The 72,089-nt window shown below is 44.9% G+C and overlaps 1 protein-coding gene and 1 pseudogene across 1 annotated transcript; both read left to right on the top strand.

Annotated features, from left to right (window-relative positions):
* Nucleotides 1–42,957: 42,957 nt before the first annotated feature.
* LOC114697555 lies at nt 42,958–44,012 on the top strand (annotated as a pseudogene).
* Nucleotides 44,013–62,171: 18,159 nt separating this feature from the next.
* On the top strand, nt 62,172–63,306 carry LOC114697554 (60S acidic ribosomal protein P0-like). Its single transcript, XM_037206509.1, has one exon. The coding sequence runs from the start codon at nt 62,253–62,255 to the stop codon at nt 63,237–63,239; it is 987 nt and encodes a 328-aa protein (XP_037062404.1). The 5' UTR covers nt 62,172–62,252; the 3' UTR covers nt 63,240–63,306.
* Nucleotides 63,307–72,089: the final 8,783 nt, after the last annotated feature.

Raw genomic sequence — 72,089 nt, 5'->3', positions numbered from 1 at the left:
TAAGTGAGAGTTGCTGGAACTGAACTTGGGGTGCTGGCAGATGCTCACTCTGCCTCTGCTGCTGCGGCTGTGCCCCGTGGAAGTCTGGAGGGTTCCTGGAGGCCCACATGCATCAAAGCTCTCGGTGTTCCTCCGTAAGGGCTACGAATGTGAATGTAGCCATAGTGACACTTGAGTATTTGGCTATTGCATGTTCACTGGGAGGGACATGTCTACCCAGCCCTGGATCTGGCCTACAAGATGTAAGGCAACCTTTTCAAGGCCATGCGATTTTAATAGTCTCTAAAGTGAAGTTACTAGACATTGTACTTTTCCTGGGTAAAACATACAATTAGTGTATGAATCTGGGTTTTACAAGTCATGTGTGCACAGGGTGTTTGTTTAACTAGCCGCAGATTGATTGGCATGCAGGCCTACTCCAATATTTTTCTATTAGTCTGTGAATAGACAGTCCAATGAATTATTTATTGGGTTCACACATCATGGCGCTTTTCTTTTCTTTTTGTAAAGAATGTTCTCTATTGGAAGTCATGGCCTCCTTTAATCAATTAACCTTCCCCTGTCTGGATCTCCTCTTTTGAGGAAGAAACCATTAAAATCGTGAGGAAATACTTCAAAGTGCAGAGAAAGCCTGTGCCTGCTCAAGACCTTTGTCACCTCTGATTGGAACCTTCCTTCTCTCTGAGTTGATGGCAAGGGTTGTGCCGCGCAGACACCCACACTGTGCTATTTTTGAGATGAGCACAGCTTCTGTGAAGGAGGAGGGAGAGCTAGCTGGCCTCTCTTTCTGACAGACCTCAGCCTCATTTCCTGAAGATAAGAGAGGGTGCTGGGCAGGGTTTCTTCAAGAGCTGTTTTATCTTCCCTCTGTCCTCCCGGTACCATTCTTTGCCCTCTCCGTCTCCCGGAATATCTAGATGTTACTGTAGTAGCTCTTCATCCTAGCTGGAACCGTGGTGATCAAGGAGGGTGGTGACCAGCAGGGATCGGATTCAGACGTGTGCTCTGACATCACTACTGACAGGATTTCCTGGGGGACTGGCTCTATGTATGTAGAGAAGTCCTGATTTATGGCCTATGTAAGAAGAAGGGTGCTCATGCCATGTTCTGAGATGGGGGACTCAGAGGAATAGCAGGGAGAGGGAGAGGGCCAAGAGTTTGATCTGAGATGCTCATGAGAAGTCCAAGGAAATACGCAGACCTGGAATGTAGGGCAGCCTCCAAGGGAAAAAAAACAGGGGCCTTTGGGGCATATTTGGAGCTACCAATCTTAGTAAAATATCTCACAATGAATTCAATATACCTGAGTGTTACAGAATATTTGTTTAACTATGTAAAGATGTGTTGCATTTGTTTATATTGTGGAATATTTGTTTAACTTTGTAAAGAAGGGTTGAATTTGTTTAGTTGTGTAAAGATATGTTGTTGTTTTACCTTGCCTGCCTGAGGCACCTGATTGGTCTAATAAAAAGCTGAATGGCCAACAGTGAGGGAGGAGGTGTAGGCGGAACTGGCGGGCAGGGAGAGTAAGTAGGAGGAGGAATTTAGGCTCAGGGAAGAAAGAAAAAGAGACAAAATGAAGACTCTGGGGACCAGACAGACAGACACAGAGGAAGCAGGAAAGTAGGACATACAGAATGAAAGGAAGGTAAAATGTCCCGAGGCAAAATGCAGATGAATAGAAAGAGGTTAAATTAAGTTAAAAGAGCTAGTGGGACAAACCTAAGCTAAAGCTGAGCATTCATAATTAATAATAAGTCTCTATGTCTTTATTTGGGAGCTGGTTGGTGGCCCAAAGAAAAATCGCAACTGTATCTGAGCCCAATTAGCATATCTTTGTGTTTTAAATTGTATTGCTCATAGTTTAGATGTCTGTTGCTATATTACAAATGACCCCACAGTGTGCTGCTGTGGAATATTCCTTTGTGAATATATGTTACTGTGATTAATAAAGAAGCTGACTGGCCTATAGCTAGGCAGGATAAGGGTAGGTGGGAGAACCAGACTGAGAGAGTGCTGGAGAGAAGAAAGATAGAGTCAGAGGAGACACTGGAGATACAGAGTGAGCAGGATGGGAAGCATGTACGTGAGGTAAATGAGCCTCGGGGCAGCACATAGATTAATAAAATTAATTAGTCTATGTTATTAGAGCTACCTAAAAACAAACCTAATCTATCAGCCAAGCATTTATTTACTTTTTCTATGTGTGCATTTATTTTTTTAATTAAGAGATTTTCTATTCATTTTACATAGCAACCACAGATTCCCCTGTCTTCCCTCCTCCCACTCCCCCAGCCCTCCTCCCCCATTCCCACCTCCTCCAAGGCAAGATCTCCCATGGGGAGTCAGCAGAACCTGGTACATTCAGTTGAGACAGGTCCAAGGCCCTCCTCCCTTCACCAAGGCTGCGCAAAGTGTCCCACCATAGGCACTAGGCTCTAAAAAGCCAGCTCATGCACTAGGGATGGTTCCCATTCCCACTGCCTGGAGGCCCCCTAAACAGTTCAAGCTAAACATCTGTCCCACTTATCCAGAGGGCCCAGCCAAGCATTTATAATTAATAAGTCTCTGTGTGGTTATTTGGGAGCTGGCTGGCAGGACAGAGCTGACCGGTGGTCCCAATGAAAAACTCCGTCTACATGCTGCTTCAAACCACAATGATTTATTTCTGTTTTATTATTCTGTAGGTTGGGATTTCTTTCTTTTTTTTTTTTAGGGTAATACTTAACTTTATTGACATATTGTATGGTTTAGCCATCTCATCAAACGTCAATGAAACTTCAATGAGTATTAACAGAGGGCCCATAATGTACTAGGCACTGCCTAGAAAATCCCCCCACCATTCCCAAGTACCCTCCAGGAGTTCTCACCCTCTAGCTTGACTGCTTCTGTGGAAATCAATAGCCCACAGAGTTATGCTGGATGGGTTTGGGACCAGGGACTAGGCAGAATCTAGCTGGGGGATTTGCTTTGCTGACTTGGGGGAAAATCTCCTCTTGGACTCTGGCTATTTATGCATGTTCTTGGGTTTAGGTGCCTTCTGTGAGCTGGAGACACAAACGTAATAAATGGACTGAAGAAGAGAACATAATCTAGGTTGGAATTTCTTCAACCTGCTTTGTTTGTATCTGTCACTCAGCAACATTCAGCTGGAGCTTGGCAGGAAATTCCAACATGGCCTCTCATTCTACAGAGCATCTTGTATCCTCTGTGGTAGCAACATGTTCTTGAGAGGACAAATGTAATGTCCTAGCATTTTTCCAGCCTCTGCTTGTATTTTGTTTCCAGTGTCTCAGTTAGCCAAGCAAAATCGCAAGACAAAGGCCAGAGTCTGTGTGGGAGGGGCTACGGGAAGCTATGAACATTGGGGGGGGGGATTAAGACAGAACCATCATATAAGAGTCTACCCTACCTGACTTGACACAGCTAAATAAAGGTGACATAGGTAAATTGTCATGTAACAATACTCAACAAATCTTAAAGATTACTGTTAAGGCACCTTTCAAAGTCAATGCCAGGACCGCTAGGTGCAGGTCCTACTTTACAAACATACGTGAGGAGAACTTGCCGTGTTTGCTGGGGTTTTCATTATACTCTGCGGAGCAGAGTTGTAGTCTCTTTTCCTGTCTGTGCCTTACACTGTCTAATAGATGTTCCGTGACTACATAAAACCTAGCCAACAAGTTTCTCAGGATCTTCTTGGTTTCATTTTTCCAGTGCTAGGGAGCAAACCTACCTGCATGGATGCTAGATAAGTGTTCTGTCATTGAGCTATACCATGGCCCAACTGATGCTCTGACTTTGAAAAAATAAAAATTCCCTTTTATGTTCATTAAGAATGGCTTTAAAATGAAAGCTTTTAAAAAGCAGGCCACATAAATTCTTCCTGTGATTCTCTTATATAAAAACTGTGTGTTCATAATTCAAAATTTGAACCTAAAACTTGTTTCTAATTATAATTCTCCAATAATTTCTTGAACATTTGATTATTTTCTCTATTAGTCACATCAAGGCCTCTGTAGATGCTGCAACAGCAAAGGACAAATCAGGCTTCAACTATAACTCTTTGCCTCTACCGTAACACCACTCCCCAGGGCGTGGTTCAGCAGAGACACATGTACATAGACACATAGGTGTGCTATCCCACTATGAGACTAGAATTTCCACTGTAGCACTCACATGAAGAATCTACCAGTCCAATTATCGTTAGATTTCTGTAGAACAATACCCATAATATTTCTGGTACTTGGAAATTTTCAAGACAGGAAAACAACTTTTGAGAATGAAGTATACATATATGGAATATGTTCACATATATATGTCTAACTACAGAGAGTGCCATTCAGGAGAGAGATCTATCACGATTTTTTGAATTTTCATTTACTTGGAGAATTTCATACATACATACAGTGTATGTTGATCATGTCCCTCTGCACATACTTCCCTCTCCAGCTCCTCCACGACCTCCTCCCCAGTGTGTGTCCTTTCTATTGTTAAGCCGGTGCAGTTAGCGGTCCCAGTGTGTGCAGGGGTGTAGGAGCATCTGGGTCATACACGACCTGCTAGGGGCCATACCTCTGAGGCAAAGTGACTCCCTCTCGCCCAGCAGCCAGCAGCTTCCCATAGCTATTTAGCTAGGGGTGGGCCTTGGGAGCCCCTTCCCTGTCCATGCTGAAATTTCTGTCATCATTATGATGATGGGAATGCTTAGTTTTCTTGGGAGTGATCTTTTCCTCTTTGCATTGTTAAAGCTCTGTGGTTCCCTTTAGATTCTGACCCCAGATCCTAGACCTAGTGCTGAGATTCGCCCCTCCGACATCTGTGAGTCGCTTGGTGGATTTCTGGTCTGTGCAGAAACCCTGTGGTGTACAGCATAGCGCCTTTTTGCTACATCTGTAACTTCTCTTCTCTCACTGCTGTGGCTTGGCCTGATCTTCTACACCTCCTGGGTGTATTTTTGCCCCAGTGGCCTTGAGAAAGATAATTTAGTCTCTTTCTTTTGAAAAGAAAAGTAACTTCTTACTTGGGATCCAAACACAAAATGCTCGATTCCTTGGCAGAAGCAAGCTTGGTTGCCAGAAGACGTCTTCTGTGACACTTCTAAAAAACCTTTCTTCATGGGGGGGGGGTGTTGCTGGCTAAACCACACTGAATGCAGTGTTCCATGGGCAGCAGCAGCACGAGGCCACAGAGCAAAATAGAAATGGATCCTATGAACGATTAGTAATGGAGAGAAATAGGAACGGATAGTAAGTTCGATGTCTCAGCGCTGGCCGGCTCCTTTCTGAATTTCTGGTAATAGTTTCATAAAACTCATGGTTTACCTTAATCATGGAAGTTTCTGTTGTGACAAAATATCCAGGAAAAAAGCAAGTTAAAAGAGAAGGGGGTTTATTTTGGTTCATAATTCTAGTTACAGTTCATCATCTCAGAGAAGTTAAGCAGGAACTCTGAATGGCTGGTCATGGTACATCTGCAGTCAAGAGCAGAGAGAAATGACTGCGTCCCTGCTCCCTTGTTAGCCTGTTCGTTGATTTCTCAACTCATGTACAGTTCAGGACTCCCTTACTAGGGAACAGTACTGCCCACAGTGGACTGGGTTTTCCCACATCAGTCAACCTAGTCCCCTACAGATACGCCACAGGCTAACCCAGTGTAAGCAATCTCTCATCGAGTCTCCCTTGCCATATGGTTCTAGGTTGTGCCAAGTTGAAAATTAAAGTGAGTCATCACATAAATCAAATAAGTTCATTTCTTCACTTTACTTATCAAAATTAATTGTGAAATTTTTTCAAATTGAGAAGCCATTGGTCATAAAGGCATATGCATTCCTTGGTTTTAGAATTACTTACAGTTGGTACTAACTGATATTGATTAGTCATTTACCTAGTTGTCACATACACACAAATACACAGAATTGCATCAGTCAGGCTAGTATCAGTGATGCTGCAATAACAGCTGATTTTGAGTTTCGGTGATCCTAAGGTTTATTTCCAGCCAGGCGTTTTCCAAGTGTGATTTGGCTGAAGAACTCTGGTCACCATGCTAACTCAGGGTCCCTGGATGATGGAAGCTCCATCTTGACTCCTTTTTAATCATACAGAGAGTATGGAATGTGCAAAGCCATGGCTTGACTTTTGATTCTTCATTTTTCTCTGCTAAAGCAAGTCTTGTGGCCAAAACTAGCTCTGGAGGAGAAATCCGTCCAAACCTGTTAAGTCTTCAAGGGGAGATGAATTAGATATGTTGAACAGCCCAATGACTATACTTAAAAGAAGAATGACCCTCACCAGAAACCCCAGTTATCTAAAACATGTGGGGAAATAATAATAATAATAAAAAAAGCAATACTCAACACTGAAAAGGAGGGACAATGTGGTTACTCTCCTACACTGATCATATATTACTTCAGAAAAGTAATTTGGAAATGACTACCAAGAGCCTCGAAATTATTCATTAAATTTGCACTGGGATTATGCCTTCGGAACACAGGAAGATCCTATCTTACAATGATTTGACAGTGGAGGTCAAGTGAAGGGGAGCGGGTGATGTAAGAGGGTGGAGTGTGTCGCCTGAAGCTGGCTGTGAATGCTGACTGTGTTTTGACTGTGGTCTTTATGAGAGAGAAAGCCTCATTCTTCCTATGTCTTCTCTCCATCCCCTTCCCCCAGTAGACAGTGCAGAGGGACTGTCTCAGGCCTCGGGAGTCTGTAGAGTAGATTCTTTCTCTACATGCCTTCTCGCTGGCCATTTCCTTTCCCTTCAGTCACATCCAGAGGATCCCCAAATTCTAAAATCCCAGAGGCTTTGTTTGGAGCCCTGTGCCAAGAGGGACTTCAAGGATGATTCTGGATCTGGCTGTGTATAGTTTGAAGTTTTAGTTAAAACTGCACATGGTCCCTAGTTTTCTCCTCCTCATCTAAGGTTGAGGGAGGAGCAATTGCTGCTCCCCTGTACTTCTCTGAATGGCCAGTGGAATGTCCACATTCCTGTTCACCTCAACAGGGCCATGGGGGAGCCTGGCTTTCTAGTGGGAACTTGTCTTCGATCACAGGATATAGATGGTGGAGCAGAGGGGACAAGATGGAATGATTTCTAATGGCTGAGTGGAGATCTGGTTACAGATTGAAACTGGGAACTTAGGCTGAACAGGACTTTTCAGGAAATTCCATCTGAGCCTCAGCAAACAAAAGCAAACGCAGAGCCCTGGCGAGGCAAGACAGAAGGAGGGACCAAAGGCCTGGCAAGACCCTGATATGGGTACTTACAGCCTTGGCTTATGTCCTGACATTGGGTGACCTTTCCAACTGTCCGAGGCAGGCTGATTTTAGGACACCTGTCTTGGGCAGCAGCTGGGAATGTCAGTCCCACCTAGTTCCCCTCAGCTAGAAGCAGGGGCTGGCCAAGCTACCAGCTGTCACCCTGCTGGTGCCCACAGTTACTGACCTGCTTGGCTCTTGGCTGTCATCTCTTTTATTTATTATTAACTCCTGCTCATCCTCATTTGTCCCTTCTTTGTGCCCATAAAGACTAAATCTCATTCTTTTGAAGCATTGCTTGAAAAATGCATATTCTAGACTAGATATGAAAGTTTCCCCAGGGAGGGCTAAGAACAAACCCTGGGCACCCTGGGAAAAAAGCCATTTGCAGGTTTCTGAGTTTTCAAGGGTTGTCATAACAAATTACCACACATCTGGTGTCTCACAACAACACGACTTTATTCTGTCACATTCTGGTGACCTGAATCCTGACATCAAAGTTTCAGCAGACCCATCTCTAGCTTCTTGTGGTTGCTGGCAAATGTTGGCATATTGACTTCTAGCTGCCTCATCCCAGTGCCTGTCTCCACCTCTACTGTCATGTGATCTTCTTCCCTGGATGTGTCTGTGTCTTTAGTCAAATCCTCTTCTTTCTTTTATAGAAGTACCATCACCTGGATTTGGAAGCTGCCCTATCCAGAATGAGCTAATGCTCATAGGCATCAAGGTTTAGGACTTGGATGTATTGGGGGTGGGGAGGGTGATGCAATTGAACCTACAGTAATGGATGCGCACACAGCAATGGATGCACGGCGATGGATGAGCACACGGCGATGGATGAGCACACGGTGACGGATGCGCACTCGGCGACGGATGAGCACTTGCAATGGATGAGCACTCGGCGACGGCTGCGCACACGGCGACGGTACGCACTCGCCAACGGATGAGCACTCAGTGATGGATGCGCACACAGCGATGGATGCTCACTAGTTTGACTTAGCAGTGTGAGGTCCTGTTTAGTCTAACATGTTGACATGTGGGCTTATGCTTTAAAAGCTACTCTCCAGGGAAGGGAAGGGAAGGGAAGGGAAGGGAAGGGAAGGGAAGGGAAGGGAAGGGAAGGGAAGGGAAGGAAAGGGAAGGGGACAGCGCACCATTTGCACCCAGACTGTAAACACGAAGTATTGAGAACTGGCCAATTGCAGAGAAATAGAAGTGGTGTGTTCTGTCTTGTCTCCTTTGGACATTGTGGCAGGAGCTAGAACTCTGCTGTTCTAACATTCGAGAAGGCTTCATCTCCCAACTTACCTGCTTTCATACTCTTCTTATTAGGTGTAGACAATATAGGCCCTTTCTGCCTTAAAAAGTGAGTGGAACCTCACAACTGCCTCACTTATGATCAATCAAAGATTCAGAAAGGCTAAAGTATGGCCTGTCCATGAAAACACAGGTGAGCAATATAGCTGAGCACCGACCTCAATGTCAGGGCCTTTAACCTGTTGTAAACCCATTTGCTTTGGCTTGAACATTCATGTGGATACCCATTAGCTGGTAAGCACCAGGTAGTCAACCAAAATGATAAAGCAAGGAATCCAGTGACATCACTACAAGCTCACACTGTAGAAGGGGGAGTCTGGGGGACACACAGTATGCAAAGAAATGAAACTGAAGGGAAAGTAGCCCCTGCTCCCTCCTAGGGTCTGAAAGGGGGGATTCTATGGCTGATGGTCTCTTCTGTCAATTATGTCTCCTTTCAGAATCAGTAGAGGGAGCTTAGAATTAAAGAGCCATGGCTTCCTTAACTGAGGTAGTTTGGGTACTATCTTAGGGTTTCTTTTGCCATGAGGAGACACCACGACCAAGGCAACTCTTATAAAGGAAAACATTTAATTGGGTGGCTTACAGTTCAATGGTTCAGTCCATTGTCATCATGGATGGAGATGGTGGCACACAGGCAGACATGGGGCTGGAGAAGGAGCTGAGAGTTCTACATCTTGATCCTCAGGCAACAGGAAGTGATCTCATTGGGTATGGCTTGAGCATATATGAGACCTCAAAGCCCTCCTCCACAGTGACACACTTCCTCTAACAAGACCACATCTATTCCAACAAGGCCACACCTCCTAGTAGTGCCACTCCCTCTGAGGGCCACTTTCTTTCAAACCACCACAGGTACTGAGCTGCTCACATCCCAGTCACTCCGGCTACTCTGTTGCTAGCCTCTCTTTGCTTGTTAATTTCCCAAGAAGGCAAAATAGAAACATCCAGATTAGTTGATGGCTGCCCAAGTCCCCTGTTGAACTGACTTAAAGTTCCCACATGAATGCAGTTGAAGAGAGTTACTTGGATCTTCTACAAGGTTTAAGACTGACAGCCCATAAATATATTGCTGATTGCATTCATTTCTCCTTCATTTTGTCTCCTATACATTTTTTTGTGAGTTGACATCAATTTTTTGTGAGTTGACATATGTCTTGTTGTTTGAAGCTCAAGAACAATCTTATTGGAGTTTAACCCAGGCCAGGCAAACTATAAGTCTGGACAGCTTCCTGGAGGAAAATGGAGCAAAGCAAGAGGAAAAGGCATGCTGTTTGAGGTAAGCCATCATGGGGGATAGCCACATGGTGACGTGTGGGGAGGGGCACGCCAGAGAAAGAGCGAAGCCCTGCATGTTAAAGAAGCGTGTGTGGAGGAGAGATAGAAGAAAGGGAACGTTTGCTTAGACTAGCAGGCAGACTTAGGAAGCGGCACACTGTACACTAGCGCCTTAACGAACTCTGAAGAAGTTAGTAGAAGCAGCAGTGATGGCAGTACTTATGTTCATGGCCACTTCTCCAGAATGTGAGGCAGGGGACTCATGAATTAAAGGCCAGGCTGGGATACCTAGTAAATGTGAGGCCAGCCTCCACCACACAGGGAGACACACAGGACAGAAGAAAACACACACACAAACAGCTGACGCTGGTTTGGACTAGTAAGTGGGTGGCGTGTCACTGAGAGTGCTGTAGTCCTTTCTTGGGGGCTCAGTGGTCCAATCTGCTGATTTGACATTAACCAAGAGTCTCTTTTGCTACCTTAGACTTGGGATATAATAAATGGGGAGGAGAGGTCTGGCAGGAGAGCCACTGTCCTCTGTGCTCTCCAGTGACCACAGTGACCTCCACACCTGAACAAATATCCAAGACCCAAGAGGAACTCTCCACATCCTCCAAACAGGTTGAAGTTTCATTTGATGCTGTTATTTCCCATTTCAAATGCCTCCCATAAAGATAGCCATCTGGGGAATGGGAAGACAATCTATGTTGCCCAGCTTGGCCTTCAAACACCTCTGTGATCAGACCTGGACATTATTCCCCAGGACACTCCCAACTTCTGTCCATATTGTGTGAGAGTGTGTGTGTGTGTGTGTGTGTGTGTGTGTGTGTGTGTGTGTGTTTGTGTGTGCGCGCACGCCTCTGTGTGCATGCACATATGTTTGCGTGTATGTGAACTATGTATATGTATGTGCATGTGTGTGTAGAGGCTCAAGGCTAATGTCGGATTCCTCTTTGATATAGCTTCCACCTTATTCTTTGAGGAAGCCTCTGTCAATTAATCCCAAAGCTCCCTGGGCTGGCTAGTCTCACAGGAATGCCAGGCAGGCAAACACCCCCGTCAGGCATGTATAAATTCCAGTCCTCATACGTGCACAGCCAGCACATCCACCTCTGAGCCATTTTCCCGGCAGCCTCCTGTCCAGTGTTGTTTTCTGGCTTGAATATGTGCAAGAACACACATCTCTGATAGCCAATCAGATTCCACTCCCAGATCTCATCATGGTTCTTCCATGCTAGAATCCAGTTTCTCTTTCCCAAACACACACCACTGTCTGGAACCTGCTTGTGGCAACAGTAAGAGCCTCCTAACGGCCCGTGTCCCTCACACGCTGGGACGTTGATCCTCTACAACCTTACCACAGCAAGCTTCCTGCATAAAATTCAAGTCTTCTGCTGCTTTTTGGAGTCAATCTCTTTGCTGGTCCTCTGTTGTTCCCATGATGGAGCCCCACACCGGTCTCCACGCTCAGAAGCCCAAACAGTGTCTCCAGCCTCAGCTTCTGCTGGCGCCAGGCCTTCCCTTCTGTGTGCTGTGCTATGGATTCCCTCTTCTAGGAATGTTCTCTCCATGTTTCCATCAACCTTCTTCAGCTCTTCCTCTGAGGAAGTCTGGGGAATTCTAGCTCTCCTTCACCCACCTTCTCACCCTGCCCCAGGATTATACTACTATATGCTATACTAAGTTCTTTTGTATACATATCTGGAGATAGATATTTTATAATGCAAGACCTATGTATTAATTTTATCTGTATATAAAGCTAGCCCTCAGGTAAACATTTTTTCACATAGGAAATTATGGATTTTGGTTTGGTTTTTTTGTTTTGATTGGCCAACAAATGAATGAATTGAAGAATAATTATGTCATAGTTATGTTAGTTGACACAATATGGACTGACCTTTGAAGAGAATCCCTGTTTTGGATTTTGGTTTTTTGGTTTTTTGATACAAAGTTTTTCTGTAACCCTGGATGTCCTGGAACTTGCCCTGTAGATCAGGCTGGCCTTGAACTCAGAGATATGCCTGCCTCTACCTCCCAAGTGCTGGGATTAATGGCATGTACTACCACTGTCCAGTCTTTTTACTCTTCCTTCCTTCTTTTATTCCTTCCTTCCTTCCTTCCTTCCTTCCTCCCTCCCTCCCTCCTCCCTCCCTCCCTCCCTTCCTTCCTTTGAAAGAAAGTATTAATAAAGGATTTACTAAATCAGGTTAGCATATGGGCATGTTTGTAAGATATTGTCTTGATTACATTAATTGTGCAGGAAAACCCAGTCCATTGAGGGTAGCATCATTCCCTGGATTTGGATCATGGAATATAAACATTGAAAAAGTAAACAAGCTTAAGAATGCATGCATTCGGCCGGGCGGTGGTGGTGCACGCCTTTAATCCCAGCACTCGGGAGGCAGAGGCAGGTGGATCTCTGTGAGTTCGAGGCCAGCCTGGGCTACCAAGTGAGTTCCAGGAAAGGCACAAAGCTACACAGAGAAACCCTGTCTCGAAAAACCAAAAAAAAAAAAAAAAAAAAAAAAAAGAATGCATGCATTCGGCCGGGCGGTGGTGGCGCACGCCTTTAATCCCAGCACTCGGAGGCAGAGGCAGGCGGATCTCTGTGAGTTTGAGGCCAGCCTGGTCTCCAAAGCGAGTTCCAGGAAAGGCGCAAGGCTACACAGAGAAACCCTGTCTCGAAAAACCAAAAAAAAAAAAAAAAAAAAAAAAAAGAATGTGTGCATTCACTCTCTCCTGACTGTGGGAGTGACCAGCTTCTTCAGGTTCCTGTGGCCTCGACTTCTCTGCTATGGCAGACCCTAACCTGGAACTGTAAGTTCAAATAAGCCTTTTCTCTCTCAGCTTTTTGTTAAGGTGTTTGTCATAGCAGCTGGAAAAGAAACTGGGATAAAACAGAAGCTACTTAAAGAGTTAACGGCCCTTCCCTGAAAGGATAAGTATTTGCCATGTCCAGCATGGCTCCAGGTACTTGACCTGATTGGAGTGGCAAAAATATGAAGAAATGCCTGATTCTTCAGTGCACAGGACATCTGGGATTAGATGGACTGGGATCTCAGATGGAGTATCCTCAGTACCCCGGAAGCTGGGTGTGTTTGTTATACATGATTTAACAGGGAGGTGGTGTTATTGATATAACTAAATCAAGGAGATAGGGTTTATGGTATACGGCTGAACCCAAAGGCAGGTTTAGCTAGTCTTCATAGGAGCAGTCTCTGGAGGGGAGTAGACTTTAGGCCATAGACACCTTGGGGAGGCTACACTAGCTATTTTCTGCACACACTATCAACATTAGCACTTAGAACAGAGGAAAGGCTCTGCCATTTCTCTTGGGTCTAAGGCACTGGGGCCCTTGACATACATGGAGGGTCCTATGTCAACAACACATGTTCACTCAGGACTTGGCTGTTTCCTACAACTACTCATTTCCATGTGTCCATACGTCTTATCCTTACACAAATACATTTTCTTTACTTCTTAAGAGAAAAATTTACTTAGGAGATAGAGGAATCAAAACGGAGCACCCAGGAGAGGAAGAAGATAAATACCAGTTATAATGTAGATTGAATATCAAAGCTGAACCCCCTTGGATTCCCATCGAAACTTGGGTTTCCTTTGCATAATTTCAAGCAATGGTCCCTAGGAGACTCTGTTTTAGTTACTTTTCTAATGCTGTGACAAAATACCACGACTAAGACAGCTTTTAAAAGAAAACATTTAACTGGTTTGCAGTTTCAGGGAGTTGAACCTATGATGATGAACAGGGCATGACACAGCAGGAACAGCTGGACGCTCATGTCTTGATCCACAGCTGGAAGGCACAGTGAGAACAGTGGTCACAGCGAAACCTTTGAAACCTCAAAGGTCACCACCAGATACACACCTCCTCCTCCAAGGCCACAGCTTCTAATCTTCCACCAACTGAGGGCCAAGTATTCAAGCAGACCAAGCTGTGAGGGCCATTACTGTTCAAACTACCATAGCCTCACTGCAGGGCAGCTGACCCTGCTCCACATGGCATTACTTCATGGGCTTTCTAGAGACCATGGCTGGAGTCTTCATGACCCTGTACTATGCACTGTGCAGCCTATAAACCTACACCGTGTGGCTAATACTGCCAAGCTCTGCCACCATCTCACGGGGGAGTCTGGCGCTCTCCTGCAGCTGGAGTGGCTTCTGTGCAGGTAAACTGATGAAACACTTCCCAGGAAGCTGCTCTTGAGCAGAGAACCCCTTTAGCATTTCCAGCTCAGGTGTCTTCTTTCAAATAAGTTTACATTTTTACAAATTATAAATTAGCACCTTTAGTAATTAGTCAATAAGGTCTCATCTTCAGAGGACCTTTCCTATTGCATCAGTGAAGAATGTGGGGTTTCTGTTAAATGGGCTAATACCTTACACAGTTGGGGCTATTGTTATGCATGCCTTACACAGTTAGGACTGCTGTATACACACCTTACACAGTGGGACTGCTGTATACACACCTTACACAGTTAGGACTGCTGTATACACACCTTACACAGTTAGGACTGCTGTATACACACCTTACACAGTTAGGACTGCTGTATACACACCTTACACAGTGAGGACTGCTGTATACATACACAAAATAACAACACAAGTTAAAAAAAACTGTATACACACCTTACACAGTTAGGACTGCTGTATACACACCTTACACAGTTGAGGACTGCTGTATACACACCTTACACAGTTAGGACTGCTGTATACACACCTTACACAAAGTGAAAAAAAAAAAAAAAAAAAAAAAAAAAAAAAAAAAACCTACACAGTAGGACTGCTGTATACATACCTTACACAGTTAGGACTGCTGTATAAAAAAAAAAAAAAAAAAAAAAAAAAAAAAAAAAAAAAAAAAAAAAAAAAAAAAAAAAAAAAAAAAAAAAAAAAAAAAAAAAAAAAAAAACAAAAAAAAAACAAGCTGTATACACACCTTATACAGTTAGGACTGCTGTATACACACCTCACACAGTTAGGGTTGCTGTTATACCAGCTTTGTGTCCAATTTTAGAGTCTCTCACGCTCCTGACCTTACCAATCTGGCCACTTCTCACATCTTTCTGCCCCACTTGTTACTCTGTCTCACTGTGGCTCTGGGTAAGCAGTGAACAGGGACCATACCATACGCTGAATGCTCTCTTGCCTAGAATTTCCTCCTCCAAATGCTACTCTTGAATTCAACCTCACTCAAGTTCTCAGGACATGGGCAAAATAAAACAATACTATTTCCCAGAATGTAACAAAATAGCCTCTAGCTCAGTTCCTGATAGAGTCATTGCTCCTCTCTGAAACCTCATGGGCTGGACCTCCATTCTTTGTATTTGTATTTGTCTCAGCCTTATGGTCTTCCAAGCTGCCACCAGAGTGACCCATCAGACTGGGATTCCAGAATTCTAAGGCTTCTCTAGCCTCCACATTCCTCCTGTAAACCAGTTCCAAAGGCCCAAGAACAACATGAACAGGTTAATATTAGCAACAACACAGTCTTGGAGTTGCTTTTCTATATCACTTGCTTTTCTTGTTGCTGTGTCAAAATTCCTGACAAACACAAGTTAAGAAAGGAAGTCTTGTTTGGGTTTAGGTTTTGAGAGTGTAGTCCATCATAGTGGGGAAGGCATGGGGCAGGGGTGGGAAACAGCTGGTCACATGGTGGGAAGGCATGGGGCAGGGGTGGGAAACAGCTGGTCACATGGTGGGAAGGCATGGGGCAGGGACAGGAAGCAGCTGGTCACATGGTGGGAAGGCATCTTCTGAGTCAGGAAGCAGAAGTGTTCAATTCAGTTTCTTTCTTACTCAGTCTGGGACCCTAGCCTCTGGGATGGTGCCACATCCCAGGTTAGTCTTCCCAGCAGTTACCTGCCACAGGGAACATCTTCACAGACACTCCTAGAGATGTGTGTTCTAGGGATTCTAAATCACATCAAGGTGACTGTCAAAAATTAACCATCACACTATATAGTCAAGACAATTGACAACATGTGAGCACACAAAGACTCTTACACAAATGTTCACAGAAATATTATTTGAAACAGTCCAAAACTGTGGCAGCTCAAATGTCTGTGAAGTGGCGGATGGATAAACACAAACAGATATACCCATAAAATAAAATGTTATTTGTCAATAAAAAATGAGAGAAATCCAGACTATATAGCCTGTAACATGAGTGAGTCTTGAAAATGCCATACTAAATGGAAAAGAAAAACAGAAAATACCACTTATTATACAATTCTATTTATATATAACACCAAGAATAGGCAAATCCATGGAGACATGAAGTAAACTAGTGATTGTTGAGGACCAGGGCTCAGGACGTGGGGAGAGACTGTGAAAAGGTTTCATTTTTGTGTGATAAAATGCCATGAAGTCAGTGATGGGGATTATAACTTTATGAATATATAAAAAACCACTGACTTGGTATTTAACATTTTTTAAAGTCTAAAAAAGCTACATTTGTTTCACAGGTAATATTAACCACTTGATGCTTCCATGGAAAAGGAATGAAACAAATCCTTGAAGAGTGGTCCAGGAAACAATACTACGCACAGATTATATCGAGTCAGCTGCTCTGTGCCGTATGTTTACCCACCTGCAGGAAAGCAAGGTAGCTTTCACAACGCTGTGCAGAGTCCAAAGGTTCCTCGTCCCGTCCCGTGTAACACCTTAGAACCCAGCTAGTCTTCCACATGCCAAGTGTAAAGAGTGCCAGGAAGAAAGGAGAAACAGATCAGATCTTTCTTTACCTGTCTTTACCCCTTGGTCCTGACAGCCACACTGCCTGTTCCCCAGGAAGCCCTTGTGAGTCTGAACTGAAATCTGTAGCTGCTGCACTCTCTCAGCTGAACGGCCCAGCATAGGACCTGACTGAACTGTCCTCCATCCCCACCCATCTCCACCTGCAGAACTCTGCTACTGGACTCTGACTCCAGTTCATCTGACGTGAAGTCAAGCTTCAACTGTAGCTCCCTGTAGCTCCCCTGTAGCATTATCAGCATATCTATCCACATCCAGCACTTCAAAGTCAAGGTAAGAAAAACAGATATTAAGGAGTGAATTTTAAGATTTTGTTTGAACACTCGTGCACTATTTAGTCCTTAACAAAACAGTGTCTTGCCATTCTGTGAAAGAAGTATTTTCCTCAGAGCTGCAGGTTGTTCTAATTTCGTAAGACCACATAGTGTCAGTAAGAGTGGGGTGGAAAAAGCTCCATGGGGTAGCCGGAAAAAGACCTCAAGGATGGTGGAGCTCACTTTTGATGCCCTCTTGGCTTATGCCCATCAAGTCTTAACCTGCCTATGGTTCACCTTTTATTGGTCTGTGATTTCTTCTTGACCGAAGCCCACAATGTAGATAATACTCCATGACTAAGAACAAGCTCGAGTCACGTATTTTTTATTACTCCCAGAGGAAGACTGCTGAAGATAAAGATTCCTTTATCTTTGAGGAAACTGAGTCTCAAAGAGATTGAATGAGTTGACCAGGGCTGTAGGATGAGGACTCAAATCTGGACTTCTAACCCAAAGCCCAATGTTGTTTATTTTAAACTTCAGCTTTCCAGGGGTTTTAGAGGCCTGGAGTGTGGGACAAATGACTGAGGTGCCCATTAATATATCAAAGTGGGTGCTGGCCACCAGGTTCTCCCTGCACCTCTCAGTCCCTACCTGTTACAGGGCTCTCTTGGCTGCCATATTCCATCCCCTAACCTAAACTACCCCAATCCAAGGGCTGGGCTCCCCTTCCCCAAGAGGCTTTTTGTAGGTGCAGTTTTCTGTCCCTCCTGCCAGCTCCCAAATCAAAACACAGAGACTTACTATTGATTATAAAAGCTTGGCCCAAAGTTTAAGCTTGTTTTTAACTAGCTCTTATAACATATATTAGCCCATATTTGTATTGATCTACATTCTATCACATGGCTTTTACCTCCGTCTCATTTTGTGTGTCCAATTCATTTCTTGTCTGACTTCTCGGCCCTTCTTCCCAGCATTCTCTGCCTCCCAAATCTTGCCTAGCTATTGGCTGTTTAGTTTTTTATTAAGCCAATCAGAATGACATATCTTCACACAGTGAAAAGAACATTCCACAACAGCTTTCCCCTCCTATATAAACAAGCCATTCTGGTTACCCCATCCTCCTTTGGATCTCCTGGCCTCTTGATCTCTAGGTTTCCCTCTTCACCCTCTCTCCCTACTGCCTTCTTCTCCTCTCCTCACATGGCTCAGGGTCATGACCACTCTCCCAGATGTCTCTGCCACTGGCTACACTCTCCCTTTTATCCACAATAAACTTTCTCCTCCACCATGCATAGGAACAGTCATGTCCTTTCTTTATTTCTCATTTTTTTTTTATTCATCTGGAACCCAGGACCAGTTCCTTTTTTATTTCTTTTTTTCACTCAGAGCCCTCCCTCACTTTTGTATGGCACTTTAATAAGTATTATATTGTTTTGTAAATTAATTCATTTTCTGTAGTTTTGCTTCATAGGTCAAGCATAGCATACAGGAATTGCATAGAAAACAGGACTTGAATGTCTTCTTACCTACCTTCTAGCTGTTTGACTTTGGACACATGACTTTGAAAAGCATTCATTTCCTCAACTGTACATGATTTGCTATATACATGTATATACAATGTATATTTTTACTTGTTATTCTACACACACACACACACACACACACACACACACACATTACTAGTCTTTTGTTTTGTGGGGGGGTTGTTGAGACAGGGTTTCTCTGTGTTACTTTTGAAGCCTGTCCTGGAACTCACTCTGTAGACTATGCTGACCTCAAACTCACAGAGCTTCGCTTGTCTCTGCCTCCCAAGTGCTGGGATTAAAGGCGTGCACCATCACCACCTGGCTACTGCTAGTCTTAAAAGACCATTGTGCTCATTACTTTTGTGTCAACTTGACACAAGCTGGAGTCATCAGAGAAGAAGGAGCCTCTATTGAGAAAATGCCTCCATAAGATCTAGTTGTAGAGTATTTTTTTAGTTAGTGATCAGTGAAGGAGGGCTCAGTCCGTCGTGGGTCCTGGGTTTATAAGAAAGCAGGCTGAGCAAGCCATGAGCAGCAAGCCTCCAGGTTCCTGCTCTGTTGGAGTTCCTGTCCCGAATTCCTTCAGGGATGAACAGTGATGTGGACCTGTAAGCCAAGTCAGCCCTTTCCTCCCTGAGTTGTTTTGGTCATGGTGTTTCATCACAGTAATAGAAACTAAGACAGCCATCCTCGGGTGAGCCACACCTCCTCGAATCTACATCTGTGCCGCAGCTCTCCTCCTTGGTCCTGGCCCTGTAGTTAACTTCTGATCCAGAGAATCAATCGGTCAGGACTCAGAAAAGTGCAGGGCAGCCTTTTTCCTTTTCTGCCCCTTTCTGACGCTGACCAGAACCGAAGTATGCTTTCTCTGATAATTTGGGCTGCCTTACTCTTTCTCCAAACTCACACCTGCCGGAGGCTGCCTGCTGCCTTGAGGCAGACCTCACTCTGGCCGTTCAAACAGCAAGGCCTGTTCTTCCTCTACCATTTTCCCCCTCTAGGCGGCTGCTGAGATTTACAGCTCACCTGCCCTGGGGTGCTTTTTCTTCTACACTCCAATAAACTTGTCTTAGAATTCACAAAAGAATCGCCACAAGTGACTCAGTGACTTCTGAGGCCTGATTAAAAGAGGCCCCGCAGCTTCCCCCTTGGTCCCTTGGATCTTTTACTAAGAAGCCCAGTGTTCTGAGATTGCTGTGGCATCAGTTGCTTTTCTGACCTCTGAGACTAACTGCCTGACAGGAAGTTTAGGGGAGGAGGATTAATTTTGAGTCATGATTTGAGGACCTAGTCCATTGTGGTAGAGAGTGCATGGTAGCAGGAAATGTTCACAGCTGTGCCACGGGAGTTTGCTCATACCTAAGTGGAGGCAGAGAGAGCAAACGGGAAGAGGAACTGGGCTGTAAAACATCCAGGCTCACCTCCAGGAACCAATTCCATCAATAAGGCTCCACCTCCTAAATGTTCTGACAACCTGTCAAAATAGTGCCACAAACACCCATTCAAACAAAGGAACCTGTGCGTTTGAAGGTTTCACATTCAAATTGAGGCAACCCAGAAGCCAGTGAAGACCTGGAGAGAGGAAGCTGCTGAAGCAGCGGGCACAGATGGTCTGTCTAGACAGCCGAGCGTGAAAGGCTGTGTAGACACCAGGTACCGGTGGAGTTACCAGATACCTCTAGTTCTGGCAATTTTGCATAACCAATATCTACTGCTTTGAAGGAGGACTTCTCGTCTAAGCCCAGTTAACTAAGGTCCGTGAGAAATAAGAAATCATTGTTTAAAGCCCTGAGTTCAGTGGTTCATTCAACAACAGTAGGTAGGCAGGCGGGCAGGCAGGATACGTGCCCATTGCAGCCACGGCCCCTACCGCCACCCGATAGAAATGCTGTGAGGATTGTACGAGGTGGCAGGTTCAACCCGACATCAGGACGTCAGTGAAATGCAAAGATTAGTGTTTCTAAAGTAAAGTGCACCTTACTGAAGTCCTACTGAAGGCCAACTCATGCATTTGTTCCAAACATGCATATTTAAAATTCTGAGAACAAGGCAGGTATTTGCCTGTGGAAGGCAGGCCTGCCTGAGCCAAAAGCCCTAAGGATTTCTGGTCTCCCTCCCGTTTGCCCTGAGTCTTTTTCTCAATTTTCTTTATATCTGGCTTGTTGGGCTGGTTTCAGCCCACTCCAGTTTCACCTGGGCTAGGATCGTATCTGCTGTGTTTAGGGTGCTCCTTTGATCTGCCAGTATAAACCACTTAAAATTAATTACCACACACAGCCACACTAGCTGCCTGTTGGCAGAGACTGCTTCTCTGTCTTGCTCTCTTTCTAAACAGCAAGTGAATTTTCTTAATAAAGACGTCCATTAATCAAAGGACCAGAAGCTCTTATTCTAGAATATTTTAACCTTAATGCACTCTGAGCAGTCACGTTCCCATGCTTTTCAGTGCACAAAAAGATGTACTCATAGATTTGCCCTGGTTACTTATCCAGCAGAGCTGCAGATAGGGAGGACATCAAGGCTCACAAACAGATGGTGATGAAGTTGTGCAAATGAACTATGTAGTGTGCATTTCTTTAAATTAGTAAGGGCTTCCTACTTCAAAGTATTTTATTTTTAATGATGTGCACATCTGTGTCTGGGGGCAGTGTGTGTGCACATGTGTGCAGGTGCCTTAGGTCAGGGATGTCGTCGGAACCCTGCGTCGGAGTCGCAGTGGTTGTGAGGCTTGCTTAGAACAGAACTTGGAACACGCTCTTCACAACCGAGCCATTGCTCCAGCCCAAGACTTTGGTCTTTTGAGACAGGATCTTCCTCTAACTATCCTGAGCCTCCTTGTGTGGACTAGGGTGGCCTCAGGACAGTTCTCCTGTGGCAGGATCCCCCCCACACACACACACATGCTGAGATTCTGAGCATGAAGCACCACACCTGGCCAGTCAGGAAGAATTTCATGCAGGACACCAGGCAGGCAGATGACTTGCTCTGGCCATCAATATACTTTCATGACAGCTTCCCATCTGAGTTTCAAAGCTACCCGAAAGAAATCCAAGGATGGAATTCGTATCCCCATTTCAGCAAGGTAAAATGACTTCTTTCAGAGTTCCCACCTCACAGTCAGGAAATAATTCTGGTAACAAACATGGTTTTTGTCAGTCAAGAAGTCAAGTTCTGATCAATGACGTGATCAATGACAGGCATGGGCACAGGCGGGGGGTTAAATCTTCTCTGGGATCTCATGCAGGACATTTTATGACGCCCTTTGTGCTATCCATCTGCAGTTCCTCGTGTACATCCTTGAGATGGTTACATATGTGTTTGGGGATTTAGATACCGCAGATAAAATGCGCATTCCAGCAACAAATACCTTCTAATTAAGCACATTCCTTTTGGTACACAATGTGTGAACAGTCTTTCTAAGTGGAATGAAGATTAGACCATGATAAATAGCCTCTTTCGGCTCAGGCATACTTAATCTTCAAGTAAGCAAGACAAAACAAAATAAAGGATTCAGTTTTATGTACTGGTCAGTGTTTAGAATTGTAGCGTTATCTGCAGACTACAAACATGACTTTTCTGTTCCGCTGCTGGGAATGTCATGCCAGTGTCTAGCAGGACTTGCTCACAAGCTTTCTTCAGGCAGCCCGACTTGAACCGTCCGCACCTGCCTGTTTAGGCTTCTGTAACTGGCATGCGCACAAAGGCAGGGCCTTAGCTGTGTTTGAAGAGGAGTTCACGCTTTGAGGAAGACAAGCCCGGGAACCCAGCTAATAAAGTCTGTTATCTAAAATCCCTAAGGGTGAGAAGAGAAAGAAGAAGAAATTAAAATGGGGTAAAAAACGTGCCTTCAGCTCCATGAGAGCACACACAATGAAGCTGGAGGCTTCTCATCCAGAAAGTCCACATTTCCATGAAATAGCTTCATGTTGGAAGCTTTAGACTAGTGGGGCCCGCAGTGAACCCCACTGTAAGGTTATCAAGACAGCTGATGAGAGTGGAACCAGTGCATGAAGATTAATGGCAGCATAATTATGATGCTCCTCCCCACTTCAGACCCTGCCAGGAAGATAAGATTGGGTCCTGCCAAAAAGAGAAAATGAGTATTTTTCAAGGACACATAGGTCTTGCTGTATTTTCATAATTGGCTTTATTTTATTTTTAAGTTTTAGATATATTCTTTCAGAATTTCTTTTTTTCTTTTATTGAAAATAGATATTTTTCCTCATAGAATATATGCTGATTACAGTTCCCCCTCCCAGTTTCTCCTTCCCTCCCCTCCTACCCAGATCCACGCACCTTCTCTCTCTCATTAGAAAATAAACAGGCTTCTGAGGAATAATAATAAAATAAGATAAAACAAGAACTAACACATCAGAACAGGAAAGAACAAGCAGGAAGAAAAGAGCCCAAGAAAAAACACAAAAAACAGATAAAGACACAGAGACTCACTCACTCACACACTCAGGAATCCCCAAAACACATAAATAAGTATATATATTTAAAAATTAAATTTTAAAAAGCCCTGAGATGACATTATGAGACAAGGCACCTCAAAGATGCCCTTGAGTGTGTTGTCTGGTGGCGGTCTGCTGCTGGGCATGTCTTCTACCCCTAAGAGTTGTTTCTCCAGTGAGACTCCCTTAGAGAAAACTCAACTTTCATTTGAGAGTGATTGTCGACTGGAGATAGCTTCTGGGCATGTGCCCACTTCTTTTAGCTCTAAGACCCTTCTTGTGCTGAGCCAAGAAGGCTTGGTGCGTGCTGCCCTGTCTCTGAGTTCCTGGGTGCATTGATCCTGCTGACGTAAGGGCTTTGTTTCCTTGGTGTCCTCTGTCCCCTCCACTGTTTCTACCTCCTCTTCCATAGGGTCCCCTGAGCCTGAGGAAGGCATTCGATGGAGATATCCGTCTAGGGTTGAGTATTCCAAGGTCTTTCACTTTCTTCATGTTGTCTGACTGTGGGTCTCTGGATTTGTTTCCATTTGCTGCAGGAGGAAGCTTCTCTGATGATTGATGACTGAGCAAGACACAAATCTGTAAGTAAAGCAGAATGTCATTAGCATTCTTTTTATTGCTATGTTCTTTTAATAGAATAGTAGTTTTTGGTTTTACCTAGGTCTTTGGGCTATCTAGTCTTAGGTTCTTGGTCATCCAGGCAGTGTCAGGTGTGGGTTCCATCTCATGGAGCGGGCCTTAAGTCAAACCAGATGTTGGTTGGTGACTCCCACCAGCTTTGGCCACCGTTGCCCTAGCGTATCCTGCAGACAGGCCACCATCGTAGAGCCAAGGGTTTGCAGTTAGGCTGGAGTATCGTATGGTACCAAAGATGCTAGGACGTAAGTGTGAAGGCTCTCTAAAGGCACTGGCTTGACTTCTCCATGTCCAATGAATTGTGTAAGTGTTTTCTTCAGCAATAGGGCCTTGACGTCAGTTTGTGGAGAGCACCCTGTAGTCTTGGCAATAGTCGAGCTATTTGGGGGTTCCCAGAGGACCCTTTTAGTCAACAACTCAATTAGATGTAACCTAATCCTGGTACTAGAAGCTCCATTTGGTGACAAGAGTGTCCAGTTGAGGCTCTAGCTCCCCTATTATTTGACAATTTCCTTTAGATCACCTTCATATATGTAGATACTTTAGGAAGCTTCTACTGCATTAGGTGTCCATACTAGCCTTCAAATGGTTCTTAATTTTAGTGGTCTCTCCCCATATTTCCTCTCTCATTCCCCCTCCCCACGAGATCCTCCCTTTTCAGTACTTCCCATCCATCCATAACTACCATTCTGTTTCCCGTTCCTAGAGAGATCTATATGCCCACCTCAAGTCTCTTATTCTATACCTAATCTCTGTGGTTCTGTGGATTGTAGCTTGGTTATCATTGACTTAACAGCTGACATTCACATAAAAGTGAATACATACCATATTTATCTTTCTAGGCCCTAGATACTCAGGAGGTTTTTTTCTAGTTCCATCCATTTACCTGTGAATTTCATGATTTCATTTTTTAAATATGATTTCATTTTTAATGTGATAAAGAAAATCACATTTTCTATTTATCTGTTGAGGGGCATCTAGCCTGGTTCAAATTTCTGGTTATTAAAAATAAAGAAGCAATGAACATGACTGAGCAAGTGTCTCTGTGGTAGGATGAAACATCCTTTGTGTGTATGCCCAAGTGGTATAGCTGGATCTGGAGGTAGACTGATTTCCATTTTCCTGAGGAACGCCACACTGATTTCCATAGTGGCTGTTCAGGTTTGCATCCCAACCGGCATTGGAGGGGTGTTCCTTCATGCCACATCCTCACTAGCACAAGCTGTCACTTGTGGTTTTCATCTTTGCCATTCTGACAGGTAAAATCTCAAAGTAGTTTCGATTTGCCTTTCTTTGATGACTAAGAATGGTGAACATTTCTTTAAGTGTTTTTCAGGCATATGAGTTTCCTCTTTTGTGAATTCTCTGTTTAGATTTGTACTATTTTTTTTTTAATTGGGTTATTGGTTGTTGTTGTTTTTGATATCTCCATTCCTTGAGTTCTTTACATATTTTGGATATTTGCCCTGTATCAGACGTGTACCTGGTAAAAATCTTTTCCCATTCTGAAGACTGGCACTTTTTTCCAGAAGACGGTGTCCTTTGCTGTGCAGAAGCTTCTCAGTGTCATGAGGTCTCATTTATTAATTGTCGATCTTAGTGCCGGTACTCTGTTCAGAAACTCCTTTCCTATGCTAATGAGTTCAAGGCTTTGGATCTATTTGGATTCTTCTACATACAGCCACCCAGTTTGACCAGCACCATTTGTTGAAGACACTGTCTTTTTTCCAGTATGTATTTCTGGCTTCTATATAAAAAATCAGGTGTTCATAGATGTGTGGATTTAGTGAGAGTCTTCAGTTTGATTCCACTGGCTAAATGTGTTTGCTTTGTGCCAATGCCATGTGGTTGTTATTACTGTAAATCTATTGTACAACTTGAGGTTGAGGATGATGATCCCTCCAGCAATTCTTTCATTATACAGTGTTTTAGCTATCCTGGTGTGTGTGTGTGTGTGTGTGTGTGTGTGTGTGTGTGTGTGTGTGTGTGTTTCCACATAAAGCTGAAAATTGTTCTTTCAAGATCTGTGAAGAATTGTTTTGGGATTTTGGTGGAGATTGCCTTAAATCTGTAGCTTGCTGTGGTAAGATGCCATTTTTACTATATTAATCCTACTGATCCAAATCACTCAGGCTGGCCTCTGTTTTATCATGGTAACATATGATTGGCAGGAGATTCTATGGGAGGAGAGAAGAGGAAGTCAGTTGACCAAGATTGTAAAGGTCCCTGAACACCACAAAAGAGATCCTTGAAATATTGTGTAATGGGAAATTCCAGCCACTTACTGGACCTGGGCAGCATGAGTTTAGGACAATGATTTCATCTACAGATGGGATGAGTGCAAGGAAGAGATGGTATAGCACCAATGGAGCTTGACAGTAGCTGAGGCCTGAGAAACAGAGCAGACGGGTTGGAAGGCAGAGCTGTTGACATGAAGGGTTAACTATATACGTGTGTTCACTAGACGGAGAGAAAAGAATGGAATTGCAAAGGGGAGTGATACTATATTCTTGTGTGGGTTCACCTTTGTCTGGATAACAGCAGGAAGGCCGTGGTTGGGAGAGGAAAATCTACTCCGTTCCATGTGTTCTAACTTTGAGCTGATGAGAGTTATTTTATATTAAGGCTTGAAGTGAGTAATAGAGCTCATGGCTGGAGTTGGGGGCATTGCAGAGGTCATGACTAAGGTGAGAGAAAAACGTAGAAGGTGGTTTTATGACTGAGGCAGTATGGAGACAAAGGGGTTGGTACTCATAGAGGAAGCTTGGGTCCAAGTCTTCCCTTTCCACAGCCCACATGGTCTCCCTAACATGGACAGTTCTCAGGTTCATCCATTCATACTGAGTGACTGATGACATCAGCAGCAGTCACGTCTCATATAGATTTCCAGCTCAGTAGGTACAAAGACTTGAACTGAGAAATTTATTTTGCTGATAAGTTAGGAAGTATGAAAATGGTCACATGATTACCCCAAAGGCCTCTAAAATCTAAAAGTCACTACACCTGGTGTATTAGCCATTTGTCCTCATTGCTGGAGTGAGAACTATGTAAAGATGGCCCACAGCTAGAGAGTATAGCCCATCATGTGCAGGAGTCTCGGCAGCAGGAGTATGAAGCGGCATATACATTGTGTCTAGAGTCGGGAGTCAGAAACAAATGAATGCTGCTACTCAGCTCTCTCCCTTTTATTCGGTCTTGGATCCCAGCCCATGGAACGGTGCCGCACGCAGTCAGATGGCTCTTCCTCCATCTAAGCATTCCTTTCCAGACACGCCCAGAGGTTTATCTCCTAGGTGATCCTAGATCCAGTCAAGTTCGCAATATTACCATGACAACCAACCATCTCCTTGGCAGTCTGAAAGAGAATGAGTAAAAGGGAGGTTTTCCCAGAGTGTGAACTACAAGTGTGCATGTTCAGTTCACTATTGCAGACTCCATGTGTATTGCAGCTCCAAGTTAATGCCTGAAGTACCTTAATGATTATTCTGGGATGGAATAAAGTGCTGGGAATTTTGCATCGCCTGGCAAGTACATTGCCAGCTAAGGTCAAATGAAGGTGACACTCTGCTTTCTTGTTTCAACTTGTATTTTAAATATCATCCTATTCTTGTTCTATTTAGTAAATTGTAAATATCATCTTTTTCTTAATCTAGAGGTCATAAAGTCAAGAAGGACATGATGTGTACTATGAGGAAAATATGAACATCAGGTGATTGTTTGGGCCATGTTGCTGTGATTTCAAAGTTAATGCATCTGCAATGTGTTAAATATGATGTCTTTAAAGAGAAAAACAAGGAGCAAAGACAGATAGCTTAGTTGGTAAGGTTTGCATAAGCATGGAGACCTGAGCTGGATCCCCAGGACACATGTGAAAAAGCCAGGCATTGTGACATGCATCTGCAAACCCAGCATAAGGAGAAAGCCAGGCATTGTGGCATGCATCTGTAAACCTAGCATGAGGGGAAAGCCAGGCATTGTGGCATGCATCTGTGAACCTAGCATGAGGGGAAAGCCAGGCATTGTGGCATGCATCTGTGAACCTAGCATGAGGGGAAAACCAGGCATTGTGGCATGCATCTGTGAACCTAGCATGAGGGGAAAACCAGGCATTGTGGCATGCATCTGTGAACCTAGCATGAGGGAAAAGCCAGGCATTGTGGCATGCATCTGTGAACCTAGCATGAGGGGAAAGCCAGGCATTGTGGCATGCATCTGTGAACCTGGGGGGCAAGGCAGAAACAGGATCTCTGGTGCTGGAATTACAGGCAATTGTGACTCTCCCAGTATGAACACTGGGAACCCAACGACTGTCCTCTGCAGGAGCAGCAAGTGTTCTTAACCACAGAGCCATCTCATCTGTCCAGCCCCAATTTCTCCTTTTTTTAAAAAGACTAAAAAATGCTGGGTGGTGATGACATATGTCTTTAATCTCAGCACTCAGGAAACAAAGGCAGGAGGATCTCTGTGAGTTCAAGGTCCACCTGGTCTACAAAATGAGTTCCAGTACAGCCAGAGCTACACAGAAAAATCCTGTCTCAAAGGTCCTCCCCCAAAAAAGAAAGGCAATAAGTATTTGTTAAGTATCCATTAGTTAGAACAAATAAAAAACTTACAGAGTTTTCCAAATATAAAACCAAAGAGCATTCGACTAGGCCATACTTGACTCAGGGCAGCCTGCTCAGGGCAGCTAGTTCTGCCTGCTCTGGAGACCAGCTATTTGCCTGCCCTCCAGACCCCCCCGACAACAGAGCCCTTTCAGGACACACCAATCCAAGTCCAAAATGAGCCACCAAACTGAGCTACTAAGTATGAACTCATTCTCATGCAGTGGACCTTCTGGTAGGAAATAATCTAAAATGCCAGAGCATTTGAAACAGGATGCACAACCGCAGAGGGTACATAGAGACAGGACCAGAGGCTCCTTGCCACACAATTTCTTATGGCTAAAGTGATTCTGTAGGCAATGTAGATGGTGGATTACTCTCATTATATCCGACAGAGTGTATCTTCTGCCTTCCTGCCTGCCCCCTTTTCCTCTTTCTTTCCTACAAGCATAAAGATCAGACCAAGTATGAGGCTGGTGAGATGGCTCGGTGGTTAAGGGCACTGGCTGCTCTTCCAGAGGACCTAGGTTCAGTCCCTATCACCCACATGGCAGCTCTCAACTGTCTGTAACTCCAGTTCTATGTGATCCAACACCCTCACACAGACATATGTGCAAGCAAAATACTAATGCACGTGCACACACACACATACCCAATATCAGATCAAGTGTTTAATTTTATTGGAGCCTTGGAAGAAAGGAAGAAAGCAACCTGAATATGTTTTGGAATGTGCTGCAGCATGTTGGGAACTTGGATATATATCCAAAGGCTTCTTCAAAGTTAGTCATTCTAGGCATGAGTCTTTCATGTATTTCCCTGCTAAACCATAACAAAATTGATTTTCTGCTGAACTGACCGAGACTAGGAGGCTGTTTTCCAGTCTGTACACCAGGAAGCCCTCCTAACGTTTTTTTCTAGAAGATGTTCTACAGCTGTTCCCTCTGAAGGCCAGCCCTGACCGCACAGAGGGACTGACTGCCTGCAGTCACCTTGCTGAGATGAAAAGCCTCTAAAAGAAACTGCATGGGCTCAGATGGCCAACCATCATCTTAAATGACATGAATTCCCATGTCATGGATTCTTCAGCAATTCCCTGCTCCACCTCTTTGATGGTATAAATATTCAAGTTGTGGTGTCTATGGAAAAGTGCAGACTTCCCTGGTAGTGTAGTCCATGTTATCTGTCTACAGTGGACTAGGCAGGATCCACTTAAGATTGGTTTAATAGGCCAAATACTTGGAAGCAATAAAATTTGGTAAGAATTTTGTGTAAAATCCTTGGCATCTGTTGACATACTTTGTAAACAAAGAAGGCTCATATGCTTTTAGCTATACACAGGCACACACACATGTAGGCATATAAATGCACATGGACACATTCAAGTGCATACACCCAGAGACCCTTCATTCCAGGATAGCAGGTGATTCACTTTGCAATCCTAGCATTTTCATTAACTTGTCAACTTCCAACCCTTGCTCAAAAAACTCCTCCAAATGAAAATGCCCGCACCATGTCCAACATTCACCCTTCCCACCCATGTCCAGCATCCACCCTTCCCACCCATGTTCAACATCCACCCTTCCACACATGTCCAACATCCACCCTTCCCACCCATGTCCAATATCCACCCTTCCCACCCATGTCCAGCATCCACCCTTCCCACCCATGTCCAGCATCCACCCTTCCCACCCATGTTCAACATCCACCCTTCCACACATGTCCAACATCCACCCTTCCCACCCATGTTCAACATCCACCCTTCCACACATGTCCAGCATCCACCCTTCCCACCCATGTCCAATATCCACCCTTCCACACATGTCCAACATCCACCCTTCCCACCCATGTCCAGCATCCACCCTTCCCACCCATGTCCAATATCCACCCTTCCCACCCATGTCCAGCATCCACCCTTCCCACCCATGTCCAATATCCACCCTTCCCACCCATGTTCAACATCCACCCTTCCCACTGACTAAAACTCAGGGCTTAGTTCAAGTCTGACCCTTTCCTATCTGACTTCTGTCATTCAAGACTAAGACTCATTCTCATTACTACACATATTGGTAGTTTGCTCCTATTTATTTATTTACTTATTTATCTCTCATATATTATATTCTGACCACAGTTTCCCCTCCCTCCTCTCTTCCCAGTTCCCTCACACACACCTTCCCTACACCCCAGATCCATTCCTTCTCCATTTCCCTTCAGAAAAGAGTAGGCTTCCCAGGGATATCAACCAAATATAGCCTAACAAGTTACAATAAGACTAGGCATTTCCCCTCATATTATGGCTAAGTGAGGCAACCCAGTAGGAGGAAAAGGATCCTAAGAACAGTTAAAAAAAAAAAAAGTCAGAGACACCCTCACTGCCACTGTTAGGAGTCCCACAAGAACATCAAGCTACACAACCATAACTTATATGTAGAGGACCTAGGTCAGACCTGTACAGGCTCCCTGATTGGCATTTCAGTCTCTGTGAGCCCCTATGAGCCCTGCTCAGTTGATTCCATGGGTTGTGTTCTTGTGCTGTCTTCAACCCCTCCGGCTCCTACAGTTCTTCCTCCCTGTCTTCCATCGGATTCTCCAAGCTCTGCCTAACATTTGTCTGTGGTCTCTGTGTCTGCTCCCATCAGTTGCTGGGTGAAGCCTCTCTGATGACGATTATGCTAGGCTCCAGTCTAGGAGTATAGCAGAATATCATTAGGAATCATTTCATTGACTCTCCGGGCTGTTCAGCCTCTGGGTTCTGGCCCTCAGTTGTGGGTTCCCTTTCGTGGGATGAGTCTCAAGCTGGACCACTTACTGGTTGGCCACTCCCACAAATTCTGCACCACATTTACCCCAGCACAATTTGCAGAAGGGAAAAATTGCAGGTCTAAGGTTTTGTGGCTGGGTTGGTGTTCCAGTGGAAGCCTTGCCTGGTTATAGAAGATGGCTGCTTCAAGCTCCATAACCCCTCTTACTAGGAGGTTTCACTAGGGTCACTCTTTTAGATTCCAAGGAGTCTCTACTGCATTAGGTTTCTACTTCATCCCTCAAATGCTCCCAAATCCAGTAATCTCTCCCAGTACTCTCATCCTCCATCCCCTCCCCTACCTGTTCCCATCCTCACCCACCCCCAGTCCAACCTCGAAATCTATTGTTTCCCCTTCCTAGAGCCTTTGAGCCCTCCTTGTTACTTGTTACTTATCCTCTCTGGGTCTGTGGATTGTAGCATGATTATCTTCTACTTTACAGCTAATGTCCACTTATAAGTGAGTACATACCTCACCTAGGATAATGTTTTCTAGTTCCTTCCACTTGCCTGCAAATTTTATGAGGTCATTGTTTTTAACAGCTGAGTAATACTACATTGTGTAAATGTACCACATTTATCTTTATCTCTGGGACATCTAGGTTGTTTCCAGTTTCTGGATATTATGAATAAAGCTGCTTTGAACATAGTCGAGCAAGTGTCCTTATAGTATATTAATTAGAACATCCTTTGAGTATATGGCTAAAAATGGTATAGCTGTGTCTTGAGGTAGATAGATTCACAATTTTCTAAAAAACCTCTATATTGATATCCAAAGTGGCTATACAAGTTTGCACTCCCACCAACAATGGAGGAGTGTTCCCCTTGCTCCCCATCTTCTTCAGCATGAGCTGTCTGTCGCTTGCATTTTTTATCTTAGCCATTCTTAGAGGTGTAAGATGGGATCTCGGAGTAGTTTTGCTTTGCATATGTTCAACATTTCTTTAAGTGTTTCTCAGTCATTTGAGATTCCTCTATTGAGAATTCTCTGTTTAGATCTGTAGCCCACTTTTAAATTGATGTCTAGTTTCTTGACTTCTTTATGTATTTTGTACATTAGCCCTTTGTCAGATAAGGAGATGATGAAGATCTTTTCCCATTCTGTAGGCTGCCACTTTGTCCTATTGACAGTGTCTTTTGTCTTACAGAAGCTTTTTAGTTTCATGAGGTCCCATCTATTAATTGTCGATCTGCACTATTGGTGTTCTGTTCAGGAAGTTGTCGCCTGTGCCAGTGCATCCAAAGCTATTCCCTCCTTTCTCTCCAGTCAGGCCCAGTGTATTTCGTTTTGTGTTGGGGGTCTTTGATCCACTTGGACTTGAATTTTATGCTGGGTGATAGGTGTCAATTTCTGAGTTGTAGTTGTTGGATGGGCGTTTTGTTTCTTGGTTTCTGTTTCATTTTTAGTCTTCTGGTCTTTGTGGCTGGATTTCTGGCAGTTGGTGTGACCTCTGGTCCAGCAGGGAGCCTTGGTCCAAGTTGGGGGCTGGATTTCTGGTGGTTATTGTGGCCTTTGGTCCAGTGGGGGGGTCTCCACCCAAGTTGGGGGTAGGATATGATGATGAGGAGGGGAGTGGAGATTCGGGATATTGAACAGGGGGCACTGAGAGAGTGGAAGAGATCCATGGGTGAGCCACCTATCTGGAGTTCTGGTGGCCAGAGTGGCCTATGGTCTAGTAGGGAGTCTCTGAGTTTACCTATCTGTTCTTCAGACAGGCATGGTCTGCACCTCAGCAGAAGATATCTGTTGGATGTGGGGGCAGGGCTTTGGCTTGGCAGTGTGGGTGGGTGGTGGGGTGGAAAGGGGTGTCATTGGGTTGGGTCTTTGGTATCTGAACCTAGGGAGTAGGGATGGACCTCTTGGGGCTTTTTACCTTTCTTCCTATATATCTTACTTTCCTGCTGTCTCCATGGCTGACTGGCTGGCTTCTGGACCAGGCATGTCCCTCTCTTCCTCCCTTGTTCTCTTCTCCTTTTTCTCCTCTCTAGATTTCCCCTCCTGCTTATTCTCTCTGCCCACCAGCCCTGCCTATCTTCCTCCTGCCTAGCTATTGGCCATTCAGCTTTTGATTAGACCAATCAGGTGCCTTAGGCAGGCAAGGTTAAACAAATACAACACATCTTTATATAATTAAACAAATGCAGCACAAACAAATGTAGCACATCTTTGTCTAGTTAAAATAATATTCTACAATAGTTCCTTTTGATTTTTAATAGTCTGCAAAATGACATTTCATTCCACAATTATTTGCTCTCCAGTAGATCTTACTGGGATGATACCAACTGAGTGTACTGCAAATCAATTCTGATAAAAACCACCTTTAATTAAAGAAAGCCTTTGCTTTCTTTTCCAAGGTCAGTAGAGGTTTCTCTTAGAACAACTGTAAGTACTTTGTCCTAACAAACTCATTTTGCTTGTTTGTTTGTTTGTTTTTCGGGGCAGGGTTTCTTGTGTAGCGCTGGCTGTTCTTGGAATCTGCTTTGTAGACAAGACTGGCCTCAATTCAGAGACCTACCTGCCTCTGCTTCCTGAGTGCTGGGACTAAAGGCGTATGCCACCACACTGACTTGTCTGGGTAAGTTTCCACTTTCCCTTCCTTTGCTAGAACACTGCTTTAGTGCTGCAGTCTGAACCTGTGTCTTCAAAAAGGCAATCCTAAAACCCCAAGGAAGCTGATTTTGCTTTTACACATTCTGACTCTGATTGGTCAACAGGTCACGTGGCCTTCTGTAATGTGGGGGTTCTCAATACCACTGCAAATGTGATGATTTTCTAGAACAAGTCAGGGAACTTAGGTTACTGAATTTATAATTACAGCTTTTCAGTTTTTTTATTTTATATTTTATTATTTTATTTCCTTTTGTCTAGAAAAAAAATCTGGGCTATTTGTTGCCACTTGGAAGAGCATGAATTCCAATAAGTTAAATTTACCCTTAAGGAGTAATAGCTTAAAGATTATGCTTACTAGCACTCAAATGTAACTGGGTTTTATCCTAGGGTCCTACTCAAATCCCTTTTTTCCCTGTTGACAATCTCATGCATGTCTATATTGAGTTGGGGGCATTTCTACCCCCCTTACCCTCTCTCCCCCTCATTGTTTTCCCTTATAGCCCCTTTCTTCGCAACCACCCCTTCCTACTTTGTTGTCTTTTTTGTAAGATGTATTTTTAGTATTTTTAATTATGTGTATGTATATATGTCACTGTGTAGGTGCCCTCAGAGGCCAAAGTCATCAGATCTCCCTGGAGGTGGTCCTTGAATGAAGGGATGGCGTGACGGCTTCAAGGTGTGGCTGAGGAGAAGGATTTTATTGTAAGTATGAGGGAGAGAACAGCCAAAGGCATCTGGAAGTGTCTAGACTGAACTGGGCCATGGTGGGGGCAGGGGGAGAAAATGGGGGGGGCAAGAGAAGAGAGATGGAAAAGAGAGAGCCTGGAGAGAAGGGGGGAGGAAGGATAAGTGGGAGGGGGAGAACAATCAGGGCAAGGACAGCCAAGAGAAGCCTCCACATGGCAGGGTTGTACAGGAAAGAAAAGCTGGGGGAAGGGAATTGAAGCCCCTAGGCTGGAGAGCTTTTGTAGTAAGGGGCAGGATGAGAAGAGCAGAGAGGAGCCCGAGGCAGAGGAGCCACACTTTGCTATGCTGATAAGCACCATAGTTGGCCTTTTGTCCAGAGTTTCTTTGGGACCTGACAGTTGTGAGCTGCTCAACTCAGATACCAGGAACTAAATTTGGATCCTCTGCAGGACCAGTATGCAATTGTTGAGCTATCTCTGGAGCCCTGGTTTTTCCACACAGACTCTCAGTGTGGGGTGGGGTCTCGTGATGAGATGATGATGAGCCACTCTTGTGTGGGTTACAATGCTGCAGTGATTGCATGAGCATCATGTCCAGGAGACCCCATTTCTCAGCATTCCACCCCAACCTGTGGCTCCCGTATTCTTTCCACCTCTTCTTCTACGATGTTCCCCCAGCCATAGGCTGATACAGGCGCCCCACGTAGGGCTCCACAATCACTTACTCTTGACACTGATCGTTATGAGTCTCTTTATTAACTGCTTCACACTGCAAAAGGAAGCTTCTCTGATGAATTCTGAGTTCAGCACTAATGTATAGGTATAAAAGTAGAAAGTAGTGTGAAGCCATGTCCTGTAGTAAAATAACAGTAGCAGGTTCTCCCCTAAAGCCTACAACCTTTCCAACTGCAGGATCATTACCAGGTTGCAGCACCAGGTGCTAATTTTGTCTGTGGAGTGGGCCTCGAATCTGATCAGGAAGCAGTTGGATGCCCTCAGGATAGTTATTCCACTATTACCCCCATGAGCGTACATTGCCAGGTAGTAGTTTGTGGGATGCACAGCTGAAAAGCACTGTTGATGAGTTTTCTCCCAAAGAAGCATCCATACATAGCTCCTTTGGGCATCATGAAAGCTAGCTAGCAGGGTGAAAACTTCCAGCTCAGATCCAGCTTACGTTCAATGTCCCGCACCTCAACAGTAAGGGTAGCAAGCTATCAGCATGGCTCACTCCAGGTCTAAGGCCTCAAAATAAAGGAAGCTATCAGTCTAAAACTCAGTCTAAAGTTGAAGGCCCAAGGGTTCTTAGAGCTCATTGTGAGTCTGGCACACCCTCCCAGCCACACTTGGTGCGGAAGATCACAATCATGTTCATTAGATGCCAAACCAGAGGAATATGTTCAGTAGTTAAGGAGACATTGAGAGTAATTGATGGGAATACTGAGGATAATCATGCTATAATAGCAGCCTGAGTATACTTTCATCTAACCAGGTTCACACCATGTCAGCCACCTTTGAGTGGACGTTAGCTTGGAACAAATCTCTTCACTTCTATTGCCCATCCATACTCAGCACCCTTAAATTTCTTTGTTAACAATTCTCCACCCATGTTCCTTCCAAGTCTTTGATTATCCCTCCAACCTTTGGTTACAGTCCATAAGTCAGTCTATAATCATGCACCAGGTCATTTCTTCTTCCAAGTCAAGGAAACAACCTTGAAGCAGTGCCCAGCTGGAAGAGTCCCTTCATGGTGATCCTGCAGGAGTCTTAGTTTCTTGGTTTGTTAGATAAGAAAGTACCATGACAAAAGCAGCCTAGGGTAGAAGGGGATTATTTCAGCTCATAGTTCAGTTACAGTGCATCATTGTGGAAACATCAAGGCAGTTTATCACATCCAGTCCAGAAACACAGAGGGGGGAATATGTGCTCCTGCTCGGCACCCTTTCTCCATTTATACAAACCACGATCCCAGTCAGGGAATGGAGTCTCCACAGTGGGTAGATCTTCCCACCTTAATTAATATCATCTCCATAATCATCTACACAGGCATGCCCAGAGGTCCATTGCAGGCGATTCCAGAACCTGTCAAGTTGATAATTGACACTATTACAACAGGTGACCTTCAGCATTGCCGCCGCTTAGGCAGTGCCTGGGTACATGTGGTCAGACCATGTATGAAACTGACCTGGCTCTTCTTTTTCTCTGTCAGCTGACTATATGAATGCCCCTCAGGTGCATGCTGGAAGAAAGAGGCAGCAGTGAGGATCCTGGGAATTTGGACCACTTTTTCATGTGACTTACTTTTCCTTTGGAGCATCTTTGTGCTCAAATCACTCAAATACTGTTTCTCTTTGAAGATGATTGGTACAATTATCATGGTTTGGGTTTTTATTGCTGTGAAGAGACACCATGACCATGCAACTCTTATAAAGCAAAACATTTAATTTTTGTGGCTTGCTTACAGAGGTTTAGCCCATTATTGTCATGACAGGAAGCAAGCCAGTATGCAGGTAGACATGGTGCTGGAGCTGAGAGTCCTTACAACTTGACCCAAAGGCATCAGGAAGTGAACTGTCTCACTGGGTATGGCTTGAGCATATATGAGACCTCAAAAGCCCACTTCCACAGTGACACACTATTGGTGAAATTAGTAAGGAGATTTATTTAATGGCGTAACCTACAAATGAAGGAATAGGTAGGTTGAGGGTTCTGGGAAAGACACAGCAGTAGTCCGGCGATGTTCTCTGGAGAACTCTCCTCATCCACCTCTAGCGTCCGGGCTCCCAGAAGCAAGAGAGAGCAGCATGTCCTGATTTCTCCAGTCTTCAGGCCCTCCCTTGGCCCTGCCTTGTGGGCATGATAGTTACCAAAACCTCAGTGGGGGTTGGAATTTCCAGACCAAAGCTGGAATGGCTACCCACTACAACACACTTCCTCTAAAAGACCACACTTATTCCAACAAAGCCTCACCTCCTAATAGTGCTATTCCCTTTGGGGGTCATTTTCTTTTAAATCACCACATTCCACTCCCTGTTCCCCAAAGGCTTGTAGCCATATCATATTGCAAAAACTCATTCAGTCCAACTTCAAAAGTACCCATAGTCTATAACAGTCTCAAACTCATTTAAAAGTCCAAAGTTCAAAGTCTCTTCTGAGATCCATGCAATCTCTTAACTGTAATCCCTTGTAAAATCAAAATCAAAAAACAGATCACATACTTTCAACACATAGTGCCACAGGATATACATTACTGTTCCAAAACACAGGGAAGGGAGCATAGTGAGGAAATACTGGACTAAAGCAGGACAGAAAACTCCAAACTCTGCATCTCCATGTCTGACACACGTAAACATTCTTCAGCTCTCCAACTCCTTTCAGCCTTGCTGACCACAATATATTTTTTTCTCTTGGGCTGGTTCCATTCCCTGTTGGCAGGTTTCCTCAGCAGGTATCCCATGGCTTTGGCATCTCTAACATTTTGGGGTCTCCAAGGCAATACAGGCTTCACCTTCACAGCCTCATGAAGTGGCCTCTCTAAGCCTCCATGCAAGGATACCCCAAGGACACTCTTGATACCTCAGTGGCTTTCCTTAGCCACAGAGGCATGTTTTTGATGTTTCCATCACTGCCTAAGCTTGGCTGTCCTTGAACTTGCTCTGTAGACCAAGCTGACCTCAAACTCAGAGATCCTCCAGCTTCTGCCCTCTGGAGTGCTGGGATTTAAGGCCTGTACCACCACACCCAGCTCTAAGCTTTTCTATAATTCCTTTTCAGAAGTTGGAAACTCAGCTGAGTGGACTCTTACCCTGAGGTCACCAATCCCTTTATTCCACTTCTTAGTCTGTTTATCTCCTTGAACCACCGGACTCGGCTCCATTCCACTTCCTGGTGCTCTTTTCTCCTTAGATTTTACATTTTGTGATTTACCCTGCTCAGCTTGCTCCTTTTCATTATAAATCTTCATTAGAGTTACCATTAATAATCAGAGTCTATCCCAGGCTGTCTTGAGATTTCCTGTGCCAACAGAATTTATCCAAAACTCTTTACTTTAGTCTCAGACAGACTCTTCAGGCAAGGGCAAAGAGCAAACAGACATTTTAGACAGGGGCAAAAAGCAGCCACTTTCTTCACCAAAATATTACCAGAACAATCTCCAGGCAACATACTAAAATTCTTCTCCTCTGATACCTCTTGAGCCAGCCCCCACAGGTGAAATCACTCTTAGCACGCCTGCCTTCCATGCTCCTACTCTATGGCCCATTAAGCAGTGTTTTCATGACTGGCAGCTCACGTTGCATGCTGACTATGACCCATGGGAAGTGTTCAGGCTCTTCTAAGGCCCAGCAGCAAGCAAAGTACTATTTCTAAACAGAAGGAGAAGAAGAAGGAGAAGGAAAGTTAACTACATAGGATGGAATGGTTTTGCTGCAAAGTCCTCAGGTCCCCTGCTGCATTTCTCCTATGGGGACACTTCAAAGACTCCAACCAGCATTCTTCTGTCTTTGACTTCAAGGATCTGCTAGATGCTATACCTCAAGTGACAGTGAATTTCACCTAGAAGCCTGCCTAGCAGAACCTTGCTTTGTCCTGGGCCTCACTCAGAACTAAGTCTTTTAATTCACAGGGCAACATACACAAATGGAGAATGTGCTACCTTTAAAATCCATCCAAAGGGGCCACAAGGTGCAGTGGCTCCCTCTTGGTTGCTGGATGGTCCAGATACAATAATGAGGTCCGCACTCTTGAAAGCCCCTCAGTGTGCCCTGAACCACTGCACCTCCAGAATCTCACTGAGAGGGAAGTCTTGAATTTTACTTGGATATTTTTTCCCATCCTCTGACACATAGGTTTTCACTGTAGTTCCAAATGCTAAGATTCCCAAAAAGCCTAAGATTCCCAAAGATCAAACTTCTAAAAATGTTATTCTGAAAAATAACAGTTTAAGAACTTGTTAAAATATATTTGGGTTCATTTTTAAAAGGTGGGAGTGTTTGAAATATATATATATATATAATGATCGAATACTTTCAGGGTTGTGAGACCTTTTGACATGAAGACATATTGTCATCTATGAAGTTCATACCTGAACTGTGCAATTGAGTCACAAAGAACATTGCAAAAATATCTCAAATTTTAAAAAATAAGCTTATGGGTTTGTGTTGGACTGCATTCATAGCCGTGCTTGGCTATGCATGGCCCGTAGGCTGCAAGTTGAGCACACCTACAAAGCACTGTGAACAATAAAATGGAAAGCAGCGACACATTGCAAGTACAAGCACTCTCCTGCCCAAGGCAGTAGATGTGAACAAGCAAACTATTATCTAAACGAGGAGGTCAGAAAGCAAGAGCAGCTGGAGTGTTGCCTTAACAGATAGAAGCATGTATTGCTCTCGCAGAAGCCTGGAGCTCCTGGCACCCACCTTCCCTGCCACTTCCTGTCAACAGAGGTCATCTCTGCGCCCCTTCTCTCTCCCTTCCCCCCAACAAACGCCCCAGTGAGTTCTGTTGTATGGTGTGATTTGTGGTGGGCTCCAACCCGCTAAGGTTGCCTTCTGCTATTTTTAAACTACAACACCTAGTAAAATGAACCAACACATATCTATATGGTTATTAATTGTGTGCACCTAGGTTTATAACTGTGACCATCTGAATTACCATGTTAGACAACCTAAGTTTTTTAATAAGACTGATTTTAAAATGTGAAAGTTGCCTTACACATGCAGCTGCCCAATGAGCAGAGATCTCAAGACATTTTAATCTTTCTTCAAAATGTGCAAAACAAAACAAAACAAAACAAAACAAAACAAAAGGCATCTGTCACTTTTTAAGGGAGTCTCAATATTTTTTTTTCAAAGAGTAGACTGGTCATTTTGTTGTATTTATTTAGTCAGGGGCATGTGCATGCCATATTGCCTGTGTGGAGGTCAGAAGACAAATGGCAGGTATTGGGTCTCTTCTTCTTCTACCATGAGGGTCCTGGGAATCCAATTCAGGTCATCTGGCTTGTTGGCAGTCACCTTTGGCACACTGATGTGCGTATGTACCATGTATGCCATACCATGCTACACAGTGGCCTCTGAGTATTGATGGTATGAAGGTATGGGTGAGTCCATGTCTGAAGTCCTCGGGACCAGGGACACCCATGATAAAATGATGAGTCAGTGCTGAAAGCCTCAGGACCAAGTCGTGGTGGTTCTGGTGGCACTGCTCTACACTGGAGTCCAGATGCTGGTTGGTGAGCCTCGAGTTCTGATATCCAAGGAGGAGAAGATGGGATGCTAACTGGTCTCCCAGGTCGTGGGGAGACCAGTTTATCTGTTGTATTTTAAAAAACAGCAAGGAGGACTCATACCATACAACAGGTCCTACCTGGGAGGTTTATTGATGGGAGGGGAGAGAACCAGAGACCGGTCCCTGGGGATGAGAGGGAAGGAAAAGCAAGAGATGGAAGGTGTACAAGGCCCACCTTTTATAAGGAAAGTAACGAATACACACAGGATGCTCTTAGTGGCTGCAGCTGAGGTTGTATCCTGTCAGGACCCTAAGGGCAGGCTAGTACAGATGCCTGATGCTAATAGGCATTTATTTATTTATTATAAAAAGGTGAGGAGTTAGAAAGAGGTAGCAGGTGAGGCCGGGATGAGGACGCCGTGTTCTCAAAACTGCTTCCTACTGACCTGGGGGCGTTGGTCATCTTTGGGGACCTGAGAAAGCTAGGGTGCATGTCCTGGGGTAGCTGGCTGTTCCACTTCACTGTCCCGGCTCTGTGGAACTGTCTGGTGCTGCTTGGACCTGGCAAGATGTTGTTCGAGGTAGATCCAAGTCGAATTCCTGGAGCTCACAAGAACTTTGAGTTTACAAAACAAGATAAGTTTTAGACACATTAGAAAGCAGCCAAAGGGACTTTAAAATCCTGAACTTGTGGCTATGATACTATAGGGGTGGAGTATAGTGTTTACTCTGCCAGAGCTAGACTAATATCCATCAATTAATGTCAAGGTTGTGAACAGTAACATAGCAAGAGAGAAATCTGGAACATGTTTCATTCTTTTATACATCTCGGATCACTTTCTTCTTATCAGCACTTAAGCTTTCCTAGCTTCACATAAACAAGCCTTAAAGCATCTGGTCCTTTCCCATCACAACAGCAGCATCCTGACACCCTCTTTCTATCCCATGTACCAGGAGACACAGGTGGTTGATTACTGAGGGCAGACATAGTAAAAAGTTACATTGAGATCTGTTCTGAGTTTATCTCTTTTCTGATCTGGTAAGAACCAGAATAGCCGTTCCATGGGTGAAAACAGAACAAGTATGTAGCAAACTGATATAGCTGTTTCCTGAGGAGGCAAGGAAAAGTGACGGGGGAAAGATCCCCAGGGCCTAATGGGAACAGGAGAAAAGGGCCTGTAAGCAGGGACTGTGAGAGCAGAGGCCAGCATTGCCCTGGATAAGCCATGGGGACCTCTGCCCAAATGCCCAACTCTGGGAAAGGACCTTCTCAGGGACCAGAAGCTCCATTATAGGATATATATCTTGTTTATCTAATACCTTATTTATCAAACATGTAGCCACTTATTTAAATTCTCTAGAAGCTTGGTGTCGAACACTTGGCAAAGACACAAGCATAAATCTCTAAGTTAGCTTTTGTTAATCTAAATAGATCTTTATAACTTTAAATTTTTATTATCATATAGAGTATATTATAAACCAGAGTGAATCAGATATAGCTTTACATTTCTATCATTATACAAAAAGTCCACACTAATCCAAATATTTGAGGCTTGTTTCTTGATTACTCTAGAAGGAGATAAAATGAACAGAAAGCTCTTAGGACTAAGAGGTGTACTCTTTAACCTTAGTAAAAGATGGCTGCCAGCCATGTGGCTGCTTGTATCATGATGAGGTCACCAGCTGAGATGGAGTAGAGCCACATTTGTGCTCTTTAGAACATGTTTTTCTAAACAATAGTTACATGCACATATACACAGAGTTGAATCCAAGTTTCATACACATACATGCAGAATTAAACCCCACTTACATTTACACATATAGGGTTAAATCCAAGTCTCTCTCTCTCTCTCTCTCTCTCTCTCTCTCTCTCTCTCACACACACACACACACACACACACACACACACACACACACACACACACTAAACAGCAGTTGAATAAATTAATAAAAAAAGGAAAAACTGGTGAGTGCTAAGCAAGACAACGCTGGGTTTTCCATCTCTGACTCCCACATTGCAGCAGACCTAGACAGGACATTTAGAAAGAGAAAGTAGACAGACAGAAGCAGGTCTTGGAGCAAAGAAAAAGGAAGCAAAGAATTCTTTCTTGGTTCCCTGACTGCCTGATCTAAGGAATAGAGGCCAGTCTCACATCCAGGGGAATGGACAGAGGCAGGCAACTCCACCAGAGAATGGAAGGCAAAGCTGTCGGTGAATGAGAAAACAGATTTGTTGCAGGTGGAAGAGAACAGATCTGCTGCAGGTGGAGCAGGCAGATAAGGTCACAGCGTGAAGTGGGTACCTGTGGTGGGCCCTGCCAAGGTGTGCTGCTGTGGATATCGCTCTGTATGCTGTGAATGTGTTGCTCTGATTGGTTAATAAATAAAGTGCTAACTGGCCAGTAGCCAGGCAGGAAGTATAGGTGGGACAAAGAAAGAAGAGAATACTGGGAACAGGAAGGCTGAGGGAGGAGACACCATCCAGACACAGAGGAAGCAAGATGTAAAAGTACCAGTAAGCCACGAGCCACATGGCAAGGTATAGATTTATAGAAATGGGTTAAGATGCCTTTCCTGTTCCGCCTTACGCCAAGTGGGCTCATGGACCAGCGAGATGCAGTAGGTTTTTGCCCCCCCCCCCAGGTCGCAGACAGCTGCTCCGCGGCTGTCATCATGCCACAAAATGAATATATTGAATTACACCGTAAACGCTATGGATATCGTTTGGATTACCATGAGAAAAAGAGAAAGAGAAAGTCGGGAGGCCCATGAACATTCAAAGAAGGCAAAAAAAAAAAAAAATGATTGGCCTGAAGGCTAAGCTCTACCACAAACAGCGCCATGCCGAGAAAATACAAATGAAAAAGACTATTAAGATGCATGAAAAGAGAAACACCAAACAAAAGGATGATGAAAAGACCCCACAGGGAACAGTGCCTGCCTATCTGCTGGACAGAGAGGGACAGTCTAGAGCAAAAGTACTTTCCAACATGATTAAGCAGAAACGGAAAGAGAAGGCAGGAAAATGGGAAGTCCCTCTACCCAAAGTTCGTGCCCAAGAAGAAACAGAAGTATTGAAAGTTATTCAAACTGGAAAAAGAAAAAAGAAGGCATGGAAGAGGATGGTTACTAAAGTCTACTTTGTTGGTGATGGTTTTACAAGAAAACCTCCTAAATATGAAAGATTCATTAGGCCAATGGGCCTGCGTTTCAAAAAAGCCCATGTCACACATCCTGAGCTGAAAGCTACATTTTGCCTGCCAGTACTTGGTGTGAAAAAGAATCCATCATCCCCATTATATACAACTCTGGGTGGGATCACCAAAGGTACAGTTATTGAAGTGAACGTGAGCGAGCTGGGCCTTGTGACACAAGGAGGCAAGGTTATTGGGGACAGTATGCCCAGGTTACCAACAATCCGGAAAACGATGGGTGCATAAATGCAGTCTTGCTGGTTTGATAGTGACTTCTACTGAAGACTACCCACCTTTAGCAAGACACCATCACTGTGGTTTGTGACTACTACCAAGCTGTCCCCCCTCTGCAGTCATGAAGGGGTATTTATTACATTGGAAAGAAAAATAAAAACTGCTCAGTTGTACAGTTAAAAAAAAAAAAGAAAAGAAATGGGTTAAGATGTAAGATCTAGCTAACAAGAAGCCTGAGCAATTAGGGTATACAGTTTTAATTAATATAAGCATCTGTGTGTTTATTTGGGTCTGAGCGGCTGCAGGAGCCAGGTGGACACAGGAAAACTCCAGCTACATATGCCACTAAGCAAACACGCCACACACAACAGAGTTAGTACGAGAGGTTTACTGGGAGGAGGAGAGCTGAAGAATGGAAGAGTGAAAGTCTGCATCAGAGTGGGGACTTGAGAGAGACAGGCAGACAGGAGGAAGAGGAGAGAGAGAGAGGAGGCGAGAGAGGGGATGAGAGGCAAGGAGAGGAGGAAGAGGAGAGAGAGAGAGAGGAGGCGAGAGAGGGGATGAGAGGCAAGGAGAGAAGGAAGAGGAGAGAGAGAGAGGAGGCGAGAGAGGGGATGAGAGACAGGCGGACAGGAGGAAGAGGAGAGAGAGAGAGGAGGCGAGAGAGGGGATGAGAGACAGGCGGACAGGAGGAAGAGGAGAGAGAGAGAGGAGGCGAGAGAGGGGATGAGAGGCAAGGAGAGGAGGAAGAGGAGAGAGAGAGAGAGGAGGCGAGAGAGGGGATGAGAGGCAAGGAGAGAAGGAAGAGGAGAGAGAGAGAGGAGGCGAGAGAGGGGATGAGAGACAGGCGGACAGGAGGAAGAGGAGAGAGAGAGAGGAGGCGAGAGGGGATGAGAGACAGGCGGACAGGAGGAAGAGGAGAGAGAGAGAGGAGGCGAGAGAGGGGATGAGATGCAAGGAGAGGAGGAAGAGGGGAGAGAGAGAGAGAGAGAGAGAGAGAGAGAGAGAGAGAAAGAGAGAGAGAGAGAAGAGGCGAGAGAGGGGATGAGAGGCAAGGGGAGGAGGACGAGGCAAAAGACAAGGCAGAGAGAATGAGCTCTGCCTGGCAGGCATTTTTAAGGATGCACATGCCATGGAAAAGGACCTGGAGACGGTGATGAGGCAACTGCTTTGGCAGAGGCTGGGCAAGGGAAATGCAGCTTAACAGGCTTCGAGGCTAGCAGGGGCTGAGCAGAGCAGGAAGAAAGAACAGAGAGAAGGACTTGGAAACAGCTTGAAAACAGGGTACCCTTCCATCTATTGGAACTGACAGAAGTTGCAAAGGCCCCATGAAATACCAGGATATGAGGTGCCAGTAAGAGGCCATTTGAAATGATAGGCTTAGCCCCTAAGTCTGGTGGTAGGTATGGTGGTAGGCACATTTTCCATGAGTCAGGTAGAGAAGATCCAGGGGCTGGAATCTTTAGTGTCTCAAACATTCGGAGAGGACTGACAAGAAGGCACAGGCTTCTCAGTGGACCATCATCCAAAAAAGCTAAGAGCCTGAGTGAGACACAGACACCTGGTACCAGGACTCTGAGAAAAGCCGGAAGACGAGGACTGTGCTTGAGAAACAAAGCCTCATTCACAGGAAATGGCCGGAAGTGAAGAAGGGGGCTTGCCGTTCATCAGTGTCGGATGGAGAGTCCCAGTGATCCGTTAGGTGGGAAAGTAGAGCTGTCTGTCACATGTGGACCAGGTTCCAGAGGCCCAGCACATCTCAGACTCCTAGGAGAGCCTGTCCCAGTCACGGCACCAAATGTATTTTAAAAACAGCAGGAAGGAGTCATGCCATACAACAGGGCCCATGTGGGAGGTTTATTCAGGGGAGAGGCAAGAAGGGGCAGAGACCAGTCCCTGGGGATGAGAGGGAAGGAAGAGAGAGAGACAGGAGGTGGGCAAGGCCGCCTTTCATAAGGAAACATAGAATGTGCACAGGAGGTGCTTTTAGTGGCTGCAGCTGAGGATGCATCCTGTCAGGACCCCAAGGGCAGGCCAGTACAGATGCCTGAATGCTAACCTCACTTCAGTATGCCAATTCTCTGTGATTGCCACATTGAAGGTGTATCTTCTCCACTTAGTCAAGTCAAATCCTTACATGGATTTCCTGGGGAAATTGTAAGAGCCAAAGTTACATTTTAAGTTTTAATTACTAGGCCTTAGAGATCCATGAAACAAAAATGCCTCTGATCTGCAAGCTCCTTGCCCAAGGACAGGTAGTTCCTGAAAGGCTGGAGGCTGTTGTTTATGGTAGATAGCAAGCCACATGTTTTTCACTGCCCTAAACAAGTTTGTTTGACTTGATCACGTGTGTGGGGAGGTATGTAGACTGGAGGTACATCAGGATGTAAGCTTACCCATGATTGGACCTTATGGGAAATGCAATGAATTATGGGTTTTCCTTCTTGAGCTACTGCAAACTGTGTGTTATTTCAATTCTGGGTTATTTCCTGGGAACCTGGGTATGGATCTGGCCAGGGCCCATCCACCTGGCCAGTATTGCTTCAAATTTGGCTTTAAACTGTGGTAGTGGTCTTATTCTCAATCAGGGGGATTAACAAAACATCTGCACATCACACCCAACAGTGGTTTACCTGGTTTCCAGGTAATTCACTCTGCCTAACACGGTGCAGCTATCCTGATACAATAGAAAAGCACTACTCCCCCTCCAACCCCAGCTAGGCTTCTCATCTCTTGGCAGCCTTCTTTTCAATGGAACGGAGGCTTTTAGCATTGCAGCTTCTGAGACTGCAGTCTTTCGGGATTATGATCAACACTGCTGACATGGAAAGGCCTCTCCCCAAGTCTGCAGCATGGCTTCTTCTTGCTCACTAGGTTTCAAGTCAGTGCGATATGAACAGACCCTTAAGAAGATGATTCCCAGGTCAGTCCTGGCATCAACTACCTTAGGTCAGCTTTCCTCCAAGGTGCCTAAGAAGGAGTTTTTTATTTGAGTGATTACATGAGGCAGCTAAGGCAGAACCTTTGAAGGAAATGTGGAGTCAGGACCCAAAAGCCTGAAGTGGACTCAGCTAAGATCCAGGCTCAGCTTGGGATCCCCAGGGACCTTTAGAATGTGACTTTTCCATCTTGGTCAAAAGGGCTGAGTGACATCAGCACACTTGACAGGGCCTGTATGCCGGGAGAGTGGTGACTTAGTCTCCTGGGGATACTGAGCTCTTATGAGAAGAGTGCTGCTGGCATTGGTCACCCACTAACGGCAGCTGAAGTCACAGGTCCCCAGGCATGGCACCTGAGGCTCCAGCAAGCCTCCATGACAGCTGGCATATTTCCCTCCCAAGCTCTGTAGGAAGCATTGCTAGTACAGGACCTGTGTTTTTCCCTGGGTGTCATAGAGCTAACATTTCCTTTTTTCTTAGATGATAAATATCTTTAATGAATTCACTTATTCTTCTGTGGATAGGTCATCTCAACATTGCCACAGTAAATGACAACAGGATAATTGCCATTAGTCATGATGTAATATCCTTTTCCGAATTGGTGGAGTTTGTTTGATCAGATTTTGATAATTTTACATTTATAACACAAAGGAGGACTGGTGGTCTTCTCCTATGAAGGGCAGTCTCGTGGTCTTTTCCTCGGACTCCACGATTTCTGTAACATCCAGTGTCCCTTGCGCTGATTGATGGCATCATCACCATGGGTCATATTTCCCTACTTGTTTTTTTTAGGTGTAGACACTGAATTTGTTGTTTGTTTTCTCTTATTTGGGGTGGGGGAGGTCTTTGTCATTAAATAATGGACTTCATTCTAACAGGCAGTTAACTTACTTGAAAGCAATTTGATTCCTTCAAGTTTTGCTTTTGGTAGACTAGATCCAGAAGAACTTTTGCTTCAGGGTTAATTTAAGTTCATTAGGGACAGATTCCCTCTCCACACCTCCTAGTGCCTGATGTACTAGTCTGTCATAACTTATGGGAGAGTGGACATTTCCCAGGCTTTCAGCCTCATGTTTTCCCCATACACATGCTCAGTATCAGCAAAGGTTTGAGCTACCTTTCTCTATAGCTTGATTGATTGCAATCTCAGTCTCTTACTCGCCCCTTCCTTCTCCTCCCTCCTCCCCACCTCTCCCTCTTCTCTCTCACCCGATCCCCATCTAACAATCCAGGCTGGAACTTAGTCAATGTTCTATTGCTGTGAGGAGACACCGTAACAAAGGCAACTATTGTAAGAGAAGGCATTAACTGGGCCTTGCTCACAGTTTCAGAGGTTGAGTTCATTACCATTCTGATCTGGGGCAGAGAAGGGAAAGACACTGGGCCTGGCTTGGGCTTTTGAAACCTCAAAGCCACCCCAGTGACACGCCTCCTCCCACAAGGCCACACCCCCTAGTCCTTTCACACAGTGTTGCCCCCTGACAACCAAGCATTCTAAGAGCCTGTGGGGGCCGGTGTCCTTCCCACCACCACAGTCACGACGGCAATCGAGGGAGGCTTGCGGCCTACACTTCTGTCCTCTCAGAAGTCGTTATCATGGTCCAAAGTTTGCAAACAGTTGTCTCATTTCGTCTGGTCTTCTAGCTTTGTACCAGTTAATCCTTAGTGGAAAGAACTGGAAATATATTTATTTATCATGTTTAAGACATTTGCTGCTACTTCAAAGTGGTTCTTTTCTTTTTCTTTTATTTTATTTGCTAAAAAAGGCTACAACATTGCCCGGGTCTCTTTAGGTCATGTGCTCATGCTGTGGCCAAGCAACAGCTTGAAGCGTGAGTACTGGGAGAAAGGAAGGTCTCCTTTTAGATCTAGGGCTTCTTTCAGAAGCATCAGGAGAAGGCTGGTGCTGGGGTGCTCACTGGGAAACTAGAGTTTTATGGTTTTAAATATGGGCTAACCAGGTCCCAGAGAGGCCGAAGGACTCATTTAAAACTACGGAAATCTTAAGTGGCATTTCAGTGGAATGTGTTATAAACTATTTTACTAATTTCTTTAGCCCCTCTTTCTGAAATAAACAAAAAAAAAGTGTTTTAAATCTTTGTTTGTGTCTATACATATCTGCCTGTCTGAATATGCACTGTGCACATGCATTACCCTCAGAGGCCATAAAAGGGCATTGGGTCCCCTGGAGCTGGAGTTACATGTGGTTATAAGACACCAGACGTGGGTTCTGGGAACCAAACTTGGATCCTCTGTAAAAACAGCTGGCGCTCTTAACTACTGAGCCAGCTGTTGGTTAAGTGGCACTCGTGGCTGGCTGCTGCCCGCAGCGGCCATGCCGAAGGAGGAGAGTGCTGGATCTATCAGTGACGAAAGAGTCATGAGCCATGGTTACCTTTCTAGAGCTTTATTGGGAGAGAGGGGGAGAGGAGAGAGAGAGAGAGAGAGAGAGAGAGAGAGAGAGAGAGAGAGAGAGAGAGAGAGAGGAGCCGCGCACATAGTGGGGAGAATACGGAAGGAGAGAGTGCAGAAAGAGAGGGCACATAGGGCACGGCCGCTTTTTAGGCTGGGACGCCTTCGCAGGCTGGTGACGTAATTAAGAACTTAATCCTTACACCATCATCTCTCCAACCCACTATCATTCCTAATTTTTGAAACACTTCACATCTACTTTAACTCCTTCACTGTCCTAGAGAGAATTAAAGGTAACTCTCAGCAAACTTGAAATGATGATCAACACAACTTGCTCGATGCAGGTGATGGCTTTGCTGCCCGGTGTCCTATACTGAGGCTTCTCTGGCTCCTGTGACACCAGGAAAGACTCCAGTAAAGGGAACCTCTTCATATGCTATCAAAGGGAGATGTGCAGGGGTGAGGAAGGCCATGAGTGAGGTAGCATGACTGGCCAGACTTGTTAGGCAAACTGGAATCTGTGTGGAATCACTGGAATGGGTTATTAGATCTCAGTAAAATGCTCCACATTGGCGGCCATAATCAAGAAGAGGGCTCTCCAGTGAGGCCACCTCCACCCAAGGAGCTGCAGAGGTGGCATGGTGCTGTAAGGAAGGCCAAGGTCTAGGCTGTTATTACTGCTAGGACTTGGCTATATGACTTCAGTGAGTCATTTCACTTCTCTGAGCCCTTATTTCTTCATTCACAAAATTAGTTTGGATTATCTATATGTTACAAGCAGCAATAATATTGATTTATGGCTGTATTTTCTTTCATCTACATATTCTCTCTCTCTCATGTGTGTGTGTGTGTGTGTGTGTGTGTGTGTGTGTGTATGTGTGTGTGTGTGTAGGCCAGCAGAACTCTAGAAGGTGTTTCTCAGGTATTGTCCTATTTTCTTCCTTTTCAAAACTAAGTCTCACACTCTTGTCACCCCATCCCAGCCCACAGCTCTGGCAGAAGCCCCCTGCTCCACCGGAGGCCACAGTGGCAGCCAGAACCCCAGGTAGGCCCCCTTCCCTCAGACCACCAACACGACCTCAGGGCCTACCCAGCCCACCCCCAGCTGGCCTCCCCTTCCTTGTCACCCCAACTCCAGTGGAGGCACCCTGCTTCATCAGAGCCACATTGTTCTCTAGAACTCCAGATAGGCAGCCCCTACAAACCCACTATCAGTTCCCATCCACTCTGTCAGTTTCCTGTCCCCCAGTTCTGGTGGGGGATCCCTGCTTGACCAGAGGCCACACAGGATACCAGAATCTCAGGTAGTCCACCTAGCTGATCACCGTCTTCCCTTAGTGCCTGCCCAGACCTCCCCATCACTTTATGCTGGCCCCCTACTCCTGCAGAGGACACCCAACTGGACCAGAGGTCATCTCAGCCATCAAAACTCCAGTCCCCAACTCAGGTGGAGACCCTCAAGTCAATCAAAGTCCATTCCAGCTGGAAGACCAGAGAGGAAATGGAAACCAAGGGGAAAAACACCCACCCAACAAAGACAAACTCAGAAATCAGCACTTAGACCTATAATCAACCCAGAGGGCAGAGGTCCTTAAAGAGGAAATGAATAAGTCCCTTAAAGAAATAAGGAAAAGACAAACAAGAAATTGGAGGGAATGAGTAAATCCCTTAAAGGAAGTCAAGAAAACATAAACAGTTGAAAGAAATTAATAAAAACTGTTTGAGACCTGAAAATGTAGCAATAAAGATACACAAACTGAGGGAATTCTAGAAATAGATAATCTAGTTAATTGAACAAGAACTGCAGACACAAGTATCAGCAACAGAATACAAGAGATGGAGGAGAGAATCTCAGGTATAGAAGATATGATAGAACAAATAAATACATTAGTCAAAGAAAATGATAAACATAAAAACTCCTGACACAAAACATCCAGGAAATCTCAGACAGTATGAAAAGAACAAACCTAGAAATAATATGAATAGAAGAAGGAGAAGATTCCCAGCTCAAAGGCCCAGAAAATATCTTTAACAAAATCACAGAAGAAAATTTCCCTAACCTAAAGAAGGAGATGCCTATAAAGGTACAAGAAGTGTACAGGACACCAAATAGATTGGGCCTATTTGAAAAGAAATTTCCCTTGCCACATAATAATCAAAACATTAAACACACAGAATAAAGAAAAATATTAAAATTTGTAAGTGAAAAAGGACAAGTAACATACAAAAGCAGGCTATTAGAATTACACCTGACTTCTCAACAGAGAATCTAAAAGCCAGAAGAGCCTGGACAGATGTGCTACAGACTTAAGAGACCATAGATGCTAGCCCAAACTACTGTACCCAGAAAAACTTTCAATCACCGTAGATGGAGAAAACAAATTATTCCACAACAAAGTCAAATTTAAACAATATCTATCTACAAATCCAGCCCTATAGAAGGTACTAGAATAAAAATTCCAACCCAAGGAGGTTAACTACACCCATGAAAACACAAAAAAATAATCTCATACCAGCAAAACTAAAAGAAGGGACACACACACACACACACACACACACACACACACACACACTACCAACTCTACTAACAACAACAAAATAACATGAATTAACAATCATCGGTCATTAATATCTCTCAATATCAATGAACTCAATTCCCCAATAAAAAGACTAACAGACTAATTCCCCAAAAAAAGACTAACAGAATGGGTGTAAGAAACAGGATCCATCATTTTGCTGCATGCAAGAAACACACCTAAACATCAATGATAGATATTATCTTAGAGTAAAGGGTTAGAAAAAGATTTTCCAAGTGAATGGACCCAAGAAGCAAGCTGGTGTAGCTATTCTTATATCCAACAAAATAGACTTCAAACCAAATTTAATGAAAAGAGATGGAGAAGAACACTTCATACTCATGAAAAGAAAAATCCACCAAGATGGTCTTTTAATTCTTAACATCTATGCCCCAAATGCAAGAGCACCCCCCTTTGTAAAGGAAACAGTACTAAAGCTTAAATCACACATTGACCTTCAAAAAATTGATAATGGGAGACTCCACTCTCACCAATGGACAAGTCATCCAGAAAAAAACTAAACAGAGAAATTCTGGAGCTAATAGATATAATGAACCAAATAGACCTAACAGCTATTTATAGAAAATTTCGCCCAAACACAAAAGAATATACCGTCTTCTCAGCCACCTCACAAAATTTTCTCCAAAATTTACCATATACTCAGTTACAAAGCAATCTCAACAGATACAAGAAAATTCAGAAAGCCCTGTATTCTATCAGACTACCACAGATTAAAGGTGAATTTCAACAAGAGAAAAAGAAAGCCTACAAACTCATGGAAATTGAACAACATTCTACTGAATCACCACTGGATCAAGGCAGAAATAAAGAAAGAAATTAAAAACTTCCTAGACTTCAATGAAAAGGAATGTGCAACATACCCAAACTTATGGGACACATTAAGAAAGCTGTGCTAAGAGGAAAGTTCATAGCATGAAGTGCCTACATAAGGGAATTAGAGAGATCTCATGCTAGCAACTTAAGAGCACACCTGAAAGCTCTAGAACAAAAAGAAGCAAACACACCCAAGAGGAGTAGAGGGCAGGAAATAATCAAACTGAGGCTGAAATCAACAAAATAGAAATGAAAAGAACAATACAAAGAATTAACGAAACAAGGAGTTGGTTCCTTGAGAAAATTAACAAGAGAGACAAACCCTTACACAAACTAACAAAAAGACAGAGAGAGACTATCCAAATTAACAAAATCAGAAACGAAAAGGGAGGAGATAACAGCAGACACTGAAGAAATTCAGAGAATCATTAGAACATACTTTAAAAACCTGTACTCCACAAAATTAGAAAATCTAAAGAAATGGATAATTTTCTCCCTAGATATCACTTACCAAACTTAAATTGAGATCAGATAAACAATTTAAATGGACCTATAACCTCTAACAAAACAGAAGCAGTCATTAAAGGTCTCCCAGTGGGGAAAAAAGGCCAGGGCTAGAAGTTTTGGGTGCAGAATTCTACCAGAATTTCAAAGAAAAGATCCAGAATAGAACCAAACAGAACAGCAAAAAGAAAAAAAAGTCAATGACATGATTGCTAATGATATTCTGCTATACTCATAGATCAATGCCTAACCAATACTCCTTAAATTATTTCATAAAATAGAAACAGAAGGAACAATTCTGAAAACAGAATTGCCCAATTCATTTTATGAAGCCATAGTCACTCCAATACCCAAATCACACAATGATTCAACAAAGAAAGAGAATTACAGACCAATTTCCCTCATGAACATAAAAAAATACTTCATAAAATACTTGTAAACCAAATCCAAAAACACATCAAAAAGATCATCCACCACAATCAAGTTGGCTTCATCCCAGAGATGCAGGATGATTCATTATATGGAAATCAGTCAATGTAATCCACCATATAAACAAACTGAAAGGAAAAAAATTTGCAATCATCTCATTAGATGCTGAAAAAGCCTTTAACAAAATCCAACACCCCTTTCTGATAAAAGTATTAGAGAGATTAGGGATAAAAGGGATATATCAAAACATAATAAAGATAATTTACAGCAAGTCAATAGCCAACATTATTAAATGGAAAGAAACTCAAAGCCATTCCACTGAAATTGGGAACAATACAAAGGTTGTCCACTCTCCACATATCTATTAAATATAGTAATTGATGTTCTAGCTGGAACAATAAGACAACTAAAGGAAATCAAGGCAATGAAAATTGGAAAGGAAAAAGTCAAAGTATTGTTTTTTACGAATGCTAAGGTAGTGTACATAAGCAACCCCAAAAATTCTACCGGGAACTCTTACATTTAAAAGTCCCTAGTTCAATCCTGGGTTTTGACACCAAATGAATGAAGAAAAATAAAAAAGAAATAAAAGAGAAAGGAAAGGACATGACTACTCCTAGGTATGTGGAGGAGAAAATTTATTATGGATATGTGGGCAGGCATACCCAGAGGCAGGGACATCTGGGAGAGTCCAGAGTGGACCTGATTTTGAGCCCCCTGAGAAGACAGGGGAGGGGGAGGGAGAGGAGAGAGGGGAACCAGGTACAGCCACCAGGAGGCCCAGAAGAGAGCAGGGGAACCAAATGTCTGGATTATACAGGGAAGGGCAGCTGGGAAAAGGCCAGCCCAGTCCCTGGGCTGGAGAGTTCAGGGTATGCCAGCGAGGGGGGGGGCTGTAACAGGTAGGGCCTGAGGGATGCAGGAAGAACCTGGCAGCCACGCCCACTTTAATATGTTAAGTAGACACCTCAGCCATTTTTCCCAGAGTTTGAAACCTAATACTCATAAACACCTTTGGTGAAGTGGTTGGATACTTCACAAAATCAGTAGTAGCCCTCCTATACACAAATGAAAAGGGGGCTGAGAAAGTAATCGGGGAAATAACACTCTTCATAATAGTCATAAATAATGTAAAGTATCTTGGGATAACTCTAACCAAGCAAGTGAAAGACTTGTATGACTTTGAAAAAAAAAAAGAACTTGAAGAAACTATCAGAAGATGGAAAGATCTCCCATGCTCAGGTATCAGTAGCATTAACCTAGTAAAAATGGCAATCTCACCAAAAGCAATCTACAGATTCAATGCAATCCCCATCAAAATCCTAACACAATTCTTTACACACCTTGAAATGACAATACTCAACTTTTCATGGGAAAACAAAACCCCAGGGTAGCTAAAACAAACCTGTACAATAAAAGAACATCCAGAGAAATCACCATCTCTGATTTCAAGCTGTACTACAGAGCTATAATGGTGAGAACTTCATGGTATTGGCATAAAAACAGAGAAGTTGATCAATGGAATCTAGTCAAGACCCATATATAAATCTACACACCTATGGGCATGCGACTTTTTTTTTATAACAAAGTCAGGATTATACAATGGAAAAAAGAAAGAATCTTCAACAAATGGTCTGTCAAATGGATGTCAGCATGTGGAAGAATGCAACTCCTACTACCACCCTGCACATAACTCAAGTCCAAGTGGATCAAAAACTTCAACATAAAACAGATACCGGTTTATGAACCTGATAGAAGAGAAAGCAGGAAATAGCCTTGAACACACTGGAATAGCCAGGAGACAACTTCCTGGACAGAACACCTATCATGCAGGCACTAAGATCAACAGTCAATCAATAGGACACCAGGAGACTGAAAAGCTCCTGTAAGGCAAAGGACATCATCAATAGGACTAAACAGCAGCCTACAGAATGGGAAAAGATCTTCATTATCTCCACATCTGACAGAGGCTAATATCTAAAATACATAAAGAACTCAAGAATCTAGACATCAAAAAACCAAATAACCCAATTAAAAAATGTGGTAGACATTTAAACAGAGAATTCTCAACAGAGGAATCTCAAATGACTGAGAAACACTTAACAAAATCCTTAGCCATCAGGGAAATGCAAAGCAAAACTACTTTGAGATACTGTGGGATGGTCTTTCTGTATGCTGTGGATATGTTTTATTACTATTGGTTAATAAAGAAGCTGCTTTGGCCTATAGCAAGTCAGGATAGAGCCAAGTGGGAAATCCAAGCAGAGATACGGGGAAAAGGAGGGTGGAGCCAGGAGCAGATGCCAGCCAGCCACCAGAGGAGCAAGATGTGTTAGAACACAGGTAAAGCCATGAGATGTGGCAAAGCATAGATGAACAGAAATGGGTTAATTTAAGTGGTAGGAGGCCTAATAGTTTATAGTTAATATTAAGCCTCTGAGTGATTACTTTAAAAGCAGCTACAGGACCAGGTGGGACAGAAAAGCCTGTTTACCTTGAGATTCCATCTTCTACCTGTCAGAATGACTAAGATCAAAAACAACTGGCAGCTCATGCTGGGAAGATTTGGAGCAAGGAGAACACTCCTCCACTGCTGGTGGGAGTGCAAACTTGTACAGCCACTTTGGAAATCAATATCTCAGTTTCTTAGAAAATTAGTAATATATCTACCTCAAGACCCAGCTATACCACACCTGGGCATATACCCAAAGGCCATTTTATCCTACCACAAGGACACTTGCTCAACTATGTTCAAAGCAGCTTTATTCATAATAGCCAGAACCTGGAAACAACCTAGATGTCCCTCAACCAAAGAATGGAAACAGAAAATGTGGTACATTTACACAATGGAGTATTACTCAGCTGTTAAAAACAATGACATCAGGAAATTTGCAGGCAAATGGATGGAACTAGAAAAAAAGTCATGCTGAGTGAGGTAACCCAGGCCCAGAAAGACAAATGTGGTATGCACTCACTCATGAGAGGATATTAGCTGTAAAGTAAAGGATAATTATGTTACAATCCATAGACCCAGAGGATAAGTAACAAAGGAGGTTCAAGGGGGATGGTTCAAGGAGGTTCATGGGTCTCCCTGGGAAGAGGAACTAGAACAGATCTTCCAGGTGGGTTTGGACAGGTGGAGATGGGGACAGACAGGATCAGGTGAGGGGGGGTTAGAGGAATAGTGCACCGAGAGAGAGACAACTAGTACTGGGGGCATTTGGGGAGACTAGGTAGAAACCTAGTTCAGTGGAAACTCCCTGGGATGTGAGAGTGACCCTAGTGAGGTCTCCTAGGAATGGGGGTACAGAGTTTGAAGTGGCCTCCTCTGTAACCAGGCAAGACTCCCAGCAGTGAGCCTGGGACATCAACCCAGCCACAAAACTTTCAACCCACAGTCTGCCCTGCCTGTAGATGTGCTGGGGTGGTGGTGGTGCAGAACTTGTGGGAGTGGCCAGACAATGTGTGGACCAAATTGAGGCCCATGCCATATGAGGGAGCCCTTACCATACACTGCCAGGATGATCAGAAACCAGAGGCAGGATAGCCCACAGACCCAGGATAGAACCAAACAGGACTAGCAAAATGAAGAAAAAAAAAGTCAATGACACGATTGCTAATGATATTCTGCTATACTCATAGATTGATGCCTAGCCCAGCTGTCATCAGAGAGGCATCATCTAGCAACTGATGGGGCCAGATACAGACTCACAGCCAAACACAAGGTAGAGTCAGGGGAACCCCACAGAAAAGGGGGAAGAAGGATTGCAGGATCCAGAGGATTTGAGGACACTATGAGAACATGGCCCACAGAACAACAGGGTTCATAGGGCCTCACAGAGACTGAATCAGCAACCACAGAGCCTGCATGGGTCTGAGTTAGGTCCTTTGCATGTATGTTATGGTTATATACCTTGGTGTTCTTGTGGGACTCCTACCAGTGGGAGTGGGGCTGTCTCTGACTCTTTCGCCTGTTCTTGGGATCCTTTTCCTCCTACTAGGTTACCTTGCCCAGCCTTGATATGAGGGTTTGTGCCTAGTCTCATTGTACGTTGTTATGTTGTGTTGGGTTCATATCCCTGGCAGGCTGCTCTTTCCTGAAGGAAAACGGAGGCGTGAATCTGGGGGAGATGGGAGGGTGGAAGAGGGACTGGGAGGAGTGGAAACTGTGGTCAGGATGTAATGTATGAGAGAAGAAAAATAAATAACTAATAATAAAAGACTATGTCCCCTACCTGTTTACCACTCATCAAGCAGCCTAGGCTAGCAAGTTCCAGGAATCCTCCTGTCTCCACTTCTCCAGAGCCGGGAAAACTGGGTTTGCTCTGCTTTATGCTTTATGGTTGTTTTGTCGTCTGCCTGACTTCTGGGCTTTGCACTCAGGTCCTCCTGCTTGGCCAGCAAGTCCTTTGCTGACAGCCGTTTCCCAGCCCCCTGCGTGGTCTTCTTAAGGCATGTGCCTTCAGCTTTGCTATAATAGCCCCTCATCCCTTGTTACCTTTCTCTAATGGTCTTCACTCACTCTTGTCTCTTCCCTGGCCCCTCTAGTCATTGAAGTTTGCCGTCCCCGGGCAAGAACATCTGTGACACTGCCCTAACTCTGATACCTGGTAGTGTAGAGCCTAGGGCTATTGGGCTTCAACACTCAGGCAGGAGAGTTATAGCACTCTGCAGCTCTGAGTTAGGTCTTTATACTTCCCAGACTCTTCCCTCCTGGGCATGATGATGTCATCTCCTTAGGCTTTTTCCTATAAATCCCCTAAAGCCCGCTCTCCATTCCAGTCACAGAGAGTCTCTTCTAGCTTCTGTTTATAGGAAGTGATCTTATGCAGCTTAAGCTGCTGACTTATTTCTAATTCTCTCTCCTTGGTTCAGGGAGGCCGGCTGAGGGCAAGGACACTCTTCAGGAGAAAGACTTGAATCAATAATAAGAGAGAAGTATTGGAGCCATCTAGGTTTCCTGGCGGCTGTACCCAGCAGGCCTGCATAAGAGGATGATTGGACCACAGGCCCGGGTACCAGGTATTTGTAAGGGTCTACATTTGGCTGAAACTAGCAAGGGGGAGGTCCTTTGCCCCTCCCCTTGGCATTGTTATAAATAGCCCTTTGGACTAAAGCTCTGGGATGGTGGATAAGGATCCAGGCTCACCTGAGGCTATCCTGTGTTTCTCTCCGTTTCTCTCCCCTCTTTATTTCTACCTAAGTCTCTTAACCCTCCTTCCTCAAGAGTCCCTGGGGTAAATAAATGTGGGAGCTGGTCCCCCACAGAGAAGGGCACAGGATGTAAATGCAGTGGGTACCACAGCCCTCTCCCTTGAGTTTAACTTTAAAAACCTAGGATCCTATTCGTACATCCCCACCCTGCTGGGCCTTTAGCACATCTGGCCATTAGTGAGCTCAGGCCTGGTTGTGGCATTGTGTGTGGTTATCTGCTGGGGCCCCTCCTCAGCAGGGGATCTGTGCTCAGTGACCTAAGGGCACACAGCTGCTGAGCGTGTCCAAGACTCAGGCTCTCCTCACAAAGCAGCTCTGTTGCAGGAGCCCCCCCACCACACACATGTGCACACTAGAGCTCTGTCCTTAAAGTGGTCTTAGGTCCGGGTAGAACTCCCAGAGGGCAGGGAAAACAACTTCTTTTACAAAAGCTTCCTTTTAGTAAACTTTAGCTCCCTGGCACCTAGAATTTTCTCTTGTGTCTGAACATATATGTATTACAGTTTATTTCTTTTAAACATGACCCAAGCTGATGAGTGTTCTTAAGGATCTGCTGACCAAACAGATAGGCGTGGTCTGTGTTGAGAGGCCCATCACAGAACAATCTTCAACTGTAGAGTTTCCAGCTTTGAATTTAGGAGGGTTCCATGAGCCACATAAGAAATAATTTACCAATCACTCTCCTTCCTTCCTCGTTCCCTCTCTTCCTTCCTCCTTGCCTCCCTAACTCTCCCCCTTCTCCTTCCTTACTCCATCCTTTCCTCTTCCCCTCTCCCATTCTTCCTTTCATTTGCTTTTTTTTTTTTAAAGATTTATTCTTAACCAGGCATGAGAGCCCCCATCTTTAGTCCTGACCCTCAGAGGCTGGCGGATCTCTGAGTTCAAGACCAGCCTGGTCTACATAGTGAGTTTCAGGCCAGTCAAGGTTACACAGAGAAACCTTGTCTAGAAAAACAAAACAAAACAAAAAAGATTTACTTTTATTATTATTGTGTGTGTGTGTGTGTGTGTGTGTGTGTGTGTGTGTGCCCTCAAAGGCCAGAAGAGGGTGTCGAGATCCCCTGAAGCTGAAGTCGCAGGCAGTTATGAGCCACTCAGTGTGGGTGCTAGAAATCCAACTCACATCCTTTGCAAGAACAGCAAATGCCCTTAATTGGTGAGCCTCTTCTCCAGCCCCACTGTGGGTTGGTTTTTGAACAGGAGCTCACTATATATAGGCTTTTTGCTGATCCAGAACTGGCTGTATAGAATAGACTGGCTTCTAACTGGTGGCCATTCCTTCTATCCCAGCCTGAGTGCTGGGATCAGAGCTATATGCCACCACCGCTTGACACCTCTTCATTCTCAAATAGTTGATTTTCCTCCAGGAATAAAGCAGGCCACCCCACTGTGGAACAAAGGGAGCATAGTCCCTCCTAGACTTGCTGCCTGTGGTGGTTTGGTTGAGAATGGCCCCTTGGCTCGTACATCTGAATGTTTAGTCATCAAGGAATGGCACTATTTGAGAAGGACTGGGAGGTGTAGCCTTGTGGTAGGAAGTGTGTTACTGGGGGTGGGCTGTGAGGTTTCAAACGCACAAGCCTGCTCCAGTCCCTGTCTCTCTCTGCCTGCAGATCAGGATGCAGTTCTCAGCTACTTCTCCAGCACCATGTCTACCCGTCAGTCACCATGATCCCTGCCATGATAATGATGAACTAACCTCTGAAACTATAAGTAAGCCCTCAATTCAACATTTTCTTTTTAAGGGTTGCCTCAGTCATGGTGTCCCTTTAGATACCACCCAAATATCCCATCTTCTCATTTTCCAGAGACTTCTCTCTTCTGTGTCATTATAGCTGTCACAGTGCTGTTGAGGTCATCCTGGTCTCAGCTCCTGAAGTCAACTTTCCTTTTCAGCAAATGATGACATCGCTCTAAGCAAAGACAACAAGCTCGTGTCATTCAATTTGCTTGTAATAAAACTTTCAGTGGCATAAGGGAGGTGGGAACATTTGTCCAGGATGCTATAGATTTAACTATTGAGAGAGAGCATTGGATACTGCCAACAGTAGAGTGCCACGGGTAGAGATTTCTTTTCATACAACTAAAATCTCAGATTCCCAGCCATGCATGATTTACATGTGATGGCTAAGCACCTGCTCATATTCATTATTAATATAAATACTTGAGAAAAACAACTCTTTCATACCCTTATTATTATCTCCTTTTAAAAAAAATCTACTGATGGACTGAGAGCCACTAGATTTGAAAGTGTTCTTGGAAAAAGTTGCAATGTGTTGCCCAGATCTCAAGATTTTGCCCTGTGTTGATAAGGGGTTTCTATGGGAGAAAGTTCCATGCTGGGAAAGACAGAACCTAAGTATTTTCATTGTTAAAAATAAATTTAAAAAAAACAAACAGACAGATACACATTAAGCAGCCTCATACTGCGCCTCCCACTTTAAAGAGACTCAGCAGCACCACACAGGAAGAGAGCATGTCAACGAGAGGGCTGCACTGCTTAGAATGTGATGTCCCCAGTCTGGGCGTTTGAAGACTTGGACCCCAGTCCATGGCTCTTTGAGGAGCCTTTGGAGGTGTGGCCTTGCTGGAGGAGGTATGTCACTGGGGTCGGGGGTTTGAAGTTTCAAAAGACTGTCCTCATGAGGTCACTCTGCTTCCTGTTTGTGGATCAAGATGGGAGCCCCTCCTCCAGTGTCATGGTGATGGACAGGTATCCCTCTGGAACTGGACACCCAAAGGAAGCCTTCCATTTCTAAGTTGCTTTGGTCATGATGTTGTATCACAGCAACAGAAAGATTAGTACAGGAGCAAATGCCCGGAGCTCATTTCTCATGCCGCGTTCCTCTTCAAGCAGAATTCTGTCAGGTGGAAGAGCAGCACCTCTGTCCACATCACTCTAGTCTGGACAGACTGAGGCCACAGAGACCCCTAAACTGTCTCCCTATGCAGTTCTCAAATGAGCTGGGGAGATAGCTCCGTCAGGAAAGTGCTTGCCTTGCGAGGGCGAGGACCTGATTTTGTTTTTGTAGATTTTGTGAATTTCTTGTAGATTGTGATGGATTCCAGAATCTACACAAAAACAACCTGAGCATGTGGACACACGCTTGTAATTCTTGTGCTAAGGAGACAAAGAGAGGCAGAGCAGGTCCCTGGGGCTCAGTGGCCAGCCAGATTTGCCCACTAATGGGTTCAGGAGACATGGCATAACAGCTATGAACACGGCTTGCTTTTCCAGAGGACCAGAGTTCTGGTTCCAGCACTCATGTCAGGCAGCTTACAAGTGCAACTCCAGCTCAGATCCAGTGCCCTCTTCTGGCCGTGGCCACTGGCCATGTGGCACACATATATTCACCCTTCCACACACACACACGTCAATGAAACATAAATGCCAATAAATCTTTAAAAATATTCTCTTGCCAGGCGTCCTCCTCGGAGTGACATTGTCTTTAAACCCCGCGTGGCAATCCCTGACGCACCGCTGTGATGCCCAGGGAAGACAGGGCGACCTGGAAGTCCAACTACTTCCTTAAGATCGTCCAACTTTTGGATGATTACCCAAAATGCTTCACTGTGGGAGCAGACAATGTGGGCTCCAAGCAGATGCAGCAGATCCGCATGTCCCTGCGAGGGAAGGCTGTGGTGCTGATGGGCAAGAACACCATGATGCGCAAGGCCATCCGGGGGCACCTGGAGAACAACCCAGCTCTGGAGAAACTGTTACCTCACATCCGGGGTAATGTGGGCTTTGTGTTCACCAAGGAGGAACTCACTGAGATTAGGGACATGCTGCTGGTCAGTAAGGTGCCGGCTGCTGCCCGTGCTGGTGCCATTGCCCCGTGTGAGGTCACTGTGCTAGCCCAGAACACTGGTCTGGGGCCTGAGAAGACCTCCTTCTTCCAGGCTTTAGGCATCACCACTAAAATCTCCAGGGGCACCATTGAAATTCTGAGTGATGTGCAGCTGATAAAAACTGGAGACAAAGTAGGTGCCAGTGAAGCCACACTGCTGAACATGCTCAACGTCTCGCCCTTCTCCTTCCGGCTGATCATCCAGCAGGTGTTCGACTACGGCAGCATTTACAACCCGGAAGTGCTCGACATCCCAGAGCAGACTCTGCACACCCGCTTCCTGGAGGGCGTCCGAAATGTTGCCAGTGTTTGTCTGCAGATTGGTTACCCGACTGTTGCCTCAGTGCCGCACTCTATCATCAATGGGTACAAGCGGGTTCTGGCTTTGTCTGTGGAGACTGAGTACACCTTCCCACTTGCTGAAAAGGTCAAGGCCTTCTTGGCTGATCCATCTGCCTTCACGGCTGCTGCCCCTGTGGCCGCCACCACCACTGCTGCTCCTGCTGCTGCTGCTGCAGCCACTGCTGCTCCTGCTGCTGCTGCTGCAGCTCCAGCCAAGGTTGAAGCCAAGGAAGAGTTGGAGGAATCAGATGAGGATATGGAATTTGGTCTCTTTGACTAATCCCCTCAAAACAACCAACTCAGCCAGCTTAATTTGAGAAACATGGAAATAAATAAAAGCTAACTTCTGTTAAAAAAAAATATTCTAAACATAAATAAACAAAACCCAAGTTGGACAGTGTCTGTTGACCAGCACATGAGGTTGCCCTCTAGATTTGATATATCTAGACTTGATATGTATGCACATTCACGAGAACACACACGCTGTCTTTGGGGCATTTGATTAGAATGTACATCAGAAGCACTATCTTCATGGTGTAATTGTAGAGCATTTAGGCTACTTAGAGCAAAACAAAGAGGTAGAGAAAATGAAAGACAAAGCCATAGCATCTGGGGATCCATGCTCAATTAGGAAACATTCTCAAACAGCCCAGGTAGATGACAGCCTTCGAAACAGTTAGCACCGAGTTCAGCCGGCACTCGGGAAAACCGGTGACTTGTCTGTCACTAAGGATTTGGGAGCTGGGCATGAGCTCTGGGGCACAAAGGCTTAAGATCTTGGCTGAAATACAGGTGAAAGAATTTTACCAGATCCAGTTGTCCCTGACACCAAATTTTAATTAACTAGAATTCAACTACTGATGGCTTGGTATGCTGACATAAGGTGAAGGAATTCACAAACAAAGGAAGCTGGAGATGAAAATATTCTAATCCTATCACACATGCCTTGAGATCAGATCTCTGGCACTATGCCCCTGGAACATCCCTTCAGTTATTCTCACCAACCTGAATGCACAAATCAAAAACTTTCTGTCACTTACCTTCATAGCAACTACCAAGAAATACTTGCTTCAATGTGAAAATAAGCTAGTTTTGCTTCACACTGCAATAAAACTTTAAGATTGAATGCAGATTGTGCCTTCAAGTATACATCCTTAACCCAAGTGTGAGACCTTAGCAAACCTCCAGCCTCAGCTGCTCTGTTGAATTCCATTCATTTATACGAAGGACATAAACTACATGCCCTGCTCTGAGCCGGTGCCCAAGCCAGGCAGGACGACTGTGGCAGCCCCACACCTGCTTTCCCAGGTCAGTTTGCTTTCTGTGGCTGTGATAAAATACTCAGATGAAAACAGTTTAATAGAGAAGGATTCTGTTTAACAGTCAGCTGGTTGCATGTCACCTGCAGTTGGGAAGAAGCTGAGTGGAGCCAGACTGTAAAACCTCAAAGCTCACTCACTGATGTACATCCTCCAACAAGGCCCCACCTTCCAAACCAGTGCCGCTGGTTGAAGACCAAGTGTTCAAACACATGAGCCATGGGGATACTTCCCATCCCCACATTCATCACCCTTACTTCTCCCCCATTAACCTCTTGGGATATATTGCTAAGGCTAAGAGATCAGTTCCCAAGCAACAGCACTAACAGATAGCTTATATCTCTAGTCCAAAAGGAAGCAGGAGGAGGAATATCATTCCCAGAACCTCCAGGATAACGCAGTCTAGAAAGAGAATCCACCTGGCAATATCTGTGGTTGAAGAGGTCTCAGCCACTTTGAGATGATGGCCAGGTTCATAGAGGATGGGAATCTGAAGGTTTTAGTTGAGACCTCTAAGGGGGGGACACTGAGTAACTGAATAAGCAAGACTCCAGTAAGACAATTGAGATCCCGGATGAAGAAGGCACAAGGCAAGAGTGAAAATTTAGGTAAATACCAACAAAACAGATTGCTCTGGAGTCAGATCACATGTCAACACTGTCACATGTCAATGTGAATTAACTCAGGGCACGAGAGTCAGCTCCCATCTTCTCACACTGGCTGATCTCCATGCGTGACTTAAACTCCCAGGCACGCCCAGATCTCGGCATAGATCTCAGCTTCATCCACGCGATGCTGATTTTGGAGAATAGGCAATGGAGAACTTACAGAATCATTAAGGGTTCCACCCAGATGTCAAAGGAAAGCCTAGGAAGGCCCGGCAACGTCTATGAGTTTGGGGTTGCCTTCAAACAAAACCTTCCAGGGGGATTTGCAAGAATTTCTCTGTCTGTTTCCTAGCCATTAAGGTGTCAGTGGCTCTACTTTGTCACACCCTCCTTGTCATGAAGGACTGAAACCTCTGTGTGCCAAAACCAATCTTTCCTCCCTGCAGGTGTTTTGCTCAGGTGTTTGTCCCAGTGATGGAAAGTCTGAGTAATCCACCGTGAGATGTCCCACAGCAGATGCTGTGTCTGCCTAGATGCCAGATATGAAGGTAGTGAGTGTCAGAGAGAGAGATGGGGCTGGAGATAGGTCCACCTCCATCCCAGAATTAAATGAGGTCATCTTGAGTTGGAAAGATTAGACACCATGGAAGGAGGAATGAGAAAGGGAGTGGCTGGGACCTTGAGTTTTGGAATGGTAACAAAATGCCCAATGTCTGGACAGGCCTTAGGAAAGATGTAATAGGTCAGCGATGTCAAACATTATTGGAGAAATTGATAAACCACAGCTAGAGAAGAGAACTTCTGTTTCAGCATCAGAGATGCTACTCTTTGTGTGAGCCAAGGTCCTTAGGTGTAATTTTAAAAATGATTAGCTGACTTAAGTAAAAAGTGAATTTACATTGAACATCTGATAGACTCTTAAGAAGAGCCGGTTTCTGAGGTTAACGGGAGCTATGGTCCAGTCTCACACTGACAGATGTGTTGGGAGCACAGTGCCAGCATCTAACAGTGTCTACTGAGAATTGAGGGCAGAGGATTTCAACTTTGGCCACCCACTGAAGTTAAAATGCTATCGACCAGTCCCTGTCCCTAGAGATCAAAATTTTTTTTTAATACACTGCATCCAACTTTGGCTTGGAGCTTTTTAAAGAAGGGAGTTTATATTTAGAGTGGGTCAGCTTCATTATGAATAATTCGTATGGTCTGAAGTGCCCTAATTCTGGGAGCGTTTTCTACATCTCCTTTAGTGCTGCGGGGACCAGACGACCCTTTCCACTGCTTCCCACACTTCTCAGTCTGCTCCCTAGTGCTTAGCTGTCCTTTACACAAACTGCAGCATTTCCTCAGAGCAGGTGTGGCTAACCTTCACTGTTCTGATGCTCAAGGAGGTTTGAGGTGAGCCCCTTCGTGATTGGGTTGTGGGTTCCAGAGCTCTTTGGTGTAAAGAATGCAAACTTTTGAAAGTGTTTGGTATTTTCTCTAGCCTGTATGGTGGAAGGTTTCTTTCTTTGTTTTCTTCCTCTCTCTTTTCTTCTTTCTTTCTTCCTGCTGGGCTCTCAGTCCAGTGCACCATGCATGCAGGTTCTCTACCACTTAGCTACGCGTAGAGATTTTCTGTGTTTCAAATAGGATCTCTCTACGTAGCTTGAACTGGCTTCAAACTCACCATCATCCTCTTGCCTCTGCCTCCTCAGTTCTGGGATTCCAAGTGTTCAACACTGAATGAACGGAGAGGATCTCCCAGAGACTCATCTCTCAAAGCCAGAACACATGAAAGCCAGGACTGATGAGAGCAGGAAGATTCCCTTCTCATCGGCAAGAAAGGAGTCCTGCTCGGGTGGCAGAGGCAGAGGAACCCGGCGTCGGTGCCTGGGGTGCTAGGCCGTTTCCCCATTCTTCCTTCAGACCCACCACAGGTCAACAGGAAACGGAAGTGCTGGGAAGACTGCTGAATTTCTACCAGGAAACACAACTGTTGAGGCCGAGGAGCCACAGCCCCGCCCGCCTGCCTGCCCGCCCGCCCGCCAGAGCTGGGAGTCCGGAGCCTGTGACTGGGGAGATGCCGCTCTAATCCTGGAGTTGCCAGGCCTGTTTGAACCAATCAGAACCACTCTGCTCTTGAAACCGGGGAAGGCTTCTGCCTCACCATGGCAACTGACTCCCTGCCGAAAGGGAAACTCGGCCTCCGTTTGCTTTCTGCTCAGTGTCTGATGGCTGAAGGCTGACTATGTCCCTTGCTCATCTTTTAGCCCACATGAGGAAAGTCTCCCGAATGGCAATGTCGAGATGGAGCAGAAGGCAGAAGGGGTTCCATTAAATACATCGCTAATTTTGTCTGGGAAGAAAATCTCTCAATCTCAATCTCTCTCTCTCTCTCTCTCTCTCTCTCTCTCTCTCTCTCTCTCTCTCTCTCTCTCTCTCTCTCTCTCCCCCTCTCTCCATCTTTGGATGCAAGCCAGGGCAGCAATTTTCACTGGAGACGGCCAAGGCTCCAGCGAGTCTTCCCTGGAGAGTCTGTTCTGCTTTAAGTTCGCTTGGCAGGAGAAGAGCCAGGGCTCAGCTCTCCATTTTGCTCCTCCCGGAGGTTAGCAGCACGAGCTGAAAGTTCCTTCTGTGTTGGTACCGAAGCTGCAGATACCTTGGGAACAGTTATCGGCTTCAGCTGATGCTCTCTCCACTGGTAACTTTGTGTTGAAGCACTGGCCTCGTTTTGAGACCTGAATAGACAACAGTTTGTTAGAAAACCAATATCACTGATTTTGATGGGAACTTTTAGGAAAAGAAGAGATAGAAAGTCTTTCCAGTGTGTGTGTGTATGTGTGTGTGTAACATTCCCCCAGAACACATGTAAAAACACATGCCTGAAATCTCAGCACCGGAGAGGTGGAGGAGACAAGGGGATCTCTGGTCTTGTAAGCCAGCCAGTCCACCTGAGCAAGTGAGCTCCAGTTTCAGTGAGACACCCTGTCTGTCTCGAAAAATAAAGTGGAGAGTAACTGAGGAGACACTCAAAACCAACCTCTGGCCTCTACAGTCACACATGCACACACACAAACATGTACACACATATTCCACATACTCGTACACACACACTTACACATCAATGGTGTGTTGAGCTTTGCCACAATGTGGAGCCCTGTAGAAAATATAACGGTGGAACGGGAGAAACACCTGTCTTCCTGCTGTCAGGTGGGAGACACAGAAAGCGTGTTCACGATCAAGCATATAATTAAAGACAAATCCTGTGAACAAGTCTGTAGTTAGGAGGATCAAGACAGAGTCCTGGAGCACGTGATATGGGAGCCAGCCTTTGCCAACCTGGAAGGATTGGCATGGAGCAATTCTAGTCCAAGGAAACCGTATAAACAAAAGCTGTGGGGTAGGAAAGTTGAGTCTGTGGCAAACTGCAAGAATAAGAAGTAGGCTCAGGGCTGGGGCTCAGGTGGTAGAGCGCTTGCCCAGCAGACAGAGTCCTGGCGTCAGTCCCCTCGCACCAACTGGACATGGTAGTTAAGACCTGTAATTGATTGTAGCACCTAAAAGGTAGAGGCTTCAGAAGTTCAAGGTCACCTTCAGCTAAATAAGGAATTCCAAGCCATCCTGAGAGAGAGAGAGAGAGAGAGAGAGAGAGAGAGAGAGAGAGAGATTCAGAGTGCAATATTTTCAGGGTTCTTGAATGTCAAACTAAGGAGTTGGGTTTTATTCCAGAAGCTACACAATAACATCAGAACAAAGAGTTAACATGGGAATCAGAGGATGATGGGAGTTGGAAGAGCTCGGGCCATGAAAGGTAGGGATGGTCCTGGCACAGTACAGGCAGGACAAAGACAGGTTAATTGAACAGCAGGGGCAAATCAGTTTCCAGCTAATTCGATGTAGGGGTAGTCCGTGTCCTTCACACAATTCTGTATACAGTAAATAGCTGGGCCTTTTTGCCCCCTGCATCTCAGATGAAAGCATCCTCCGATTCAGTTGCACTGGTTCTAATTCCTGTTTCCTCCACTGCTCTTGTCCCCACCTCACACTTAGGGCAATGTATCGACAACATTCCCAGGTCGGTGACTGTCAAGCTTTAGAGCATTAAAGTCACCTGGAGGCTTTGTCAGAACACAGGCTGTGATATTTTAAGAAACTGAATTTCTGAGCCGAGAGGCAGCTCACACTGTAGCCCATGGTACCTGCCCAGTGTGCTGGAAGCCCTGGTTTCTACCCCCAGCACCAAATGAACTGGACGTGGTGGCTCATGCCTGTAACTCCAGCACTTGGGAGGAATCCACAGGAAACTCAATTTAAGATCATCCCTGGCTGTACATGGGTTTCAGACCATCCTGGCCTACATGAGACCTTGTCTCCGAGGGAGACGAAGGAGGAAGGGAAAGAAAACACTGGATTCCATTGAGTGTCTAAGACAGTGATTCTCAACTTCATTCTGCCGTCCCGGAACACAGTTCCTCACATTGTGGTGGCCCCCAGTCATAAAACTATTTTGTTGCTACTTTGTAACTGTAATTTTGTTTCTGTTTTAAATCATAATGTAAAATATCTGTGTTTTCCAGTGCTCCTAGGCAATCTCTGTGAAAGGGTCATTTTATCCCCCAAAGGGTCATGACCCACAAAGTTGAGAACAGTTGCTCTAAAAGCTGATGGTGTGGCTGTTCTGGGGACAAAACTTGGAGTCCCTCTATTCCAGGCCTCTTATGGTTACCTCTGTAACTATGAGGCAGGGACAAGAACAGCAGAGAACGCCACTGACCCAGAAGACACTTGTCTTGTTCTTTGGACTGACATTATTGTAAATGTCTGGGACAAAGAGGCGCACTTATTCACCGAACACAAAATACTGTGAAGGAAGCATCGTGATGTAACCTTCTAATCACAGCTACAGTCGGGATCAGATTCGCCTCTGCCTCCTTGAAGTCTTTGATGATTCTGGGTTATGCTGATTATTCTCTCTCCATTATTTTATATTAAAATTGGGATAACACTGACCACTGCACACTGGTGTGAGGGACAAATGTAGAAAACCACAGAATATATTTGGCTGTATGCCAAGGTGGATATAAAATGAAATATGGACCTAGGAAATGTGTATGCCACTTATGAGAGCCATTGTGTGATAGAAAATAAGGCAAGGAGATTGAAGGACCTAGACTGCCAACATTGGGGAGGTGGAGGCAGGAGGATCAGAAGTTCATGGTCAATCATCAGTTACCAATTCAAGATAGCCTGGGCTACTTGAGACGCTGCCTTCAACTAAACAAGTGAATAAAACACACAGAGAAATTCCATTCTTCCTACCTTCTGTTTGGTTTGGGTTTGCTGTTTGGATTTTTTCCTCCTACAATCTTATGCTGTTCAGTTGCTGTAACAGTGTACCACGTGTGGCTGGCAACGTGGCTGTCTGGGAGAGTGCTTGCCTAGCATTCAGGAGGCCCTGGTTTTCGCCAGAGCACTGCATAGACTGGACAAGGTGGCACATGCTCATGAGACCAGCACTCAGGAGCACCGGGAGTTCAAGGTCGTTCTCAGCTCCATAGACAATCTGATCTGCCAGGCTATGCTTGTGTCCAAGAAAATGAATAAACAAAAAAGAATACCAGGGGATAGTGAGCTCCATGAGGCAATGTGGAGCAGTGTGTGGTGAATTGTTTGTTTGTTTTTCTATACCAACCTTTCCTGAGACAGCCAAGTGGTCACCACTGAGTTACCATCTGGCCTGTCAGACCCTTGGGAACACCAAGGCCCCCCAGGGTGGTCATAGCTTTGGATTAAGCATCGTCTTTCCATAGCTCTCTGCAGCCATCAGTACACAGTTCCCAAAGGACATGGGAAGATTCGTCCTCAGGGGATTTTCTGCTGGCAGGGAGAGTGTGAGGAAGAGGGCAGGAGATGGTACCTGGATGAAGAGAGAGGAAGAGTCAACAGTCAAGGAGGAAGGGGAAGCTTTCCTTTGGACTTTGTGCCTCCCACCTCCACCCCATTAGCACAGGGTCTTTGTGGGGCTTGAGGCTTTGAGTCTCCCACGAGGACGCAAGCTCAGAGGATTTTCCCGATGCAACTGTCTGGGGCTTGTCCCCAGTGAAGAAATCAGCAAGCCAACATTTTTCGTTAACCAGGTAAGTCTGATGCTATACCATCACCAGACGGGGAGCAGAAGGCAGACTTGGCAGATAGTCCTGTAGGAAGGGCCATCTCAGGTGAGCCTGTGTCGTGGGAACTTAATGACAAGCAAGGCCCCAATGCTCCCTTGAATCCCCACCCCGAGGAAAGAGCCTGGGAGTCGCACACACTTCAGCTCAGCTTGCTGCAGGGGAATGGAGGAGGGAGCCTTGAGGAGAACAGACAGTACAGAGGGCTTTGGCTGCTCTGGGCCCCTCAAGGTGAACATTGCTGTAGGTTAGCAGAGCTCCACTCGTCAGTCGAGAAGGGAAGTTGTTTAAACCAGATGATCGTTCGCTGTGGCAGGCACCGTCCTATGCCTGGTAGGTGTTTGGCAACATCTCTCCCTTCTGTCATTACACTTCCTCTTTGGTTAATTCCATAACCCCAACATGTCTAGACATTGCTGATAGCCCAAGTCACATGGCCCGAGACCTGCTGCGCCTGGTGCTGCGCCCTGGTGCTGCGCCCTGGTGCTGCGCCCTGGTGCTGCGCCCTGGTGCTGCGCCCTGGTGCTGCGCCCTGGTGCTGCGCCCTGGTGCTGCGCCCTGGTGCTGCGCCCTGGTGCTGCGCCCTGGTGCTGAGCTCTGCTGGAACCACTTGGAGAACGCTCGTCTATTCCCTGCTTCTAGAAAGGATTAATACTTCCAATGAAAGGACAAATCAGGATATTTGGAGGTATAAATGGAGTTTGGCCTCAAAACCTCAAGCACTGAAAGGCAGGTGGGAGATGATGAAAAAAAAGACCCACTTTTTTTTTTTTTTTTCAGTTAAAGAAAAGGAGACAAGAAACATGTGATTTGCCTCAAGCCCTAAGATGAGTAAGGGAGAGAACCATGAATTCTGGATCTGACCTTAGGAAAAGACAAACAACTTCATCACCCTCTCCTCCGAAACCCCTTCAACCCTGGATCTTCAAGGGAACAAGTGTTACTTGTTTTAGAAGCTGGTGAAACATATCACCAGGGGCATGAGGATGTCCGTGGTCCGTGCTCCTGCGGAAGGCATGTGGATGTCCGCGGTCCGTGCTCCTGCGGAAGGCCA

Source organism: Peromyscus leucopus, chromosome 6 (assembly GCF_004664715.2).
Source record: "Peromyscus leucopus breed LL Stock chromosome 6, UCI_PerLeu_2.1, whole genome shotgun sequence".
Classification (NCBI taxonomy): Eukaryota; Metazoa; Chordata; class Mammalia; order Rodentia; family Cricetidae; genus Peromyscus; species Peromyscus leucopus.
The sequence above is the reverse complement of the archived record's forward strand: the minus strand, read 5'-3'. Positions and strand labels throughout refer to the sequence as shown.

Excerpts from the sequence above, each read along its gene's own strand:
- LOC114697554 (XM_037206509.1), top strand. The coding sequence starts at position 62,253 with ATGCCCAGGGAAGACAGGGCGACCTGGAAGTCCAACTACTTCCTTAAG.